This window comes from Zootoca vivipara, chromosome 6 (assembly GCF_965207765.1).
Source record: "Zootoca vivipara chromosome 6, rZooViv2.hap1.1, whole genome shotgun sequence".
In the NCBI taxonomy this organism is placed as follows: Eukaryota; Metazoa; Chordata; class Lepidosauria; order Squamata; family Lacertidae; genus Zootoca; species Zootoca vivipara.
Genome location: NC_142589.1, coordinates 21,718,745 through 21,788,328, shown reverse-complemented (window position 1 = coordinate 21,788,328; position 69,584 = coordinate 21,718,745). Strand labels below are relative to the sequence as shown.

At 47.5% G+C, this 69,584-nt stretch overlaps 3 protein-coding genes and 1 non-coding gene across 9 annotated transcripts; 3 read left to right on the top strand and 1 right to left on the bottom strand.

The window, feature by feature from the left end:
- Positions 1-16,116: 16,116 nt before the first annotated feature.
- LOC118087115 (zinc finger and BTB domain-containing protein 40-like) lies at positions 16,117-30,338 on the bottom strand. 3 transcript variants are annotated; one of them, XR_015950481.1, is made up of 14 exons: positions 30,212-30,338; positions 27,840-28,592; positions 26,844-26,989; positions 25,930-26,113; positions 25,343-25,506; positions 24,424-24,595; positions 22,518-22,922; positions 21,672-21,878; positions 20,386-20,550; positions 19,504-19,662; positions 18,674-18,836; positions 17,967-18,053; positions 17,641-17,867; positions 16,117-17,221 (listed from the first exon to the last, which is right to left on the bottom strand). XR_015950481.1 is itself a non-coding variant. In XM_035119463.3 (14 exons), exons 2-14 carry the CDS (start codon positions 28,534-28,536, stop codon positions 17,108-17,110), a joined length of 2,946 nt encoding a protein of 981 aa, XP_034975354.3. In that variant the 5' UTR covers positions 28,537-28,592; positions 30,212-30,338; the 3' UTR covers positions 16,117-17,107. The 3 variants fall into 3 exon arrangements, 2 of the variants coding, with proteins under 2 accessions (XP_034975354.3, XP_088527887.1); XM_035119463.3 differs by having other exon boundaries at positions 19,504-19,718; XM_088671761.1 differs by having other exon boundaries at positions 19,504-19,718; positions 27,846-28,592.
- Positions 30,339-30,349: 11 nt separating this feature from the next.
- MUL1 (mitochondrial E3 ubiquitin protein ligase 1) lies at positions 30,350-36,872 on the top strand. Of its 4 annotated transcripts, none has more exons than XM_088671764.1 (5): positions 30,350-30,485; positions 33,112-33,259; positions 33,638-33,725; positions 34,389-34,509; positions 35,588-36,872. In XM_088671764.1, exons 2-5 carry the CDS (start codon positions 33,140-33,142, stop codon positions 36,276-36,278), a joined length of 1,020 nt encoding a protein of 339 aa, XP_088527890.1. In that variant the 5' UTR covers positions 30,350-30,485; positions 33,112-33,139; the 3' UTR covers positions 36,279-36,872. The 4 variants fall into 4 exon arrangements, with proteins under 4 accessions (XP_088527890.1, XP_034975355.2, XP_088527889.1 ...); XM_035119464.3 differs by having other exon boundaries at positions 30,465-30,888; XM_088671763.1 differs by lacking the exon at positions 30,350-30,485 and adding an exon at positions 30,508-30,860.
- A 7,392-nt stretch (positions 36,873-44,264) lies between these two features.
- Positions 44,265-44,337, top strand: TRNAN-AUU (transfer RNA asparagine (anticodon AUU)). Its single transcript has one exon. It is a non-coding gene; the product is annotated as a tRNA-Asn (tRNA).
- A 5,142-nt stretch (positions 44,338-49,479) lies between these two features.
- Positions 49,480-54,933, top strand: CAMK2N1 (calcium/calmodulin dependent protein kinase II inhibitor 1). The gene is made up of 2 exons (XM_035119682.3): positions 49,480-50,242; positions 53,941-54,933. Exons 1-2 carry the CDS (start codon positions 50,074-50,076, stop codon positions 54,009-54,011), a joined length of 240 nt encoding a protein of 79 aa, XP_034975573.1. The 5' UTR covers positions 49,480-50,073; the 3' UTR covers positions 54,012-54,933.
- The last annotated feature ends 14,651 nt before the right edge of the window (positions 54,934-69,584 follow it).

Below are 69,584 nucleotides of genomic sequence, written 5' to 3'. Positions count from 1 at the left end.
TCTCACTCTCTCACCCCTTCCTTCCTTCCTTCCCTCTCTTCCCTCCCTCCCTCCCTCCCTCCCTCTCTCTTCCCCTCTCTTGCCCCCCCCCCCAGTTTTAATCCTGGGTACGCCCCTGCTTATTATAATAAATAATCATCCAGGTTACAAAAGCAGAATGCCAAAGGTTAGAGGCAATAGGTCAAACAAGTGCGCTGTACAGTATTAACAAACAAAGCAGAAAAACGACAAGGGCTCTCTGGATAATGGGCATTCAACCCTGGGAGAGGTCGTTCTGAAGAAGACATTCTCTTGGCTCCTTTTAAAAATTGTCAACGCCACCCCTCCAGAAATATGTATGTTGTGATGCAAAGTCTCCAACATCTTTGAATAGATAGGTAGCACTGCAGTTCCGCATCCCCTGTGAGGGGTGCTACCTATTTCTGATATTTGCAAAGGCTACGTGAAAGTGAGCAAGATCCTCTTTCCTCACATCCTGATATGTTAACTCATCTCCTGTCCTGTCCTGTTTTCTTCACCCGAAACAGGTGCTTGTCCTGTGTAACGAAACCATGTCTGACCGCAACTCTTAGTAATACCTCTCCCCCCCCCACTGTACTGTGTTCCTTGCCTACTAGTTTCAGTTTCTCTCTCCTGCTGGACACCTGAGGTGTCATCCTGTTTTCCCAACAGGTAACAGGCTGTTCCTGCACCTTCATATCAACTCAGTACTTTTCCAGCATCCCAGACTTGCCCTTTTGCCCAGATTCCTCTGTCCTGATAACCACTTCCTCTGTTTTAGCTAAGTCCATCAGCAAGCTTGCATGTCACTCCTTCTCTTCATGGTGAAATGAAGCCTGTCCTTCTTGCCCACAAGCAGAAAGCACCTTTAAAAGCAGAGTATCAGAATATAAACGTAGCTTCTCTGAATGCACTGCGTTTTTTAGGGTCCTACACCACCACCCCATGGTCCGTGGTTCTTGCCTTCAGGAAGCTTTGCCTACTCTTCAGCAGAAATCTACCTCAGGCCAGGATGCTGAAAGCCAGTCTAAAGAACAATAGAAGGGAACAGGAGGGTTATCTAATCCAGGGGTTCCCAAACTAAGGCCATGGGGCCGGATGTGGCCCCATCACCTTCTAAATCCGGCCCACGGACGGTCCAGGAATCAGCATGTTTTTACATGAGTAGAATGTGTCCTTTTATTTTAAAACGCATCTCTGGGTTATTTGTAGGGCCTGCCTGGTGTTTTTACATGAGTAGAATGGGTCCTTTTATTTAAAATGCATCTCTGGGTTATTTGTGGGGCATAGGAATTTGTTCATATTTTTTTTTCAAAATATAGTCCGGCCCCCCACAAGGTCTGAGGGACAGTGGACCGGCCCCTTGCTGAAAAAGTTTGCTGACCCCTGATCTAGTCCAACCACCTGCATTGCAGGAATCATTTGCCAACCTGGGTCTCGAACCCAGAATCCTGAGAGTCTCATGCTCTACCGACTGAGGTTCCCCAGAACAAGTGACTTATTTGCAACATTGTGGTTTCCATTGATCCAGACAAGGAGTCACCACTGCATTTCTAGGGAAATGCTTTAAAAAAATAAGTAAGTAAGTAAAATCATCAACATACTGTATTCCAAACCACTTTAACACTCTGAAGTCTTCTGCCAGATTCAGGAAAACAGAAAGCTATTTTCCTTCTGTAAATTTGTCTTATAATTTCAAAACTTCCTATAAAAATGATATGAATGAATGAATGAATGAATGAATGCCCTGCCAGACTCAAACCGGTTAGGACCTTAACCCTTTCTGCACTTGCTATGTGGTTATAATGCCCAGCACTCAAGCAGGGCTAATTGAGCAATTAAGTTCGAAATGGGATGGAAAGGAAGGAGCGAGGGAGACACCCAACTAAGTGGATGTTGCTGCTCATTATCTTTCATTCCATTATGTAACCTGCCAGGAGGATGGAGTTGGCAGAGGCAGAGCTCAGCAGAAAGTTGCTGTCAGCCGCTGGAATGACTGAGGAGCTACATGAGGGATGGATAACCTCTCCGGTCCAGAGAGGCTGAATTATATGCTGCCCCCTCCACATGCTCTGCCCAGGCAAAGCTTCTTCTCCAGGCCAGGCCCATTTTGCCATTGGAAAGAGTATTCAGGTGGCAGCTTCTCTCTCTCTCGGCTGCTGTCAGCTGCCCAGTCACAAGCACAGCACCTTGTTGGGCACCTCAGAGCTGGCAGCCCATCCCGGTTCTCCTGCCAGTCACAGCACCACCTAGGGCAGTGGTTCTCAAAAGGTGCGGCGCACCACACTGGTGTGGCAGGACGATTGAAGGACAAAGAAACATTTAAGCATTTCAGTGTAGCAGAGTACCAAGATCAGAAAAGATAAAGGCTTCTTTGTGTTGATGAGATGACAGTTTGTATGCCTCATATTAGACCTAATGTAAATGAGGACGCAGATGGCGCTGTGGTCTAAACCACAGAGCCTAGGGCTTGCCGATCAGAAGGTCAGCTGTTCGAATCCCTGCGACGGGGTGAGCTCCCATTGCTTGGTCCCAGCTCCTGCCCACCTAGCAGTTCGAAAGCACATCAAAGTGCAAGTAGATAAATAGGTTCCACTCCAGCGGGAAGGTAAACGGCATTTCCGTGCGCTGCTCTGGTTCACCAGAAGCGGCTTAGTCATGCTGGCCACATGACCCGGAAGCTGTCTGCGGACAAATGCCGGCTCCCTCGGCCTATAGAGCGAGATGAGCGCCGCAACCACAGAGTCATCCGCAACTGGACCTAATGGTCAGGGGTACCTTTACCTTTAAATGAGATTACCTGGCAAAAGCAAGCTCACACATCTCATACTTAATGTAAGAGGCTCGTTCATAAATACATTTTGGGAATGATACATTGCTTTGTACTTTCTGGATGCCCCATGATCACATTATAAAGTAGCTGTGTTTTATGTTATAAAATCAAGCACTGCTAGGAGTTGTTCCTCTTTGTTTTCCAATGTATTTCTTATCAAATAAAAATAATAATGGTGTGGCACAAGCGATTTTTAATTCTGAAAGTGTGGCCCAAAGAAAAAATGTTTCAGAACGGTTGACCTAGGGGCAACCACATGGCCTCTAGTCCAACAGGGATATGATTATTAATTTCATTGCAAAATTCAGAGACGTGCGGATTTTGAGGACTGATGAGTTTCAATGTGCATATTGTTTCAGAAAGCGCAGGTCTGGAAGGTTCACCTTTAAATGCAAACTGAATTGGATTTCTCTTTCCAGCTTGGTATGCCAATAAATTGATGGCTTAGTTCCAGTTGCAACCTTGAGTTTGTGGTTCTCCGCTGGGTTGCTGCTTAAACAAATTGACCCAAGGACCCAGGGCATGTCAGTGTGTTGGCTAGGATTTGGCATGGTCTTCTGTACTGGCCTTGATTGGATCACCAGATTAACTTTGTTGTTGTTGATTATGATGATTTAGAAAATGTGTTTAGTAATAGGTAATAGTAATAAAGTGCATTTATGTATTTGTTTTCTCCTTTTAAGAATATCCTGTTTTCCCCATTAAAATACCCCATTAAAATTATTCAAGAAGAACAAACAATTAAAACATCAAAATAAAACAATAAACACACATTATCTCCACCTGCACTCATGCAGCAATGCAGGAAGAGAGGGCAAAGCCAAAATACCCCTTGAGAGTTATATTGACCGGACCAGAATTCCCCTGCTATCTGGTTTAGTCCATTTTGCATCTCCTTTGTATTATGCTGGTTGTTGAGGAATTTGGAAAATGGAGTGAACAATTCCAACCATGGACGTAGCCAGGATTTATGTTGGTGGTGGTGGGGAAGAACCTCAGTTAGTTAAGTATTTTTATTGATTTACTTGATGGGGGGGAACTCCCCCCCTGGTTGGCTACACCCATGATTCCAATCAGGTTCTTTGCAGTACTACAATGAGTGCCTACCTCAGGGCAACAATACCTGTTGAGTTGCATTTCCGTTGTATGAGAGACTTAGGACGTCTTTGTAACATTCACTTCATTTTTCTGTGGTGTTGCTTAGGATGTTGGAGACCAGGGTTCAAATCCCCCCCTCTCTCTATATATATTCAAGTTTATACATTTCATTAGTTTTACAATCAATTTAACATTTCCAAATTTTGACTTCCTTCCCCCCTCTTTCTGCGGTTCCTTAATTTTTTAAATATTTTCTGCATATCCAAGTTCATTTAACTTGCTCATTTATTTATCTACTGTAAATATATGCTCTTGTAAAACTGCAGGTTATTCCATTAATCCTGCTAATGCTTTTATCTGTTTATAGTTGATCTGTAAATATTCAATAAACCATTTCCATTCTTTTATAAAAAGTTTGTTATCTTGATTTCTTATTCTTCTGGTATGTTTCTTCATTCAGCCAGTGTAACCTAACTCACTGGGTTGTTGGGTGGAGCGGGGAGAATCAAGTCTGGTCCCTTGAGCTCCTACTATGGGAGATAATACTAGGGCAAGCAAAAGACCCCCCTCCCCTGAAAACAACCTGGGCAGCCTCCCAAACTACAACCCCCATGGGTGACGCTGTGGTCTAAACCACAGAGCCTAGGGCTTGCTGATCAGAAGGTCAGCAGTTCGAATCCCCAAGACAGGGTGAGCTCCCGTTGCTCAGTCCTTGCTCCTGCCCACCTAGCAGTTCGAAAGCATGTCAAAGTCAAGTAGTTAAATAGGTACCACTCTGGCAGGAAGGTAAACGGTGTATCTGGCGCTGCTCTGGTTCGCCACATGACCTGGAAGCTGTACGCTGGCTCCCTCGGCCAGTAAAGTGAGATGAGCGGTGCAACCCCAGAGTTGTCCGCGACTGGACCTAATGGTCAGGGGTCCCTTTACCTTTACCTTATACCTGGAAACACACTGCTAGGAACTGGTATTGCAACCCAAATTCTGGAGGTCACTTTCCCATTTATGGGGGGGGGGACCATCCATAATCCTCAACATTAATTTGCCAGAGGCCTGGAACATTCATTCATTCACAGCTATCAAAGAGCAAACGCTACAGCTGCTTGGGGAGACCAACAGCAGCAAAACCAAGACATCGTTAAATCAGAGAGCGGTGGCAGTGGGGAGCTGGAAAGTGCTGTAAATCTCTCCGGTGGGAGAAAAATTAAGAGGTGAGTATTGTGTTTCCCGATTTCCCATTTCTTGGCATTTGCCTCTGAAACAGTCAGTCTTAATGACTAGCCCAGGGTGACAGCAGCTGCGGGCTGAAGCACTAGATCATAATCACTTCCTTGGGCTTCGACAACCAAGGTGGACAAGCCAGATCCACATCCTGAAGGAGGATGCAAGGAAATTGGGACTTCCTTCTGGAGGAGGCGGCGGTGGCGAATGTTGTCCTGCCAAGGCAATGCTTCCATGCACTTCAGTGGTAATTAGGTTTCAACGACTTGCACACACAGTGACTTCTGTCTCTGAGCAAAAGCCAGCCAGCTTTTCTCCACCAGCATTTGAGAGAGACAGATGACCTCCGTTCATGTTACCTGTAGCTCTCCCAAGTAGGGAAGGATTGAGTCCTAAACTTCTCCTGGTGCACCCCTAACCCTGTGCCAGCCTCTTTGCAATCTTGCTCCTCCCTTTCCTGGTCGGTGGCAGTGATATTCCTGCTGGGAAGTCAGTGATGCAGTTCTGCTCCAGTTCAACATGCGGACCCTCCCAAGTGTCCCTATTTTCTAGTGACATTCCCTGATTTACAGAAGCCGTCCCAGTTTCAGATTTGATCCTGGAATGTCCCACTTTACCTTATGATGTGCTTATTTTCATGAGAGAAATGTTGGAAGGTGTGGAGCTATGCAACTGCCAAGCCAAGGAGATAAGTAACTCCACAACCTTTAGAAGATATCTGAAGGCAGCCCTGCATAGGGAAGTTTTTTTAAAATTGTTTTATTATGTTTTTACGTATGTTGGAAGCCACCTAGAGTAGCTGGGGCAACCCAATCAGATGGGCAAGGTATAAATAGAACACTACCAGCAGCTGTTGTTGTTAATATTATTATTATTGAATAGGATGTCCCTGTTTTCGTTGGAGAAGTGTTGGAGGATAACGTATGCAACATGGAGGTCCACACTTCGTAAGAAACTTTACAAGTCCTTTATAGAAACAGCTGTACAAAGTCACTGGTACCATTAGGCTAAGTGAGGCAACAGGATGCTGTGGGCTGATGGCAGGAGTCACATTCTGGATTAGCTGTGCTCAGAGGGGAAATCGGGCTTGGGGGGGGGGAGGAAGCCCACCAGCCCTGCTTGTCAACCTCCTGAGTCCCATTGCCCCCAACTCTCTCTCTCTCTCTGTGGCTTCTGCATTAGCCATCTCAGCCCCTGTTGGTGACTACCCCCCCCCCCAAACACATGCAACGCTTCCCAGTGCCATTTGCTCAGAAGCCTGCTGGGCTGCTAACTCTCACCAAACTTCCGGCTGTATCCTGCACGTCGGATGTCCAAAGGTCACAGCTTCTGCCAGGCAGATTATTAGCCAGCTGACCCTGGCATTTGTTCTGTGTCACAACGCTCGACAAACAGTTGTGTTGACTTTACCCTGCAGTTACCTGGAACTGGGAGATCAGTTTGCTGCCACCCACCACACAGAGGCAGCCATTGGCTCAGGGGTGTTGGCATGTGCCTCCTGGACGGGACATCCCGTCCCTACTTCCCTTTTCTCTTTGTAAGAATGGCGAAGGGGAAAAAACTGATGCCAGATGTGCCTGCTCTTGCTGTGTCCTGAAGAACTCATGAACGTTAACCATCAGGGCAAAAGGGGTAAAAAATGGGTGTGGGGCCCAGAAGCCCGGTCTAGGCTTTCTCTATGAAGATAGCTCCATTGGGTAGAGCACAAGACCCTTAATCTCAGTGTCGTGGGTTTGAGCCCCAGGTTGGGCAAAAGGTTCCTGCATTGCAGGGGGTTGACCCTCGTGGTGTAGTGGTTAAGAGTGGTAGACTCGTAATGTGGGGAACCGGGTTCACGTCGCTGCTCCTCCGCATGCAGCTGCTGGGTGACCTTGGGCTAGTCACACTTCTCTGAAGTCTCTCAGCCTCACTCACCTCACAGAGTGTTTGTTGTGGGGGAGGAAGGGAAAGGAGAATGTTAGCCGCTTTGAGACTTCTTCGGGTAGTGATAAAGAGGGATATCAAATCCAACTCCTCCTCCTCCTCCTCCTCCTCCTCCTCCTCCTCCTCCTCCTCCTCCTCCTCCTCTTCTTCTTCTTCTTCTTCTTCTTCTTCTTCTTCTTCTTCTTCTTCTTCTTCTTCTTCTTCTTCTTCTTCTTCCTCCTCCTCCTCCTCCTCTTCCTCTTCCTCTATGAATCTGCTGCAGGGTGCAGACATGGGCTGTGCCTGATTGCCCATTGGGTGCATATGAGTGTTTAGGCTTCCAGCAGATTGTCTACCAGAGACTGAGAATGGGCTCCAAAGAGTCTGATTGATGGATCTGATTGTCAGGGGGGTGAGGAGAGATGGAGGTCTACCATACAGTGCAGCCATCTTTGGCCTCAAGAGAAATCAGAGTGTCTTGTGTGAGTGGGAAAGCTAATGTGTGCGAGAGGTGCAGGGGAGGGGGCAGATAGATGGGGGTCGAATTCTTGGAAGGGTTCCAGGCTACCTGTCAAGCTGAGCTCCCCCCAAGTGCCCCCACTTGGATAGGGAGAGCCTGCCGCCCTCTGCCTTCCATGTCTTTGCAGGCCTTCTGCGTGGATGCAGGGACCTCCCAATGAAACCTAAGTCTCTCTATAGCCCCACAGGTTTTTCTGGCTGTCTGGTGCAGAAGCAGCCTCAGCACTGCAATTAAGTCTGTCTGTCTCCGGTGTGTCGCATCCTGTTAAGAAGATCAAGATGGCAATCAGAGCTGGAATTGCACACCGTCGCCCTGACTCAGAGACCCGAGGAAAGAGCTGGGGCTGAGCGGCACGTAATTACGCCTGCAAACAAAGCAGTTATTTTGTCATTTCCCCTGCAATTGAGAAAGGGCCACCAACAGCAGAGACTATTAAGGACCTCAAAGGCTGGATTGCCATTTCCCAAGGTAGTACCGGTAAGTGCTGCAGCTGCAGGATGGCAAGTTCTGGCTAAGCCCAGCACCCCACCAAAATTTATAGCCCATTTTATATAAAAAATAAGAATGTACGTCCAGGTTACATAAAAGTGTAAGATATTAATTAACCCCCCCCCCTTGATAAACCTGACAAACTTCCAAAACAAATAGACATAATAAATTTATGAAAAGTATTGTCACACAAGTTAGCATGTGCACATTTTCTGCAAATATGTATCAGATTTTGTCCTCATTTCTGACAAAACCAAAGACTTAATGCTCCGGAAAGACACTCAGAGAGTCGATGGCATGGGAGAGTTTTATTGGGGGGGTGGGGGTGGAAAGCTGCCACAAAACACAACTTCTCTCCATTTGCTCTCTGCTCTGAAACAGAGGCACAGGTGGCCATTAAATTAGCCCCCGTGTGGGAGCTTGGAGTTTGAAATGAGAGGAGAGAGACAATTTAAGTATTTTATGCCTTAGCCACTGTGGGTTTGTAGATTATAACCGGCATATTGTAGGGAATGTATAGAGATCAGACTATGTTAGAGCCCTCTGCTTTGCCAACAGTTCAGGAAGCAAGAAGCAAGTATTCAATATTCTTTTGACACAGGGCCGTGTGGGTTATCGGGATGCAAAACCGTATCAAGAAATAGCTCAGCAAGTAGAATAAAGTTCTGTTCCAGGCATTGTAAGCATGATTAGCAGAGGCAGTGGCAGCAGCGACAGCGACTAATGCAGAGCGACTAATGCAGATCTATTTTCCTGTACATGCAGAACTCCATGGCAAAGGGCCCGTGGCTACAAATGGATCTGGTGATGTATGGTGATGATGCAAGGCAGGAACTGTGAAAACACCCAGGAGGCATTCTGCTTGCTGACTCCTTAGGTTTGCACAAGGATTCCCTGGAACTGATTGTTCTTTAGCTTGGCAGACTGTCAAAACCAAATCCTGTAAATGAAAGTAATAACTAGGTACATTAAAAAAAAGACTAAACTAGATTAAAAAAACACCCCAAAACTTGTTTGACTCCAGAACCAATTTAGAACATCAGAATGTAAAAAGAGCCTGCTGGATCAGGCCAATGGCCCATCTAGTCTGGTATCCTGTTCTCACAGTGGCCAACCAGATGCCTCCAAGGGACAGCGGCAAGCGGGACCTGAGCACAAGAGCCCTCTCTCCTCCTGTGGTTTCCAGCAAATGGCATTCAGAAGCGTTGCTGCCTCTGAATGTGGAAGCAGAGAATAGCCACCATGGCTAGTACCCACTGATATCCCTCTCCTCCACCAATTTGTTGATTTAAATAGAAGTGGCAGGCTTTGGGCACTTGAAAGGTTTTTTGAAACTGCAAACAGGATCTCTTCCCAAGGCTGTTGGAGTTGGACCCATTACCAGGGCATTAATATCACAGGTGAATGAAGCTTGGAGGGTCTGCTTTCATGCAGAACAGAGACACACACCCCCCCCACTGCCTACTTTTGAAGGGTGAGAATTATTCTCTTCCTTCCAACCTGCTCTGAGCCACCGCCCAGGCTGCAGACTTTTCAGGAGGCCTCAATGACCTCTTCCTCAATTGTTCTTCTAGAAGTGATATATATTGTTGCTTGGACAGTGGCTATGTTTTCCTGGCTTTCTTGTGAGCAGATTGGATCAGATGAGTTGCTTCAGGTTTTAATTTTTCGCATTCTTATTTCTGTGTTGTTGTTGTTGTTTGCGGGGGTTGTTGTTGTCGTAAGCAGCTTTCAGGAATTGCCTGAAAGTATTTTTTTTTAAATAAAATAAATCCTGTCTGTCACATAGCTGGATAGATTGGAGCAGGGGCTCCTTCAGATGACGAGAATGCTTATTGAGCATTCCCCTAAATCAGACATTTATATCACGTTTTTAGAATCCTTTTCCCTGTCACTTTCCTAACAACAAAAAGTGTGGGTATTTTGAAAGTGGATTTGTTGCACCAGAGTGCTTTAATCCACTTTAACTGTGCAAACTTAATTTTGGCATGCAGTTGAATTCCTCTAGCAAAATATTGACAGTCTGGAGGTAATCCAGGCCAGATCTGTCACAAGGCTGCCCCGTTTCCTGAAAGTGAGCAATCAGGGCAAGCAAATAGGAAGGTTTTGCAAGGGTGCAAAAGACAAACAGAGGCTGGATTCGTTGGGTCTGAGGAGGAGATTATGGCCAGCTCATCTTTTTCTATGTTTGGTGCTTCCAACCCCCCTTTATGCCGATAACAGGAAACAATAAGCCTACTCAAGTATTCAAAGAACCTGCAGGGAGGGGCTCCAGGGGACACATTCCAGCCTTGCCCCTAACACCCCACCCTTCCTGCAGTCAAGTGGGATGGCTTGAAAGGAGATCCTTTACATGTTCCTCTGAACCCATTTAGAATCCGCCCTGCCATAGGAAACCTCATAGGATGCACAGGTTTCTCAGTTGCAAAAAGACCTCTTAAGCACATTCATTTGAATGCACAAGAAACACATCCCCGGTGTTATAAGAATTTTGTGGTCATATATATATATATATATAATTGTTCATAAAACATGTACGTGAATGTACAGAAACATGTCTGAAGCAGCACAGGAAGACAGGCCTGACTGACACCATTTTGACTCTCTCTCTCTCTGACCAGGTGTTCCTCTGCAAGGAAGAAGTGGGGTGGGGGGAACCTTCTCATTGTCTCAGGAATTAAAGTGATAATCCCTGGCATCCTGATACCTGAGTGCCAGACAAAAGGGTGTGATTAACTTGGCTGGGAAACAGGGAAATGTAAATATCTCTCTTTTTCGTTGATTAGGTTTTGGGGGCAGGGGGCAGGGTCCAGACTGCTCAGATTACTGCCACCAGACCTCCCCTTTCATGATGTACCTATGATGAATCTAGGGAGGGCGGTCTTGGGCTACACCCCTTCTGTGAGGTATGGGTGATGCTTCTGGGGGGTGGGCTGAAACCAATTTCAAATTTCTTTTTAAGGGCAAGACACCTTTGTTTGGGGTTCCTTCCTTGTTCTCCTGCGTGAGAGGAAGGACCCTGTTGCAACAGCGAAAATAAAGGCTTTGCTTCTCAAACTTCTCTGGTTGGCCTCTGTTATATTCTCCAACCGATGGAGAACCCAATAAGGGAATAAAGGCAGATTTTTGCCTATATCACCGGCTTAAAAGCTTCAGCGTACAAACATCAAGGATGGAGAGGGTCGCTGAGGAGGAGGGCTACATATGCCCCCCCCCCGCAAGTCCTCCTCACTTTATTCCTCCACCTGGATATCAGGTCACATCTAATGTGGCCAGTTCTGGGCACCTTATTTTAAGGCAAAACTGGAGCATTCGCAAAGGAGGGCGATCAGCCTGGAGCCTGGAACCTACATTTGGTAAAGAACAGTTGAAAGAGCCAAGTATGTTTAGGATGGCAAGGGGTCAGATTTTTGTGTGTGGAACACAAGCTGGATAATGATACCATGTCAGAAAATTCCAAATCCCCAGCAGTTGTTATTATTATTATTATTATTAAAATAATACCTCATCCATCTGGCTGGGTTTCCCCAGCCACTCTGGACGGCTTACAACACATATAAAAATATAGTAAACCGTCAAACTTTAAACACTTCCCAATACAGGGCTGCCTTCAGATGTCTTCTAAAAGTTGTATAGTACTGGGAACAGCCACTGCTCCCTCCGTGACCTCCTTTGGAGGGTCCGGAAGTTTGCTGGCTGAGAAAGGGAACACTAGACTAGAGGACCATCAGTGTGACCACAGACAATGTTTATGTTCTTATAAGCTTGCAAGCCCCTAGGTACTTTGTCTGAAAATATAATGGATGCTCCCAGTTAACTCTGAAACAAAATACAACACAGCACGATGAGATATTTTTCTCCCCCACCCAACAAAAACACCCCCCAACAACCCTAGCATTCATTTTCTCATATAACGCCCCCCCCCCCAGATACACTTGTGTCAGAGCTGTAAAAGGGAACTAACTCAGCTGGAGCTAATGCTTCCTTCGGAGAAAGGATTATGGACTGCTTGAAAGGGAGGTTTCCAAGAAACAGTGCAATAAGCCCCAATCCGAGAGAGAGAGAGGGATATAATGAATGAAGGGTTTGTCTTTTGCTAAGCCAGGTTGCCAAGGCTAAAATGAAGCTGTAAACGAAGGGGAAAGATGAATACCTTGTCACAAACCATTTCATAGGGCAGCTACACAAAAGGACTGGGGCTGAATGGATACAGAACAGTCTCATCTGGATGGAAGAGGCATCCTGAGGGGAGAGAGCATCAGGTATGCAAAGCCATGAGCTGACATTCATCCCAAAATGCCCCCTTTGTGAGAGAGGAACAAAGTTGGGTGCCACTTCCAAGAACAATTTATGTGTAAATCCACATGTACGGCAGCCCGGGGACAGAGCGAGAGATTTGTAGCATCTCTTCTGTCTCAGCTTCCCCCCAAAGAATGAAAAAAAGGATGGGAACATTTTCGGTTCCCATCCTTTTTGGTAACTCTGGGAAGGCAGAACCTCCTCACCCCCCCCCCCTTCCACACATAAAGCAACACCACAGAAAGGCCATCTGGCCACAGCCCAGTGGAGTGTCTGCTGGGTGGCAGGGAAATCAAAGACAATGTTCTGGATTTTCCCGCAACCCGGGATATGTCTCTGACAAAAGCCAATGGACTGGCTGGTTTTGCAAGCAACATAAAATGTCCTTCTTAGCAATTCAGCAGCTTGCTCTGTATTTATCCAGGCGATTGAAGGCCCTCTGGTGTGATCGGATTGCTTATTAATAGGGTTGTCCACCGATTTGCTCATTTTTGATTAGTGAATTTATTAAATGGAATACACTTGCACAGCACCACAATCCCCAAAGCAGGAAGGTCATCTTTAATCACTTTCCTATCTCCTGCCTAGCCCTGTTTCTCTAAAGCAGTCTCTCCCAACCAGGTGCCCTCCTGATCTTTTGAACTACAGCTTCCATCAGCCCCAGCTTATGTGATGTTTGGGGCTAACGGAATGTTGTTGCCCAAAAGATCTGGAGGGTGCCTGGTTGTCAAAAGCTCTGCTCTCAATGCCTCCTTCTGTCTTTCCTGCCAAGTGCCCCTTGCAGATGACTGGGCTGTTATAAATAATAAAGTAAACTTAAAATGATATCCCAATCTTCTGTGAAGATCTAAGCTGCTTACAAATAAAGATATTAAAAATACTTCAATATATTATCAAGAATGAATTTCATGGAGGTTCACAACAGTTCTAGTGTTGATCACAACCACCACCCCCATTAGATGTTGGGTGATAGTTACCATATTTGGATTTGCTTAAGTCCTCAGAGTAGGGGACATGGGTGGCGCTGTGGTATAAACCACAGACCCTAGGGCTTGCTGATCGGAAGGTTGGCAGTTCGAATCCCCGCGACGGGGTGAGCTCCCATTGTTCGGTCCCAGCTCCTGCCCACCTAGCAGTTCGGAAGCACATCAAGTGCAAATAGATAAATAGGTACCGCTTCAATGGGAGGGTAAACGGCATTTCCGTGCGCTGCTCTGGTTCACCAGAAGCGGCTTAGTCATGCTGGCCACATGACCCGGAAGCTGTCTGCAGACAAACGCCGGCTCCCTTGGCCTATAGAGTGAGATGAGCGTCGCAACCCCAGAGTCATCAGGGGTACCTTTATCTTTAAGTCTTCAGAGTATGGTATTGTTTTAAACACTGTGGGTTGTACCCAACTAAGCCCTGCCCAGAGCAGGCGCAACGAAATGGATTGATCTATATAAGGGTCTACTGAACAGGACCGGTGCTGGGATTAACCCTGTAAATCTGAGTGCTTCCTATAGTATGCGTAGCCAATGTGATGCTCTCCAGATTATGTTGGATTACAACTCCTATCATCTCTTACCACTGGAAATGCTGGCTGGGGCTGATGGGAGTTGTAGTCCAACATCTGCAGGCCATCACTTTGGATACCCCTGCCATATAGGACTGGAAATAATACTCCAAGAATGATTGATTAAACAGTTATTAAAGAGCAGCATCAACCCACTCTCAATAAAAATGTCCCTGTAAAGGTAGACTGCTCCTGGTGCTTGCCACCACATAGTGAGTGTGGTATGCCAGCATACCACTCTTTAGCTGCTTTTACCACAAACTGTTCCATTCATATCCTCTACCCCAAAGTGGACAAATTCCCCCCTTTCCTCCTTTGAGCAAATTCATCACCACCTCATGAGTGCCAATGAAAAAGCCTTGTGATCGGAGGTCATGTGACAGATCTGCGACTGCCCCTTCACACATCATGTGAAAGACCTATATTAACCAGACCTGGATGAGGAAGTATGATGCAAAGTCTTCCTCCATGCTTATGAATGTCATTATGTGGTCGCCAAACCCGGCTGAAGTTGCCATCAGATTTAAGAGGCTCTATGACAACAGGCTCCCATGTGGCTTGGAGTAAAATACTGTGCTTGTATCTGAAGAATAATTCCCAAGACTCAATATATTACAGGTCAGTTAGCCTACTTGCCCTTTCAGTTAAGAAGCTGGTTTCTTACTTCTTAGGGGAAATGTCACTCTTGGGTCTTACAGTAAAACAGGCTGGTTTTTACGAAAGGCTTTTGCAATAGGTAGCTCTTTCAGCCGTCAGAATTCAAGTCACAGATAAGCTGTAGGTTGCAGAAAAAAACCCTGTACACAACCTTTGTTGATCTAGGCTTGGCTTTTGATACCCTAACTGATGAACTAATTGAACAGGAATGCCCTTAACACAACGGATACAATAAACAACCAATTCTTGACCCCTGGATGGAGATAAAGGCAAGTTAATGGTCAGGGTTTCTAACCGGTTCTTCAGTACTGCTGGCAAAACATATTAGAACATTATGAAGTCATCTTTACCATAAGCCTAGGCGAGATTACTAATCATGAAACAAAGCTCCAGGTATTTTAAAGCTCAGCCGTCCTCACAGCGACAAAGATCTAATAGCTTTTAAATTTTATTTCAACTTCAGAGACAGCAGTCACGGCCCCCCATTTCTTAAGAGCACACTGGTATATGGCTGCTCCCCTAGTGCTACCAGCATAAAGGCAGATGACAACAACACACAGAAGATTGTGCTCCACAGATGGAGTACTGATCTTATGTCACAAGGTGGCAGCAACACAATTTAAGAGACTGCAGGCTCAAGGATAGCACTTCAGTGGTCTGGATTTCACCCCTCTGTATGCAGTGGCTGGCTCTGTGTGTCTAATCTGTGCTAACCTTAAACGTGAGAAGCCAATTTAGGAGCCAATCAAAGTAATTTTGAAGTGCTACTGTTGTTCACAACCTGCACAGCCCAGAAGGGTGGGTTCTTCCCTGCCCCACCCCTCTTTTCATTCGTTCATTCAGAAGTTTTTAATGTACATCCATAGCTCATCGATATCAACACTGGAAGAGTAGCAATGGCCTTCACTGAAAGGAACTGGCTTTCTGACTGCCTAACACTGCACTATACAATGGTTAAAGACCTTGGGTCAAACATGGATTCATTCAGTGCTATTTTTCTAGAAAAAGAGGTCCTGGAACTCAGCATGAATGCCCCCCTCCTTCTCTTAGAATGGCAATGGTGCCCACCTGAGAGGTACCGGAACTGAGTTCTGTCGAGTTCCAGCTAAAAAAAGCCCTGGAGTCATTCATTCATAAACTTCGTACAGAAGCATTAACACTGTCCAATTCCCCCCCCCCCCACTGTTCCACATGCCACTTTATGAACGGATTTGGTGCCACATAAAAAGGTAATGGAGTCAAAGGGATCAGACAAACTGAACACAGAATGCCTCTTCATCCTCTGTTATGTCATTTGCATAGCGTGTATTTAAAACACAAATGGTACTTCAGAGCTGTTCCTGAGTTCCCTGTTCTTTCTCTCTATTGAAAAGAAATAAAATACACATCAAAATAAAAAATGAAACAGTAAGCCAAGCCAGGCGGAAGATGCTCACCCATGTCCAATATTCGGTAAACCCAGGCTGACTCTGAGAGGTTTTCAACAGGAACAAATGGATTCAGGGTTTAGGTTTATCACTAAATAACACTCGTAGCACAGACTCATACAAAACAGGAGCTCAGTTTATTCAGCCAGTTTGTTAACATCATTGTTAATGTTTGCTACCTTAATATAAGTAATTTCAATACCAGTTTGTCCTCGCACACTTGAGTACGTCAGAACTACTGATGCATATTACAAGGTCTTGCTCTTGCAAGCTGTTTCTAGAAAGCTCAAAGCCATATTTGCCAAAGGACTCCCTCATGTTGCAGTGCAAGGGCCAGTAGAGCTGCCGGGGCCCATTTGTGACAACTGCCTTGGACCCCCCAATCCGTTTTTTTAAAAATGTTCTGGTCTAAGCAGAGCAAGGTGGCTGGGACAAGCTTAACACAATCCCAAGAGTGAAACAACAGGTGGGAGTCTGGAGGGATATTTAAAGGGCACTCTGATCCAGCTTCTCGGTGTCACAGCTGCCACCATTGCCTGGTAAGTCAACCAGGACCCACCAATGAATGGCCTACCAGAGGGAAGTTTATCCAGAGACCCCTCAAGCCTTGAGAGGGTCCTGGATGGAGCTCATGGACTGCAGGATGGGCAGCCGTGTTCTTAGGAGTAGGTTGGGTAGGGGTTCTTGTCCTCAACCACCTGCCCACATGGCAAGGCTGCCATGCTTCTGCCATCTGCTTTGCCACTCTCTATTTGGATCACCATGTTCCCCTACACCTGCTTCCAGGAGCAGAAAAATAAATGTGGCACCCAGGCCACTGGGCAGCCCTCGGCAGCTCCCCTATTCGTCTCATAAATGGCCTAGAGTACCAGGCCTAGAGCAGCCTCTTACGATGCCCAGAAGGGAGAGTCTGCCTTTCAATGGGCACATCTGATCCAAACCTTTCCATCATGGACACCCCGTTTTTCTAGGATTGCTTTCATCCCTGTTGTGCCTTGCTCCATGACAAATGTTCAAGCAGGTTCCAGCCCAACAAAGACGCAGGCTATCCCTCTCCCCACATTGCATCGCGGTGACTTTTTCTTCCAGCAAGTCTTCCAAATTCACCGTCACCAGCTGTGCTCCACTTTGGTGCCCTGTACTTCTGGCAATGTCAGAAACACCTGAGTGTCAGCGAATTCCGGCTCTGCCACGGTGACCACAGGCTCAGGTGTTTGAAGCACCTGGCAAGGAAAGGACATGGATGTCACTGCTTCAGCTGGGCAGAAGAGTATGCTGGACATTCACTTTGGGGGCAGGTAGCCACTCATGCTCAGCCTGGCTTTCCTTCTCACAGTATAATGGGGAGTGGGTGAAGTTGAGGCAACTCCAAGTTGGCATCAGAAGAAAAGGGGCGACACTGTTTATATCCAGACTGGGGAACTGGATCTGACTGGTTGGCAGCAATTGGGCCCACGGACTGGAGGTTCCTCACATCTGGCCTATATCGTAACACACCAGAAAAAACTTTGTGTGTTGGGGGGGGGGGAGAGTTGTGTTAAGAGGCTTTGTCCTTCCTGATGGGATGACACAGAACAGGGGCCCAGACGAAGGCCTGGGAAGGGGTCAGCTTAACATCTCTAATGGGAAAGGTATCACTGACCTGCACTACCTGGGCCACCGGAACTTGTGAACTGGCAACCACCACCTTTGGGTGCTCAGCACCACAGTGCTGCTCCAGCTGCTCTTGTCCAGGGAAGACCTCCTCGCAGAGTGTGCAGAACAAGGAAGGCTCCGAAGGGCTGGTGTGTTTGGTGTCCAGGTGCTGCTGCAGTGCCCCCTGGAGGTGGAAAGAGGCTGAGCAGTGTGGGCAGTGGAGGGGCTGAGACCCTAAGGGAGAGAGAGAGAGACAGCGCAGTTGTGAGTAGGCAGGGAAGTGGGAACCTCCTGGGAGAGAGGCAACAAGGGGCAGATTAGGAGGACACTCACCCGAGTGCTGGCTTTTCTCGTGGGCCTGCAGCAAAGCGACCGAAGGGAAGAGTCTCTTGCACTTCTCACACTCATGGAATGTCACTTCTAAAGGAAAGCCACGAGACCCTCAGTAGGTAGTTTGTCAAAAAGAGGGTTCAGCTACAAGCCAGATATCCACTGACCTTCACCCAGCCCTCTGCTCAGGAGAAGGGCTCCTCTAATGCATTCTCTTCCATCCAACACAGCCTCACAAAGAGCCAACGGTAAGCCACCCACCTCGGTAGAGTGGATCCGACTCCCCCACAACCTGGCTGTTGTGGGATCCACCAGGCTTCTAACACTTGTCCCCTCAATCCAAAACCACTGCCTAAAAAGTGAAGTGTGAAGGCACCATGCACCCAAACCTCACCAAATATGACAAGCGATGGAGATTTTGTGGAGATCTACCAACAGTTCCTAGGAAGAGAGTGGTGGATTCCATGTACCTCCACACCCCCAGAGGAAGTCTACCTCTGAACACTTGATGCCGGGGGAGGGCAGGGACCACCCTGCTTTTGACTTCGCCAGGAACAATGGTAAAGAAAGACAGGCTGCCGAATGAGCTGGACCTTGGTCTGATCCCACAAAGCTCACCTAACAGCCAGTGCTGAGATGGAGGCCCTGTGCCAAAGAGGCAAGACCTGTCGGGCACCAAGAGTGGCATCTTTGCCCTCTGAGTCCTTTACCTGCATGCTCTTCCTTGGTGTGTCTCCTGTGGGCTGCAGTGCTGGAAAAGGTCTTATCGCAGGAGCTGCACTGCAGCGAAGAGAACTTGGAGGACCGGTGGTTCTGAGCAGCAAAGATGTCCGGGTGATGAGTCCGATTGTGGTACCACAGCCCTGACAATTGCTGGAGAGAGCATTCATTCTGGTTATCACGACCCACACACAGAGGGGGTTGGGCTGCAGGTTCAAAGCCTCGACTCTGGGATTCACACTGACCATAGGGATTCCACCCCCCACCCCACCCCCAAGGTAGACAATGGCTTCTGTCTCCAAAGGAAACACTGCCACATCAATCCCTTGGCTGTTGCTACCCCATATGCCCCCAATTGCATGTTCTATCTATCCACAAAGGGAGGTCAATGGATGCCCACAGCTGAGCCTGATCTTCAGTGGAGGCAAGTGTTTGGAAGAAGTCCAAGTAAGCCTTCCCTGGTGCCCCTTCTCTGCCATCCCTGGGTGCAGAGGAGTGACCAAGTCAGAATCTGATTGCCTGTTGTAAACACAGTCTTTGGAACTAATGGGCTGGTTTCATTTGGTATTTTATCGTTACGAAGTCACCTTTTACTGATTTTTATTGTAAAACGCCTCGTTCGAAATATAGCTTTTTATCATGTACAAAAAGACAAAGGAGGAAATGCCCATTTTAGAATTCAGCACTTTTGGATTCCCAGAGACTCAGGGGAAGCAATGGAAGGTGTGTCTGTGTGTGCGAGGGGGAGGTGAGACCTCAGAATGGAAAAGGGAGGGGGTGGTTGTCCCGTTAGCCACTGCTTCTGCCCAAGCAGACCCACCTGATAAGCTTTGTTGCAGATCTGGCAGCTGAAAGGTTTCCCCCCGACGTGGGTGACCACGTGGCGCTCCAGCAGGGACGGCGCACTGAAAACCTTCCCGCAGGTTGGGCATGGGTGGTACTCCCTGGAGTGGGCTGCATGGATGTGCTTCTGGTGCTCCTGCAGGGTGGGGAAGCTCAACTGGCACTTCTGGCAGTCATAGGGGTCGTCAATGTCTGAGTCCCCGTGTGGAGGGGAGGGCAGGAAGGTGGGGTGAGGAAACAACGAGTTCACATGCAGAGGGTTCAGGAGGAGCAGAAGGACAAAACAGGAGCTGGTTACAATCAAACAACTGTTTCCCCTCAGATTATGCTGCCCTACCCTCAGGAGAGACTTTGCTCCCAACCAGGACCACATTCAGTCTTAGCTGGGCATCATGTCGGTGCTCCTCATGATTCCAACCTTGCTGGCAGAGCCCAAGCCCTTGACCATACCCTGCTGTGTGGGGCTTTTAGGCAGAGACACAGAAGAACAGCCACCACCAATAGCAGACCTCCAGCTCCTGGAAGGACACTGCCTCCTTCTCCAAAGCAGCACCACATGCAAGAGTGTAAGCTTGAGAGCAAGAACTCTTAGATTACTCATCATTATAAAAAAACATCTCTAAATAATAATAATGATGAGCAACTCCTCTAGATCTCTGGCACTGGTCCAGGAAGGGGATGCCTCCACAATAAGAGGCAGAGCAGGGGGCATCCTGCAACTGCTTCCTTCCAGGGTGTGTTTGCAGTCCTTTTAAGTGCATGAGCAGTAAATGGCAAAACTTACAAAGCTAGGGAGGGTGGGAAGCTGTTGCTCTCATTATTTGTTGTCATTTATTATTATGAAGCTCAAGGCACTCACTGTGAAAGGTGTGCAGGTGTATGGAGAGACCGTTGGCTTGGCGGAAGCCTTTCCCACATTCCCGGCAGACGTAGGGTTTGTCACCTGTGTGGGTGCGCACGTGGCGGGACAGCTCAATGGACTGCGCGAAGACGGCGGCACAATACTGGCAAGCGTACATCTTCCCTGCCAAGAGAGCCAATGCAGTTTGTTGGTATGAGGGCTAATATTATGGCACTGAGCCTAAGCATGGAAGGACTGGCATGCTAGAAAGACCACCAATCATCATTCCAGAATACCATTCCAGAATACCCAAGCAGTGCCTGGTCTCGGAGCAGTGTTAGAACATCAGATATATAAGCTAGGTGCCAAATAGCTCCTTAAACCAAAGTTGCAGTTGCCAAAATGAAATGTCTAGTTGCCACTAATTGATTCTCAGTAAATATCCAGCTAGTTCAGATGACAATCTTGAGCCAGGCTAAGAGCTTGGTGACCTTAAAAATGAAAAGTCACTTGACCCAGAGACAGCCCACATATATACTGTATTGGCCTATTCTGACCTGTTTTTCTTAATGGTGACTGCTCCTGCTCAGGCTGTGCAGAAAAAGCATTTGGGTTCCTGAAATTCATTCCAATTGTGCCAATAAAATATTACTGACAGAATTCTACAGGATGGGGTATGAGTGTGTGAAAACAGTCCAAATCCAATGACCTCCAGGCATGCACCTCCAGATGGTGGAGGTGTCAGACGCCATCCTGGCACCCAGGCATCTTCACTTGGTTGGAAGTGTTCAAAAGCCATGTGCAAAATGCGCCTGGCTCATCTCAAACACTGTGTCAGAGTGACAGGGATCAGCTGGAAAAGACAGCAAGAGGAGCCAAAAAAGGTGACTGAGGGACAGAGGGCAGCAACCCACTTTGGGGTCTTCAAAGCTGTGATGAGGTCAGTCTCTTCCTTGCGGCTGGGTAGCCCCACAAGGGAAGCACTCATACACCCCAACTTTCAGTACCCAGCAGCTTGGGCCCCTGTGAAGTTTGGCTTCCTCCACACAGCGGGGCTCAGTGCTGCTTGCCAAGGTGCCTTTCCCTGACTCCCAGCCCTGCTATGCAGCAGCACATCATGGCCCAGCCCCTGCTCTACTGGGGAGCCTTGGCACATTTCGGCAGTGGGCTGCATGAGGTGCAGCCTCTCGGCATGCAGGGGGAAATGACGTGTGTTGGCAGGGCCCCCGGTTCTTTGCTAGCTTTCCTGACTCCTGTCAAGTTGCTGCAGTCGGAGGTTGACCTGGAGGGGCGCCTGGCCTCACCTTTGGCGTGCTTCTTCTTGGTATGGTAGGCGAGGGCCGAAGCCTGGGCGAAGCTCATCGGGCAGTGCTTGCAGGCGAAGGGCTGGTCACCCGTGTGCAGGCGCTGGTGGTTCTTGAGCGTGGAGTTGGCAGCAAACTTGGCGCCGCACTCTTCGCAGGAAAAGGGCTTCTCGTCAAAGTGCTCCGTCAGTTTGTGGTACTGCATCCCTGAGGGGAGGTGGGGAGGGAGAAGGAAACAGCAGCAGGTGGGGTGGAAAGCCTTCAGCTCCCCAGCACACCACGTGCAGCCTTTTCAGATCAGCTTCTCGAGGGACACAGAGCTGGTCACCACCGCCTGCTCAAACTGGGCCTGGGCTGCAGCGGAGGGGATTCACGCTGGGAAAAGTCCCTGCTGTGGGAAGGGCCCTCTCTCAAGCTCTTCCTGGGCATGGTAAGGAAGTGGCATTCACTCGCACAGCCCAGAGAAAGTCATCAAGACTGGGCCAAGCAGTGGGAGGAGCAGGGCTTCTTCTCCAGCCTCAAGGCTTTGAAATGGGCTGCCAAGCCTGCTCCCTCTGCCTCAGCCAGGCTCAGCAGGCATCTGGATCTAGAACAGGGTTTCTCAAACCTGGGTCACCAGCTGCTTTTAGACTACAGTTCCCATCATTCCTGGCCACTGGTCCAGTTAGCTAGGGATGATGTGAGTTGGGAGTCCAAAAACAACTGGGGACCCAAGTTTGAGGAACCCCAATCTAGAGGATGACTGGACCTCTGCGGTTTCACTTCTGAATGCAGAGGGGGCCTGACTGTAAATGAAGAGATAAAAGTGAAGCCTGCAGCTCCTAGCAGCCCTGTGGCTGGCCATACCTGATGTGTGTGCAAACTCCCGCCCACAAATGTCGCAGGCCACAGGGAGGCGGGGCTTCTTGGGCTTCTTCTTCCGGAGGGAGGCGCCTGGCTTGCCGTGAGCCTCCGCCTGGTGCTTCTCCAGCTCTGCCTTGGAGGCCTTCGCCTCGCCACACTCTGGGCACTGCGCTGGCTTCTGGTGGGCCACCCGGCAGCGCTTCTCGTGCACCTTCAGGCGGCAGTAGAAGCGAAAGCTCTTCCCACAGGCCTTGCAGGCAAAGCTCTTTGGGGAGGCAGCCCCCTTGGGGGCCTCTGGGCTTCGTCCCTCTTTTGGCTCCGCTTTGCCCACTGCTTCAACCTGAGACATGCTGTTCACCTTCCATTTCCAGACACTGGCCTTCCCTCCATCGACAGCTGTCAAGAGCCCTGTGGAAAAACAAAAGGAAACAGTCGCTCTGAGGCATGTGGGTTCAGGGCCATCAGCAGGAGCCAAAAATATCTGTAGAACAATATGCTGAGCACAGCTTCCAGAGAACCTTTGTAAGGGTCTAGCTTCTAGCTTACTAGAAGTTTCTAGCGTCTAGCTTACTGGTTTCTAGTAAGTGCTTCCACGCATCAGGACAGCTCCAGAGGAATTCCCAGGAGTGGTCAGCAGTAGCAACTGCTGCAGCTTCTTATCTACCCCCTTGCCAAGCAAAACTTACACCAACTGTGTAGAACAATAGGAATTCTGAAGTGCACTTGAACGGGTGCAACATATGCAGGTCACATAGCTTTAATCTTTGTAGCACCTGAGGCAAAAATCTTGTACCCCTTCTCTAAAGCTACTTGGAAAGTGCAAGATAGGCTGGGCAACGAGGATCAACTACCTCAAGGTCAGGTGGCTTGAAAGGAAGGAGAAATCCCAAAGCAGGATCTGCAAGGACATGCCTGCACCTGCGGGGGACACCACTCTTCCCATGCACTGCACAGCTCAGCAACAATAGAAATGGGTTTTTGCTACAAGGGTCTATCTGCATTGTTTTACTTTTATTTCGGTGTATCTGCTTCTTCTTCTTTTTTAAAAAACATTTTCCTGTTTTTCCTGTACATTGTCTTCAGACGATTGTGTAGAAGTTGATTGATAATAATACTTAGGAACCTGAAAATCTATTCTACCTTTAATTAAGCAAGTTTCTAGGCCTTAAGTGTGCAAGGGAGGGGGTTGTGTCTGGTGGAATCTCTCTTAATAATAATAATATAATAATAATTTATTATTTACGGTATACCCCACCCATCTGGCTGGGTTTCCCCAGCCACTCTGGGCGGCTCCCAGCAGAATATTAAAAACACGATAAAACATCAAACATTAAAAACTTCCCTAAACAGGGCCACCTTCAGGGGACTGAGCAGGGTTTTCAGGGTTAGAGAATGCTTCCAAGGACTGCACCACTCTCTCCTCCTCCCCACGGCAGGCAGGAGTAGAAGGAACCAGGCAAAATCAGCTGCCATGTGAAAGTGTCTTCCACACTTTCCTCTGGCTGCTCCCCCCTACTGGACCCTTGTACAGCAACCAGGCCCCTCATGCAACAACCCAAGACCGTAGGCCTTTGAGTGCTACCTCTACTCTGCTATGAAAGCATTGTTCTGCTTCCTTTTGCTCCAGCATCTCAGCAGCCCCTTGAAATAAGCTGGGAGTGGCTCTGGGCAGCATTCAGCCTCCTGGCTGTGGATTCCTGAACTGATCCACAGGGGGAGTCTCTTTGCAGTGAGCTGTTCCCCCCACTCTCCCTTTGCCTCAAGTTCTGCCAAACTGACCCCAAAACAACACACCTCTCAAGCATGCACACAGATGTGTATGTTGCCAATTGCAGGCTGGGGCTGGGCGTGTCCCCCCACCATGTGCCTAGAGAGTGGCATATACAGTACAAGGCAGAGAGATTCTCACCAGCTTGCTGTAGTTCCTCCATCACTGTCTGCAGACCTGGGAAGGACTCCTGAATGCTGCAGAGGAGCTGGCAGATCTGGGTGGCAGGAAGAGGCTTGTTGTTCCGGGCACTGCTCAGAGCTGCCCTCCAGGAGGTCGCAGGGGCCACCTCCTGCAGGCAAGTGCTCACCAGCTGGGAAAAGCCACAGAAGAAACACACAATGAAGAGAGTTCCTCTACCCTGCTGCATGGCAGGATTATTTGACCTCTCCACTGGGTGCCTGAGCAGGTGCAGATGCTCCCCATGTGTAGCACGGGGGACTAAATCAACCTAGAACAGGTATCCCCAAACTTCGGCCCTCCAGAAGTTTTGGACTACAATTTCCATCTTCCCTGACCACTGGTCCTGTTAGTTAGGGATCATGGGAGTTGTAGGCCAAAACATCTGGAGGGCCGCAGTTTGGGGATGCCTGACCTAGAAGGTCCAGAGAGTTCAGCCACACGCCTCTGGGAGCTGCTGAGCAGGGACATAAAAGACAGTAGCCCTGTGCTGTCGAACCCCAGTCGTTTATTGACTCCTAAACATGCCCTGACAGTCTATAGGGCAAGGGATCGTTTTCATGTGTAGTGAGTAAGTAAGTAAATAAATAAATAGAAATGCAACATAGAAGCTCTGTTGAGCTACAGTGGTGGAGGGCTGTTGATGATCAACTTCTTCCCTGAATGTGTCCATTTGTATCTTGTGGTAGTGAATCACATAAGCTAATAATGCATTTGATGAAGTAGAAGCAGCAGCACCTTCTTGGTCATTGGGGTGTGTGTGTGATGTTGCAATGGGGTTACGACCAAGTGGTGAAGCACACATTCACCTGCCATTGGTTGTCTGAATCCACCCAGCAGACATCCTGCTACAGACTTAGCACACCCGAGATATACACACCTGGCATCCAGGGACAGCATCCTGAACCTCCTTGGCTGGTTTCGCCAGGTCTGCTTCTACGGGTGTCAACTCCTCTTCTAGACCAGCTCCCTGCTGGAGAGCCTCGGAAATCAGCTTGCGATGCCTCAGTAGTATTTCTGTGGCAATGCTGTCACTAGAGCCAACTATGGAAATGGGGTGGGGTGGGGTGGGGTGTCAAATTACCAATTAGAGGGTTACTGCATAACCTCAGCTTCCCAACAGTCATGCCATTTCCCTCCCTCCCATTATGTGCTCCACGTTGTGAGAAATCTTCAAACTATCTCTTGGAGCCTGAATAACCCAGATGGGATGGTTTCAAACCTAGACTAGAGGACATGTAGGAACAGGCCATCCTGAGCAAGCAAGGAGACCAGCCGTACACAGAAAGAGTCTGTGTTGTGGGTGAAGACTCTCCTGCATGCCACAAAGACCATCTAAGGCCTCGTTGGACAAGGTGGGGGGGGCACCCCCTGTGCCATGATGCTGAGTGAGAGCTCGGTTGGGGCCATAGCCTGCAAAGCCTTTTCTGAACACTCACCGCCGTCAAATTGTCACCCCAAGAGTACCTGTGCTGTCAGAGCCAACTGCTGCAGCCACCCAACGGTCCAGCAGGAGACCCAGGCCAGGGAAAGGAGCTTTCAGGGCCCCGAGAAACTTGGACAGGGCCTCTGGACTCAGGATCTTTTCCTCCTTGAACAGATTCTCTGCAGCGTCCCTGGGTGAGCTGCCCTCAGAGCAGTCCATGGCAGCCTGCAAGGGCAATTACACAGCTAAGCAGGAGATTCTGAGAAATGTAGCCAATGCACATGCAATACTCCCCCACCCCCATACACACTTTGATGCAGTTTGCAGTAGCTGAAATTTTGAAACACATACACTATTTCAAGTATGTTTCAGAAATCTAACCTGGCATGTTTGGCAGTGACAGGATCTGTGCATTCCAGGAAATATTTCAGTTGGGCACCAATTCTGTGCAAAGGCACCACTGGTGCTTAATAGCTATCAAGAGCAATGCAAACTGGGAAAACCTGGCCCTAACTTATATGCTTAATTCATTTATATACCACCTATTAGAATATCAACTCTTGCAAGGTATCTTACAAAAGATATATAAATGTAATATATGATAAACATTAAAAAGAGACAAACTGATTTAAAATAACTGACAGAAGCAGCAGCTAATGCATGAATCCAGCTTAAGACCTTGAGATCATGTAGTTCCAACTCCCTTCTAATGCCCCATACAGGGATCGAACCTGCAACCTTGGTGTTATCAGCACCATGCTCTAACTAACTGAGCTATCCATCATGAAGTGAACTGGGCAACTCTGCCTTTCTGCTTGACATAGAATTAAGTACTAGGCCAGATTCCTTGGCAGAAAGGAAGGAGGCATTAATGGGAGAGGGAAGGGTGATGTGGTTAGAAGGGAGTGGCAAAATGGCAGGGGCATGCCCCTGCCTTTCCCTTTGTCCAGTTTACCTGCTTTTCTGCTCCAGAGAGGAAAGCATCATCCTCTGATGTGTCCAAGAGCCCTTGGATGGGCCTCAGCTGTGTCAAATCCTTTAGAAGCTCTTCCTTACTTTCCTGGGGCACAGCAGCTGTAGGCTTCACCTCTTCTGAGCTTCCTATGAAGAGAGGAAGCCCAGAAAGTCAAAGGGAGAAAGGCCAGTGGAAGCAGGATGATAGCAGGGGCTATTGTCTTCCTCTTCTGAAAATTATTCACCAAGCAAGAGAACACTGCATACTATGCACACCAAGCATACATAAAGGATATATGTGCCCAATTGATCACTGCACTCTGCAGCAGATTTCATCTGGGAGTGCATTCCATGTTGCAATCTACTGAAGACCTCCTTCCAAAATTGCCTTGTAAGTGCAGATTTTTACGCCAGCCTTTATTCATCTAGAAATTGTATTCCTTTTTTCTTTGTTACTGTCGATGCCTTGTTGCTAAATTGCTTTTGGATGTTTCATGGGAAGTGAGTCACAAATGAAACAGGCACAAATGAGTGCAAGGAAGCATTCTGGTGGGAATGTTTATGCTAAAAAACCAAAATGTCTTAATTACCTAATAGGTACTGCTGGAGTAGTTTCTTGGGAAGAGCTTTGCTTCTCCCACCTGGGCTCCTGATTAAGATGGTGCATCTCCCTCCTCTTGTAGACAAGGGGAAAAGCATGCATGGACACAGGCAGAAGCTCTTGGCTTTTGGCTTGCAACAGGAGCAGCAGCTCACAGCATCAAGTGATGACTTCCATGTGTGAAACAGCCATCACAGGGCAAGCACCACAAACAAGGCTGTCTTTGCACAGTTTCAAATGCAAACTTTTCAACTGAGGCAGTTAGTTCACTAATTGACCTCACAGTTGTGAGACAAGGTACATACATGTATGAATCAGTCCAATGGGTAGAATTATAACAGGCAAAGTTACTCTATAGTTTATTAGGAGCAGGCAATGTCAAGGTGACACTCTCACCTGTACCTCCAACCAGGTCTTTCTCCTCTGGCAGTTTGGTGCTCTCCCATTCCTCGCAAATGCTCTGGCCACCTGGACACAGAGGGAGGAGAACTTTGGGATCCTGGCTATGAGAATCAGGAAGCTGAGTTTCCTTGTCTGAAGCTTCCTGACATGTGCTCTGTCCTTGCACTCTGGTGGTGTCCACAGAGTCTGGAGAGCCAGAAGAAACCTGCTCAGGATGCAACATCACTTTGACACTGAGTTTTGCAGCATGAGAACTGTCCAAAGTGGCAACACTTTTACTAGATGCATCCTCTGCCTGAACAGAAATGTCCCTCAGCACTTCTTCTTGACTTGGAAAGCTCAGAAAGTCCCCAAGAAGGGATTTGCAACTGACAGCCACATCAAACATCTGCAGACTGTCTGCCACAGATATGATGTTGGTGAAATTGTGCTTTCCAGGAGGCAGCTTGCCTGTATATATCATTTCTAGCAGGAGAGCAAATTCATCTGGGGCCACCACAGAAGCATCAATGGAGACTGTGTCTGTGCCATCCAGCACAGACCTGAACAACACACTGGCTGCTGCCAGCACAAGCTTGTGTGCTCGGAAATGCATTGTCCCAACCAAGATGCTACAGTCGCAGAACTGCTGTTCCCTGCAGAGTGTATGGAGCTGTTGAAGTAGTTGCTGGCTGTAGTTTGGAAGATCCATAGCTCCCTGGAAGTCTCTGCTCCCTTCACGTTCTTTATAGTTTTGCTCCCAATCAGCTGTACGCAGATGAGAAGAGCAGCAAATTAGTTGCATTGACTGCACTTGTTCCCTTCCCCAAACTATCATTGTGATCAAACCTGTGGCATTGCCACTAACAAAGGTGAACAGCTTTAGGACACTACTGCTTTCCACCTGTAACACCCAACTAGACTTTGAGTAAGAAAGTATTTCCTCCAAACAGGGCAATCCTATTTAGAGACCTCTGCTCTGCTCTCTAGTTCTGCCTGCTGTGTCACACTTGCCTTCCTTACAATCCTTCCTCAAAACCTACATTTTCTGGCTCAACCTCCTGGTTTCCATTCCTTACTGCAAACCTCAAGGAAGCCTAGGAGCGTATTTTAAGTGAATACAAATTGCTTTTGTTCCCCTGTCCCTGGCCTCTGCTACTTCCCATATGTTAAACTTCAGACTGTAAGCTCCTTGGGGCAGGGACCTGCCCTCTCGCACTCTGTAGAGCCTGGTTTTCGGAGGTTCAAAAAGCAGTGTAACACCATTTGAAAGCAGTACTGTTCCAGTTTGAAAACATGTCAGTGCAAGTAGATAAAAGGTAAATGCCGTTTCTGTGTGCTCTGGTTTCCGTCACGGTGTCCCATTGCACCAGAAGTGGTTTTAGTCATGCTGGCCGCTTGGCCCGGAAAGCTGTCTGTGGACAAACGCCAGCTCCCTCGGCCTGAAAACGAGATGAGAGCCACAACCCCATAGTCGCCTTTGACTGGACTTAACCGTCCAGGGGTTCTTTACTTTTTACTTTTACCTACTGCTCCTTAAATATCTGAAATGTTAGAGTTAAAGAGAAGCATGGGCCTGTTGGGGACAGAGGCTTTCAAACAGCCCAGTGCTGTTCTGTGGACCTTTGGTTTCCCACTGAAAGGAAGCTCTTTGAGGAAGGCAAAGTCCCACAAACGATGCCAGGTTACACCCAAATAACCCTGGAAACTCCAGTTTGGGGAACTGCAGGTCTCTAGAGAGGCGAACTACAGCTCCCAGGATTCTTGAAGGGAAGTCATGCGCTGGAAACGTGATGGGCCTGAGTTTGTGGTGCCCCCCTCCCCGGTCGCTTTCCTGAGCTGTTTCTTATCACAAGCAGCTCTGGGAGCCTTTTTCTAAGGGGTGGGAGTGACAATAATGAAAGCGATGCTCCAGCCTCGAGGCTTCTTTCCTCCCTCATTCCCTGCCATGTCTCACAGCCTAACAGAGCCCAACTTGGGCCGAACGCCCTTTCAAGGGAGATGCGTGGCCAGTGGCCAGCTGCGAGGGGGCGGACGCAGAGGCTCCCCCAAGCAGCACCAGCCTCCCGAGGGGCTTGTCCCGGACGAGGCCTCCCACCCGGGGGCGCTCTGTCCCTCGCTCTCTCGAGCCAGGCGGCGGCCTCCCGAAGGGGCCCCAGGCCCACGCAGAAGCCAAACGCAGGGGCCTGCCCAGAGCCAGAGGCATCGTCTTCTTCGTGGTCCCCACCCTTCCCGGTCGGGTGAAGGAGAGGCGAATTAGGATACGGCTAGGAGGGCCTATGGTCCATGGGGCCACGAAGAGTCGGACACGACTAAACGACTAAACAACAACAACAACAGGAGGGCCTAAATCGGGCGCCTAGGCCTGCTGCCGTTGCCATGGTTACCTTTATTGGGAGTCGCACGGCGGCGGACACGGGCGAAGGTGGGCGCGAGGGAGGAGGAACAATAAAGCTTCAACAAGGATGGCGTCCCTCAGCCGCTTCCCCGGCCCCGCCTCCTCCCGGGCACAGAGGAGGAAACAAGAGAAGAGTCGCGCTTCATAGGCGGGCCCGGAGGCGGGACTTCCTCGTCGCTTGTCTGTCAACGGAGGTCCACCACCCGCCTCGCGTCAAATGGTTAATTTCTGAGGACCTGATTGGCTGTTGCAGGAGCAACGAGGTCACGTGAGCAGCCGCGGCCTGCTGAGGAAGGGCCCTCGGGGCTGGGAAGGGGGAGGCTGTTCGGCTACAGTTCTGGATTCCCTCAATGGCTTCGTTTGTTAGCACCATCCTCCCGCCTCGCAAGTAAAAAGTGGCAATAGGAGATGGGACGTTATGCGTCCAAAGACAGGAGTGATCAGTCTACCTTTTTTTTAAAAAAAAAAGTATGGTTCAGGGGCGGTTTGCTTCCTGCCTCTTTGCAAGAGCCGAACGACCGGATGTTCGATGTTCGCGTCGCTCTAGGCAACGCCCAGAAACTACGGTATATGAAAATATCCAGGTTTTTTCTTTGACGTCATCAGACGTCGACAGGAAGAAAATTTCCTTCCCGGAAGTAGGTCGGAGAAGGACACAAAATAGGGGTAGGAATGCTGTCTGGAGAGCATCCCTTTTTCTGGAGCCGGATATGGTGGAGGCCTCCTGTGTTACCATGGGGATAGGGGGCTTAGGGGTGGGGTCTCTTTTAGGGGTGGCTTGCTTGCCCTGGGGAATCCTGAGATTGGTGCTGCAGCTTGTGGGTGCGGCCGTTGTAGCTTTACTGATATATTACAGGAAAGGGGCACGCTGGCGTGAACTAACTGGCAGAAGAGACTGGTCCACGTTATGTTGACTTGACTTGTGGAACTGCCTGCCACATGATTGGAGCGTAGACTCCCGCCTCCAGCAGCTTTAAAGGGAGATGAGCCAAATTTCATGAAGGAGTAGATAAACTGTGGAACCATCTGGGAGAGGGCTGTGGTGCACAGCCGTTTGTGATCTCCCCATTGTGAAAAGCACAATGCTGGTCTAGATGGGACTCTGGCCTGGAATGGTAGAGCTCTGCTTGTTGCATTATTACATTTATATCCCTTTACTCCGTGTTGCTCAGAGAGTATGCAAAGTTTCTCTCCTGCCTCCACCCTATAATTTTGTCTTCCCATCAACCCTGTGAGGTAGGGTAACCTGAGAGATTGTGGCTGACCTGAAGTCACCAACTAAGCTTGATGGCTGAGTAGGGGAGGGATTTGAACTTGATATCCCAAAGTTTTGGGGATTAGTCTGAGTAGCCTTGACTGTTCTCGGAGCTACCAACATGAGTTGGACCAAACTGCTGGAGGCAGTGGAAGACAGGAGTGCCTGGTGTGCTCTGGTCCATGGGGTCATGAAGAGTCGGACACGACTAAATGACTAAACAACAATAACAACTTTTATAAGTTAGTGGCTGGAAGGTGGTTTGGAGAGCTGGATACTGGAGGTGTTTTTTTTCTGAGGCAGCAGTTGTATTTGAGATGCCATTGTGTATTCTGCCACCTTGATGGCTTTATTGCCGTATCTGCTTCCGTGGTCTACAACCTCTTCATCAAGTGTATAAAATGTTGTCCTTCATGAGTATCTAACTGACAAAACAGATTATAGTCTGCGAAAACCGGTGCCACAATAAATCTTCTAGTCTTTGAGGGTCTGCAATATTCCTTGCTTTAAGAATAGTGGGTAGCCAATGAAATTCCTGAGGTTGGGAATAAAAACAAATAAACAGTAGTGTACATTCACCTCCTTGGTATGCCAGGTTAAAACTAATCTTAACCAAACTTCTAATGGCATATTTGTGACCTGCTGGGACTGCTAATTTTTGATGTTATGAAAGAGTGAATATTTCTTCCTATTTTATGATTGTAGGATGATTTGATGGATTTTAGGCTACATGGGGGTCTAATGAATCAATGTGAGCTGCTTTGTATAATTTAAAGAGGAAAAACTGCACACAAATACTTATAATAAATGAGAAAAATCACATTCGTTCTGAATACGGTGTATTTGAAGTTTGTATATATATTTGAAAATCAATTAAAATATAACACAAAGAAAAAGATAAATGCATTCAAATCAAGAATCCACATCTAGAGAATAGTAAATCTGGTAAGTAAAACAAGGTAAATTTTCAGTTGAGCAGGACCCACAAATGAACAGGGCATGTTCTAGAAACTAGCAGCCATCTATATTGTTTTAAATATTAGTGTTATAAAAGGTTGTCATAATGAATGAGGAGACAACTTGCAGATAGAATTCTCCAAGTCATAAGAATCATTTATAAGCACCTATTGGGGTGCTTTCACAGTTGCTGTATCCAGGCTGGATAAAAGGTAAAGGGACCCCTGACCATTAGGTCCAGTCGTGACCGACTCTGGGGTTGCGCGCTCATCTCGCATTATTAACTGCATTCTTTTTTTAATTCAGCTTACGGTAGCTGAAAGCAACCTTGATACTAGCACAGGTAGGCTATTATGTGCTATTTGTTTCCAGAATTTTTGTATATCTGCAGAAATCTCCCTTTCAAAATATCACTATGCCGAGAGAAATTTCCCTCAGTCTGTTCTTGCTGCGTGTGGACTCCTGAAGGCTGTTGCCAGATATACTTCAAATGAGTCAGGTGTAGAATGTGACTTGTGGGCAAGATAATGCACATATAGACATAGGAGTAAGATATTGAAATAGGATTGGGCAGTCTTTGGGGATATAGTGTTGCAGAGAGGAGAGGCTAGGTTATTTCTAACCCTTTGTGCTTTCTGACTAAAGAACCCCAACCCATTCTATTTTTCTCTTTCTAGGTGTATACACCAGAGTTAGATTATAGCAATGGATGCTGCTGGGCGCCCTTCGACGGGACAGGTGATCCTCCTGGCGACCAGTTCAGCTGTCACCGCAATTCTGTATGCCATTTATAGGCAAAAGTCAAAAATAGTTCACAGCCTGAAGGTCAGTTGTTGCTTAGAACAGGGCCACGGATAACCATTATTTTTAATTTTATGTATTCAGTATTTTTTCAATGTCTGTTCTGCTTCTCAACTGAAAAGTATCTGGAGCAACTGCAACAGCCTTTAAATGTTAAATGTATATAAGGTAAAGCCTGTTATGAACATCATAAACTAAAAGTATATTGGATCCAAAAACTACAAATGCCAAACGAAGGGAGGAAATCCCAAAAGGCGAGAAAGGAGTGGGGTGTGTGTGTGTGTTTACACAATTATTGTGTTATGGGTTGTAGTCAATGAATTCCTACGCAAAGTAGACCCATGCAAAGATGTTGAGTGAAGGACAGGCTCTTACCAATGTTTAATTCCCTCCTCCACCCAGGGAGCAAAAAAAGTCACCCTAGACCAGGATTTGAAAACTATCCTTATGGAAGCGCCTGGGAAGTGTGTCCCTTATGCAGTAATAGAAGGTAGGCTTTGGGAGTCTTGTGGGTTGCTGGTAATGGGTGTGGGTGTGGGTGGGAAGCATGTATGAGTATTTGCCATTAGGTGTCTAGTTTGCTCCATCTGTCAGGGAGGATTGTGGTATAAAGTGCACACTAAAATGCAACTGGCTTCATCCCATGGACTGCAAGAAGATCAAACCTATCCATTCTTAAGGAAATCAGCCCTGAGTGCTCACTGGAAAGACAGATCGTGAAGCTGAGGCTCCAATACTTTGGCCACCTCATGAGAAGAGAAGAATCCTTGGAATAGACCCTGATGTTGGGAAAGATTGAGGGCACTAGGAGAAGGGGACGACAGAGGATGAGATGGTTGGACAGTGTTCTCGAAGCTACGAACATGAGTTTGACCAAACTGCGGGAGGCAGTGCAAGACAGGAGTGCCTGGCGTGCTCTGGTCCATGGGGTCACGAAGAGTCGGACACGACTAAACGACTAAACAACAACAAAATGCAACTCTCATCAGCCCCAACCAGTGATCATGGCTCTCCCTGTACTGCATAATCCTTCAACCTGTGGGTAGTTTAATGGGTTCCTATTGCTCTTGCTGTTCTGTTACACTGTGGTGAGTCTTCAGGTGTGCAATTAAGCTCTTTTCAGCTGTTCTTTTCTCCCTCCGCCATCCAATAGGTGTCGTGCGGTCTATTAAGGAAACCCTCAACAGTCAGTTTGTGGAAAACTGCAAGGGAGTGGTTCAGAGGCTAACACTGCAGGAGCACAAGATAGTGTGGAACCGAACTACGCACCTCTGGTAGGTACATTTCACTCCCAGGCTTGAAAATGGGGCAAGTGGGTTGTTGCTTCCATTGATGTATTGGTGTGTGAGGCAAGAGCTTTTATTGGAGTATGCGGCTTAATTAATAGGGTAGGCCAGGTGCCATTCAGATTATTATAATCCACCTTTCAATCTCTATCAGGGTGGAGTCTGCATGCAGTCCTATATACTCCTCTGGCCCCCAGGGCTCTTCCCAGGCTATATCCCCTCTGTCCCCCCGTGGGTGCTTTTGCCTGGCTGGAATGTGCTCCTGTGAGGATGCCTCTAGCTTGCCAAGATGGAGAGTTGTGTATATATAAAAAATCTGGCTTCTGTGCCAGAAAAGCAGCCCCCATGTTAAAAAAGATCCCCCCAGGTTTTTTTTTCAAAGTATTCATCCAGCACCTAGGAAGTTTAATCAAAATGTGCTGTGGCACCTTAAAGACGAATATATTTGTTATGGCATCAGTTTTTGTGGACAAAAGTCCATTTCGGTATAGCGTGAAGGATCATTCTCAATGGGCAGATATGGGATGGGGAGAGAGAGATGTAAAGAGTGGGGTGAAGTGTCAATGAAAAGCAAACAAAAGATGAAAACAAAACAGTTTGTGACAATTGCATTGCAGTTGGGAACAGGAGCAGGGAACCATTTGGACCAGTGTTGGGTAGAGCCAGAGGCAAAGGTGGCAATAAAGAAAATCAAGTTTTACCTTGTATAGCAGGCTAGATAGTACACACACTCTGTCCTCCATTGAGAGAAGGAGAGAAGGAAGCATTATCAGAGTTCAAGAATGCATTCCAACCAGGCAAGAACGCTGAGGGAAGAGTGCAGCTTTGGAAGACCTTCCCTGTCCCTGATCTGAATAGTTGTGATATGGAAGGGGAGGGAAGAGTAGCACAAGCAAATTCCGGCAGACTCAAGCAAATTCTTCATTAGGTTTCTGTAGACCGAAATGTTAGGACCCGTTCCTGGGCAAACCTTTATGTGTGCAGCAGGTGGGCCCAGCTAAGTGGGCAATCCGTTTTGTGTTTCTGCTGCTGCTTTAAACCTTTTTGCTGGGTCCTCTTTCCCCAGGAGCGACTACGAGAAGATCATTCACCAGAGGACCAACACAACAGCCTTTGATATGGTGCCCCAGGAGGGAGGAGCCGATGTCGCCGTGAGGGTGTTGAAACCCCTGGACGCTGCCGAGCTCAGCTTGGAGACAGTGTACGAGAAGTTCCACCCGTCCGTCCAGTCCTTCACGGACGTGATCGGCCACTACATCAGCGGGGAGCGCCCCAAAGGCATCAAGGAGACCGAAGAGATGCTGAAGGTGGGGGCGGCGCTTACCGGGGTGGGCGAGCTGGTCCTGGACAACAACACCATCAGGCTGCAGCCCCCCAAGCAGGGGATGCGCTATTACCTAAGCAGCCTAGATTTCGAGGCCTTGCTCCAGAAGGAAGAATCAAGCGTCCGTCTCTGGAAGGTCCTGACTCTCCTTTTCGGCTTTGCCACATGCGCCGTGCTCTTCTTCGTCCTGCACAAGCAGTACCGCCATCACCGGGAGAAGCAGCGCCTGCGTCAGGTGCAGGAGATGATCGCAGCGGGCGGGGACACACTGAACGCATGCGTCGTCTGCTTGAGCAACGCCCGCTCGTGTGTGTTCCTTGAGTGTGGGCACGTCTGCTCGTGCGACAAGTGCTACCAGGCGCTGCCGCAGCCTCCCCGTTGCCCCATTTGTAGGCAAGAGATCGCAAGAGTCGTGCCTTTGTACAACAGCTGAATTGGCGGCGCCGTCTCTTTCGGCGACCTCCCCGTCGGCCTTTCTCGTTGAGGAACGTCCTTCTGGCTTTCGCTGCAGCGTTAGAGGCGTGCAGGGTGTGGGTTTGGTGGGTTGTGACCCTTTGCACAGACAGTTGGAGAACCAAGCCGTGTTGCATAGAGCCGCAAACAAAGATTCGGAGCTTTTAACGATTGCTGTGATTTGGGAAGTAGACTATTCAACACTGCTTGGGTGGATTTTCTTTGCCAAAATGAAGGTTCTCAACTGACAATTCACATGTAAACCATGGAAAATTCGGTTTTCTCCAACCTGGTGCCCCGCAGATATTTTTGACTACAGTTACCATCATCCCTGGGGTTGTAGCCTAAACCACCTGGAGGGCACCAGGTTGGATAAGGCTGCTTAAACTAATCCCTGTATTTCCTTTCTCCTGTGTGAGAATTAACAGGATCATGTTTCTAAACTGGTATGCTTTTTCTGAGTTCTTTTTCACCAGTGCTGTGTGTGTGTTCTTCCTCCGAAACATTTACCAATCCCAATTCTCTCCTGAGAAGTTCCAAATTCAGTGCTCAGAATAAATTAAGTTTGCACTGCTTTGGTTTTAATTTTGCTTTCAGTATTACAGAGCTAAAATCTTTTGTATTATTATTATTATTATTATTATTATTATTATTATTATTATTATTATTATATTTAGTAAGGAGGTGGTTAGAGAGAAGAGGGAATACTCTTGAGCTTATGGCAAGGGGGCAGGCAGGGCAGCAGCCCTAGGGGGAAAATGGAAAGTCGCACTGACCAGTGAAGTACAACCTCTCCCCCACCCGGCACAGCTCTCTGGTAGTTGCTGACTGTTCATTAAACAGAATCAGGCCACTTCCACAGGGTGGATGATGATGAAAATGGCAACCAAAGTGATCAAGAGGATGGAGCAACTCCCCTGTGAGGAATGGTTGCAGCACGGCAATTAAAGGATTTAAAGTGGTTTGATTGTAATTATCCCTTCCTATAATTTTGAAGGAAAACATAAAGTGCTTTGTATGTCAGCACTTCACGGGTTCCTTAATTTGGTGCAGGTGTTCATTTTAAGTATAAACAGGACTCTGTTTTCGTAGCTGATTGTATGTAGCAATGCCCTCTTTATGCACCAACGTGGTCTAAACGTGCATATTGTCCTCTAGACCCAAGTTTTGGGCACCTGTATTCATGCAAACACAAACCTATACATATTCACACACAGAACGGGTATTATAAACTGTTCAGTCATGACAAAGGCTCTTGTTTCCGAAAAGGACAGGACGGTGTTTGGGTGACAGGGACTGATCTCTCCACCACTTTTAATTGTTCTCTGAAATGTGGAGGGGAGGGGAAATGAAAAGAAAAGATGAAATATCTCCACAAGCCCCTTCCCAATACCCACCCATTTCAATGGATGGAAGGGAGAGATCTCCTTCATTTACAATACCAGTAAGCAGTGTGTGTATCCAATGTAAACAAGATGCTACAGCTCTGTATATAAAAGGCTAGACTATTGGGCTACAGGTTCGCAGAGGAGGAGGAAGAGGCTGGCGGGTTTGAATGCCCTTTATCGGTTCGAAAGGTGGAGAGCTTCGGAGCTCTTCTCGCACAGGGGTTTCCCAGCCCAGAAACAGCTTTCAAGCTCTCAGACTTGCTTACCTGCTCTTAGAGGCTCTGGCGGGAACTCGGGCGACCTTGCGAAAGCTCGCAAGAGCCTCCAAGGGTTGGGTAAGCAAGTCTGAGCTAAGAAGCTCTCTGCTTGGGGAGCAAGGCCTGCTCAGAGCCCAGTTCTGGAAAGGGTAAGGATGTTTGCGACAGTTCCAAGGCGGTGGTTCGAGTATGCACGTACCTGCACCTATGTAACATCCCCGGAATGTGACTCCTGCGCAAGGTACGATCACACAGTCCTCGCTGCTTTGACACTTGCCTAAGAACGTGAGCTGAGCTGTGCCGGATCAGGCCCGTGGCCCACCTAGTGCAGCATCCTGTCCTCACAGCAGCCTACCAGATGCCTGTGGGAAACAGCAAGCGGGACCCGAGAATGAGAACTTTATCTCGCCCTGCCCCACCCTCCATGGTTTCTAGCAACTCTTCCCCAGACAGCCTTGCAATGATATTTTGACCCTTTTCTTTGCTCAGGGTATGATTGCCCGACCTCAAGGCGAGAGAACAGGGAAGGTGCCTTTACATCTCTGCACGAGTCCATGCGCAGAGCTGGCTTCCTTCCAAGTGAGTGTGTACCCTGAACAATGGCACGGAAATGTGGGCTGCTCCTGATGGTAGCTGATTCAGTTGGGGCTGAAACAGAACTGACAACGAACGCAGAGTTAGTAACTGTGTGTGATTGGTTAAAGGGCCTTCCTGTGGTCCAGATCTCCCCACTCTGCCGCTGCTATTTACTTAAAAATGTGCCGTGAGTTGCATGATTCCTTGTTTTGAATCCTGTTATCAGAATCCCCAGAAGTAGGTTAGGCTGAGTGACTGACACTGCACTTCATGCCTGAGTTAGGTCACCCGCTTCCTATTTCAGCACTCTTAATGCACTACAGCACGCTGGCTCTCGATGTGACAATTGGACAGGTATAACAATGGGAAGCATGAATCCAGTTTGCTCTCTGGAGAAGACCGGTGCAATCACCTGAGATAGCTACTTCATTTCCTTATTTATTGCATTTGCACCCCACATTTTCCTCCAAGGAGCTGGAGGCAGCATACATGATTCTTCCTCCTCCATCTCCACAGCAACCCTGTGAGGTAGGTTAGGCTGAGAGGCCATGACTGGCCCAGGGTTTAGTGAGCTTCATGGCCAAGTGGGGATTTGAACCTTGGTCTCCCACTACACCACATCAGGTTTCTGCTGTGCTGCCATGCCTTTAACCAGTTGTAGAGCTTAAAACGATCTGCATGAATTCTGAGCCCTGTATTGTTTGGGTACCTATGCTTTTGTGGTTCCTGAGATGCTGCGTTGGGACACTAGGTGGCGATGCATCACTGTGATTGTTGCGCTCAGGTGGCCAAGCTCAGCAACCTTCAGCTACAAACCCACAACTCCATCTGCTGGCAGGCTTTCTTTCGCCAAGCGAAGATGCAGAGGTGTGATGGTAAACAGGGACAGCAAAGCAGAGTGAGCTGCCACTCTGGTCTATTTCTGTTTCTGCCGCTCCCTTTCACTCCTACAGCGATGATACTATTGGACCTAGGAATCTGTTTTCCAAGTAAGAGAGTGTCTTCGGCAGCCACCTGTTTCAGTCCCAGAGTGAAGCAACAACACAAAAAAATATTCCGACAATGTTAAAAAGCACAATATCTCATGCAAATGGTCCGTGTGTGTGTGTTATTTTCGCACGTCCATCTTTGCAGTACTTGGAGATTGGTGTGAGGGAAGGCAAGATGGGTGAGAATCCATCTTGCATGTGCTGCAGTCTGCACATGCCCAGGGGCAGTCTTTTCTTCATGACATTGCAAGGCATTAGAGGGAGGACGGTGGCTCAGTTGCAGAGCACCTGCAGGTTCAATCCTTGGCATTTTCGGGTAGGTTTGGGAAGGTCCCCTGCCTAAAATCGTACAAAGCTACAGCCAGTCGGTGTGGGCAGTACTGAGCTAGAGGGATCAATGTTCTGACTTTGTCTGTGCACACTTTGCTCCTACAAGGTAAGATGGCCACCAGTTTTAAAAGGGATAAGACAAATTAATGGCGGTGGTGGCGGGGAGTACTGCAAAGACATCTGTCTAATATCAATGGGCAGGGAGTTCCAAAGTGTAGGTGCTGCCACAACGAAGGATTCCATTACAAGTGTGAAATCAAAGTGATATGGCACTTGTAAAAGGGCTGATTCTGCAGATCATTTAGGTGAATGTATACTGCAAGAAGCTTGTCATAGAATCCCAGAGCTGGAAGTGATCCTGGGAATCATCTAGTAGTTCAACCCCCTGCAATGCAGGAATTGAAAAGCTGTCCCATACAGGGATCGAACCGGCAACCTTGGCGTTACCAGCACCATGTTCTAACCCACTGCACTATTCACTCGGTCCTGATCAGCCCCATGTGGAAGTAGGTCAGTGATGGGAACCTGCAGCTTTTCAGAGGTAGCTGGACACCACTGTCCATCACCCCCACCTTTGGCCATGATGCTGGCAGGGGCTGATGGGAACTGGAGTCTATCAACATTTGGAGGGTTACTGGTCGGCCCCCTCTGATGTACCTCTTCACTATCACTTCTGCATGAGATCATTTAAGGCCAAGATGGGGAAACTTGTGACTTTCCACTTTCCACTTACTTACTTTGAACCACTTTTCCATTCAGTTTGCAGAAAGCCTTTTGAAGTTCCTTGCAATCCTGTTTTTTTAAATATATAAAGCTATGGTTTTCCCAGTAGTGATGTATGGAAGTGAGAGCTGGACCATAAAGAAGGCTGATCGCCGAAGAATTGATGCCTTTGAATTATGGTGCTGGAGGAGACTCTTGAGAGTCCCATGGACTGCAAGGAGATCAAACCTATCTATTCTGAAGGAGATCAGCCCTGAGCGCTCACTGGAAGAATAGATCGTGAAGCTGAGGCTCCAATACTTTGGCCACCTCATGAGAAGAGAAGACTCCCTGAAATAGACCCTGATGTTGGGAAAGATGGAGGGCATACAGCGCTTCAAGGCATGATAGAGCAGCAAATTAAATTAAGAAGTAAGCAGGCGGCTCCTGTTGCACCTCCTGCCCACCCACGCTAGTTGTTTTTTGAGTGAGAGCAACAAATCCCTCTTAATGTTTGCACCTGAAACGTGCCAGTCAAAAAACCGACCTCGTGGTTCTCTATTCCGCCCTCCCACCGACTCCCCACTCATAGGTAGGGCTGGCAAATCCGACAGTCCTGGTTTCTTTTCTTTTTTTCCAAGGTGGGGAGCGATCTGGAGACTGTGACCTGCAGCTTAGGCAGAGAGAGGCAGGGAGAGAACAGAGCTGTGTTTGGTAAACTGAAGGCTGCTCCTTGGCATTTCCAGGTAGGGCTGGGAAAACATCCTTGCCTGTGCAGAATCATTGCTTGTCAGTGTAGATGAGGGTTGGGGAAATCATCTATGCACAGTTTCTTATTCCCCTGTTCTTATTCTCCCTTTTTTAGGCTTGAAAAAAAAGTCTTTTCACTTTTTTTTTTCAAGCATAAGGGGAAGGCATGTGCTCTTTGGAGAGTTTGACTGGGGAGGCAAGAGTTAATCATCCCCCCCTCCCAGCTGCTATCCCCAGGAAACTCACAACAACCCTGCAACAGTTAGGCTTGGAGGGCGTTACTCCCCAGGTTCCATCCAATCACAATCCCCCCAAATCCTGCCCCCCAATGCAGTTGGAAACTCCTTCTGTTGTAGCATTCTAATCTAATTTCAGTAGGGGGCAGGAGGATGGAATCCTGTGGGTGCCATCTAGATGCATGAAAGTCTAGACGTGCATATTGACAACCCATGTTTTAAGCTGCCTTGAAGTCCCTTTTGTTGCTTTTGTTGTGAGTGAGTGTCTTTTCATGAGGACTAGTGACATGCCCAGGGATGTTTTTTTTAAAAAAAAAAATGGAGCCACCCTCAAAAAGCATACATCTTTCTCCCGCTCCGAGATCATCTTTCCATTTAGACTTCATAAAAGTATTCCTTCTAGCATTTTCAAATCTACTTCAAGCCGCTTTTGGAAGCTGGGCTCCTTGAAACACATTTCTGTGTGTGCGAGACCTGAAATGGGGAAACTGGGACAGTCGTTTTTACTCCTTACAGGACCCTCAGCGGGAGATGCTGAGGGGAGCCGGCAGCCAAAACCTTCTCCTGAAACGCTTGAGAAAAACTGAGTTAGATTTCCTAAGCTGGGCCCTGTGGGAAGCAGGGATAGGATAGCTCCTGGGGAAAATACCTTTAAGATGCTCTTGAATTACATTTCACCCAGTTGTCCTACTTTCCAGAGTAAAGTACCCTACTTTATAGAGGACAGTCCTCTACCTCAAGGGATGTCAGAGAGAACAGCCCTTTTATTTGGAGATGTCTTCTGGGACTTCCCAGTCCAAATCGGGTTTAACGATATGGAGGATGTGCAGGAGAGGCCTCGAAAATGTCCATGAACATCTGGATGGCAGATTGTGGCAGGCCGCTGGTCTTCCCCACCAGGATGAGATTTTATTTCTATTAAAATGAGAAGAGCATAAAAAAGCCTGCTGGATCAGGCCAAAAGCCCTTCTAGTCCAGAGTCCCTGTTCTCAGAGTGGCCAACCAGATGTCTGTGGGAAATGCAAGCAGCAACACGCAGGCAAGGGCACTTTCTCCTCCTGTGGCTTCCAGCAACTAGTGTACAGAAGCATTTATTGCCTCTGGCGGTAGAGGCAGAGCAATAGCCATCATGGCTTGTAGCCAGATAGCCTAACCACCAGGGCCGGATTTAGGTTTGATGAGGCCCTAAGCTACTGAAGGTAATAGGGCCCTTTATGTCCAGCTGTCCTTTGTCAACAACAAATTGCCGCTGTTTTTTGTGTTGAATATATGTTATATGGTAATTTATGGACCTAATAGGTATCTAAAGCCATTCGCACATAACAAAATATGTATTTTATCATGCAGAATGTAGGCACCCTATATATAGAAATGAGCAAACCAGTGATATTTTAGGGAGCAGACTAGCAGGCAGGGCCCATTACTTACATCATAGGAGCCTACACAACACAAAACACTGTTGTTGTATGTAGGTTTTATTTTATTTGTTTTTATCTTGTATTTTGGAAATATACATCCAGTTTTTATTCTTTTAATTTTTTTGCCCCCCCCCCCCCAGAGAGTGGGGCCCTAAGCTATGGCTTGTTTAGCTTATACGTGAATCCAGCACTGCTAACCACCCATGGATTTGTGCAATCCTCTTTTTAAAGCCATCTGATTTGGTGGCCTTCACTGCCTCCTGGGGGTGGGAGTTCCATAGTTTGTGCTGTGTGAAGAAGGACTTTATTTTACCTGTCTTGAATCTTACAACATTCAGCTTCATTGGCTGTTTGCGAGTTCTAGTGTTATGGGGGGAGAAAATGTCCCTCTCCTCTCTCCATGCCATGCATTATTTTATAGACTTCACCTCTTTTTTTGCTTTTTTAAAAGAAAGAGTCCTAGTTGCTGCAGCATAGGGGAGTCGATTCATCCCCTTGATCATTTTGACCTCACTTTTCTGAACTTTTCCCAACTCTGGAATATCCTTTTTGAAGTGAGGCGACCAGAACCGCACACAGTATTCCAAATGCGGCTGCACCAAAGATTTGTATAATGGCATTGTGATATTGGCAGTTTTATTCCCAATTCTCTTCCTAATGATGGAATCTTTCCCTAGCACGGAGTCCGATAATCATAATTCCTATGCCTCCTCTATTTTGAAGGGACGTCTCGTTTATTTATTTTATTCATTTCATAAAAGCCATACACCCCTTGATTGTTTACAAAGAGAAGAAAGCCATAACATTATTGGTAAAAAAAAAAAAACAACAACAGTAAAAACAGCAACAAAGAACACCTATTTAAAACATTTTAAAAAATTTAAAATAAGCAATAAACTAAAAAAAAAAGCTTGAAATGTTCTACATATCTGGGTAGGCTTGTCTACACAGAAATATTTTTAGCAGGTGCTGAAAAAAGTACAGTGAAGGTGCTTGTCTGATGTCAATAGGCAGGGAGTTCCCAAGTGTACCTGTTTCCCCTATTTTAAGACGTAGTCATAAAATAAGCCATAGCAGGATTTTTAAGCATTCAAGGAATATAAGCCATGCCCCGAAAATAAGACATAGTGATAGGCGCAGCAGCAATGCCGGCTGCGGCAGGAGGGAAAAAAATAAGACATCCCACCGGAAATAAGCCACCCTGTGGTTTTTTGAGGGAAAAAGGTTATAAGACGGTGTCTTAAAAAGGGGGGAACACGTAGGTGCTGCCACAATCAAAGTTCACTTTAAACAGCAAGAACCTTACGAAGGGAGGCCTATGCCGGGATTGTTCAGTCGGTAGAACATGAGACTATTAATCTCAGGGTCATGGGTTTGAGCCCCACGTTGGGCAAAAATATTCCTGCATTGCAGGGGGTTGGACTAGAATAGATGACCCTTGTGGTCCCTTCCAACTCTACGATTCTAAGATGCCCACCCAAACCTGGACAGCAGACTAAATGGGCACACAGCTCACCTGGCCACTGCGGGGAGATGGGTTTATGTCTATTTAATTTGTGGTCCTAGTTTCTAAATTTGAACCGACACATACTGTATAAATGCAAATTGTGTCATGAGCAATGGGAGTGAAAGTTCAACCGAAACTAGAGGGCATCATGTTGGCTACCTCTGTTGTAGCCTTTTCTCCTAGGGAAATTGTTCCGCATCTTTTCCATCTCTAAGTACGTCATTTATTGAGATGGGGTTGGGGTGGGAAAACACTACTCTGCGGGTGGTTTTCCTCCCCAGCCCATGAAGTTCTTGCTTTAATGTTCATTTAAATCACGTGAATCTGTTGTGGTGATGGGTAGGTGCAACTTGCGAATTTCAGCGTTGGCCAAAGGTGCCAGACTTTGCAAGCTGACGTATTTGCGGTGCCTGTGCGAAAATGAAAGGGCTCCAGAGGCGATAGCAGCCTGTAAATAGGAGGTGTGCTGCTGCCAGTGTGTATTTAAAATACTGTACTTATTGACAGTCTTCCAGTTGGGTCAGGGATCAGAGCCTGCAATTACATTTCCAGGGAAAAGGAATATCTCCAGGTTTGAAGGGATGTAAGGTGGGGAAGCTCCCCTTCCCTTGGGATGGATCTGTGCTGTGGAAATGAAAGCTGCTTCACCTAGCCTTTATTTGCTTGCTCCTCTTCCCAGATCATGGCTGTACTTTGGCCCATCGGCAGCGGAAATATTGTTATGCCTTTGGAAAACGGCCAGCAGAGAACAGCTCTTTCCATATGCCCAGAGTGAACTCAATGCCCCCAAGGTGGTCAAAGGCATTTTAACTATTGCTTTATACAGCTTTAAACCTGCACTTTGAATTCTCTGTGGAAGAGAAGGAAGGAGGAAGCACATTGATGAAAGTATCTGACCCAGGGGTGGCTCACCTTGTGTGTGCATGTATGTGCATATCAGTGGTGGGTGGGGCAGAAAGGGTGTGTGACCTGCCACTCTCCCCGCCCCAAACACCAAGCAGCGCTCTCTTTTCAGTTGATATGTGCAGATCAGCTGATGGGGGTGGCTATATTTTCCTCCCAACTGATCAAATGATTGACTTGATAACCAGGAAGGGAGGAAATTTTTATCTGGGCTCTTTCTCCATGCACCTAAGTGCCTTTATTTGGTCTCCAATTATGTCTCTGTGGGGCAGTTTGTGTGGTCAGCCGTTAACCAAAAGGTTGGTAGTTTGAGCCCACCTAGCGAACATTTCTGTTTAATTCTTCTACTTGTTACAATGAGTAGTAATAACACACCCTCCAACATTTCTCCGATTAAAATAGGGACATCATTTTCCACAATAAAAATAATTTCATACCCTGCCCACCTGACAGGGTTGCCCCAGCTACTCTGAGTGACTTCCAACACATATAAAAACATAATAAAACATTAAACATTTTTAAAAAAACCCTTCCCTATACAGGACTGCCTTCAGATGGCTCGGGGGTTGGATAACTCCATACCCTCCAGGATTTATCTGATGGAAATAGGGACACCCTAACGGAAAGTGGGACATTATTGGATCACATCAGAAACTGAGACAGCTTCTGTAAATCCAGGACTGTCACTGGAAACTAGGGACACTTGGAGGGTCTGTAATACCATAATAATCCTTTTATTATTTATACCCCACCCACCTGAATGGGTTTCCCCAGCCACTCGGTTGGCTTCCAACCAAATATTAAAAACACAATACAGCATCAAACATTAAAAACTTCCCTAAACAGGACTGCTTTCAGATGTCTTCTAAAAGTCAGATAGTTGTTTATTTCCTTGACATCTGGTGGGAGGGCAGGTGCCACTACCGAGAAGGCCCTCTGCCTGCTTCCCTGTAACTGCAGTGAAGGAACCACCAGAAGTCTCTCGTAGCAGGACCTCAGTGAACTCAGTGCCTTTCAGAGTAACTTTCCTTACAGGGTTGTTGTGGGGGGTCAATTGAGGGGGGCAGGGAGAACCACATAGGCAACCTTGTGCTCCTTGGAGTGAGGGCAGGAGAGAGAAAAATTGGTCTTTTCCTGAATAAGGTGACATCTCCCACACATGGAGGCAGGGCAAGGCAACCCAGGCTGGGCCAAGAACAGAACTCCTGGCTTCCTTTAACTTCTGGCTGTAGGAAACTGACAACTGACAACTGAAACTGATGTCTCAGGTAGACAAGGGGTTGCATCACCTTGCTGTAACACAGTGAGCGATGCCTTTCAGTTACATAGGAGGATTCCATCCTGACACTGGATCTCTCAAGTTACACAGCCAACCCGGAGCCAAAGGAGAAACTGTATTTCAGTTCACTGCAGCAAGTAACAATGGACCAATGCATCAATTTTTGTGTCCCCCTCCCCCCTTTCAAATCTTAAATTCAATTCCATAACCATTTCCAGATACCTCATGAAAACTCCCTGGCAAATTTCTCTTAATATGCAACTTTTTGTATGCAGTGTTGACCAATATATATCTTTTTTTTGTGTGCAAGCTGTTTCCACTAGAACCATAGAATTGTACAGTTGGAAGGGACCCTAAGAGCAATCTAGTCCAACCCCCTGTGATGCAGGAATCTCAACCAAAGTACTAACATGATTCATTTCTGTATGTTCATTTCATTAAGAACATGCACACCTTGAAGATGGTTAGGAGGCTGCAGTGAATGCAGAATGTGGGGTTTGCCAGTGAGCTACCAGGCCAAATCCAAGGAGTTAAAACTAGCATACAAAGCCCTAAATGCTTAGGACCCAAGTACCTTAAAGAACTAATTCCCCAATATCAATCACCTGAATACCCTACGATTGGCAGGTGAGGCCTTGGTGGTGGTGGTGCAGGGCCTTTGGGGTGGCGGTTCCCCATTTGAGGAATGGCCTCCCCAATGAAGTTCATCTTTCTCCCTCAATATTGACTTTCAGGAAGGATTTTAAAGTATTCCTATTTCCCCCGGCATTTAATGGCTAAAAGACACTGTTCCGCAAGATCACTGGTTGCAAATGCTTTAATATGTTTTGGTTTTTTAGAATGGTTCCAAACAGTTTCCACTGTTGTTAGTTTTTAAGTGTTTTATCATTGCCGTATCTGCCCCCCACTGCGCTCCTCCAAGAGGAAGAGTGGCGTATAAATGGAATAAATGCTAATAATTTCTGCCATGGATATTCGAAGGCTGAACTTCTGACTTCAGAGCAGCTATGCCAGCCAAAAAGTGCTGTAAAAGCAGGTTTCTTTTTCATTGTGCTTTTAGGGTGCTAGTTGTCCTGATTTGGCACACATGCTGTCTCCTGCTGTGTTTTGGGGTGTTTTCTTTTTGCTATGGATTGTGCTTTTAGTGTGTGTGTGTGTGTGTGTGTTGTTTTAAATTTTATTTTCTTGAAACCACCTGGTGACTGAGAAGTGGAGCATACCTTTGGGCTTGTAAACCTACAAATAAATAAACAAACTAGTGACTTTCTTTGCTCCTTTCAGGTGTGCTTAATAAATTGCCGTCTCCCCGGCCACAGCATGCATGCAGCGGGGAAGGCAACATGGGATGAGAGTCCAGCTCACAACATAACACTGCACTCTGAACATGCCCTGGAACAACCTCTTCTTTATGACATTACAAGGCATTAGAGGGAGAATTGTGGCTCAGTGACAGAGCACCTGCTTTGCATGTAGAAGGTCTCAGGTTTGATCCTTGGCATCTCCAGGTAGGGCTGGGAAAGACTCCCTGAGAAGCTGCTGCCAGCCAGTGTGGAAAACACTGAGGCCAATGGAACAGTGGCCCTACCTCTGGTCAGCGTCTTAAGGATGAACTTCCATTTTAAATTTAGCCCTGCTGCGTGGGAAAGGCAAGCAGATTGGCCAATTCGGAGTACTGCAGAAATGCAAAGATGTATTGGGAAATGACATTATCCTGTCCCGTCCCCCGTCCCCGAAATGCTGGTGATCATTTTCACGTGCTTGTAGATTGTAGCCAATGTTGGTACCTCTCAGAGTTACCCAACAGAAATGAATGGACTTGGCTAACTTGGGTCCATAATTTCCATGGAGAACTGAACTGGATATAACCCATAGCTCTCTTCTCATCCACTTTACCCTCATAACAACCCTGTGAGGTAGGCTAGCCTGAACGAGGCAGAGAGTGAGAGCTGGGAGTTGACCCTGGCTGTGTGCTTCTCCTGCCGACAGCAACCATTGGGGAACGCTGGTTCTGTGCAAGCTGTCACGTATTTCCTGTTTCCTGCTATTTAACTTTAATTGTTGTGATTGTTTTATGCTTTGTGTACTGAGTTGCACTTAATTTTTTTTTTAATGTTTGCTTCATGTCATTTTACCTGCTGTTTCCTTGGGAAAAACCCAACAACCAGCTGCGCTGCTAAAAGCGCAATAGATACGTTGGGCAAAGGAATGCAACACATACAGGGATTAGGAGAGCTATAATTTTTTAATAATAATAATATTAATAATTTATATTTAAATTAATTTATTGCCGGCCACTCTGGGATTGTGGGACTGAAGGGTGGCAATGGAAAGTTTCAATAGAAATAAATGCAATTATTTTCTTGCCAAACCAGCCATTGAAAACACCATAGATGCATTTGGCAAAGTTATTCATCACACAAACAGAATAAGGAGTGCATAAATATGTGTGCGTGCGTGCGCTCACACGTACACAAGTTGTTTTACTCGTTTTTAAAATATCCGTTACCATAAACTGCCCTGAGCATGCTGAGCTGACAGGGCGGCAAAGGCAGATTGCAAAACAAATACCATTATTTTCTTGCCAGCTGGTGGAAATTTGGCCAACAAATACAACAAGGCAGGACAAGGGGTGTCCTGAGTTGTTGCTGCTGCCGCTGCTGTTTCTTAAAGGGTAAACTACTGTATTGTTGTTTTATTTCTTTCCCCTCTCCATTTGGGGGAAAAAAATGACGAAAAAGAGGGGCATTTTTGGCTGCTGCTCGCAATAACCGTAACGTGAGCATGCTAGTCTCCTGAGTCACAGGCTGAGCTGCAACAGTTCAAAACAAGCAAGCATGGGCTGTAAGAGCAACGTCGTTGCAATAGACGTGCGAGCAGCTGGTCCGAGATGAACGCGCGAGATAAGGAGAGCGCAGGAATTTTCCGACGCTTTTTCTTCCTCAGAGACACGGATGAGCGCAGGGAGACACGGATGAGAGAAGAGTGAGGCACTTTCCAAGGCTGCATCTATCTCTCACTCTCACTCTCTCCATTCCTCCTCCCTCTCTGAGTGACGCTGTAGCTTTTCCAGGATCTCTGCCTTTTTTCTCCTCCCCTCCCTCCCTCCCTCCCCCTCCCTCTCCTGTCTCTTCCTCGCTGGGCTTTGCCTGGCAGTCTGCTGAGCACCTTCCCTGCGCACCTTCTTTAGCCGCGAGCGCGCAAGCCCCAGGCAAAAACAGGCTAGGCAAGGACCCGCAGCCTAGCGGGCAACCCCCCAGCAGCCGCCCGCCCGTCCCCCCTCCCCCCGCGCCTGATCCTACTGCTGCCACCAGCCGCACCCCGGAGACGACCCCTGCGGGAACTGCCTGAGGGACTTCGCCCTCCCGGAGCTGCTACTTGCCGCCGCTGCAGTCTCGCCCGCCTGCCTCGCTCTCCCGGGAGCTGCCTCGGTGGAAGCGACGATGTCGGAGGTGCTGCCTTACAGCGAGGAGAAGATCGGGCCCTATGGGGACGGCGGCGAGGTGGGGCAGATCTCCTTCACCTGCCGCCTGCAGGACACCAACAACTTCTACGCGGGGGGGCAGACCAAGCGGCCCCCCAAGCTGGGGCAGATCGGCAGGAGCAAATGCGGTGAGCGCAACGGGGCAGCCATGCGGGGTAGACGCGGAGTAACGGGGAGCCCCCACAGCAGCCATGGGGAGGATGTCGTTCGGCGCGCTTGGAAACTGCACCCCAGCCTCCCTATTGCTTTGAGGCAAATTGCTGGCGGGCGCCTTCCTCCAGTCCCTGCACCCCCTTTCCCCCCCAATGTTGTGGAAGTTCTTAACTTTTCCGAGAGTGGGGTGGCGTGTGAGAGCTTGCATCCCCATAGTTACAAATCCTTAATTGCAATTTTTCTGGGTTCTTCCACCCCCACGAGCTCCCACTGCGGAGTCTAGGTGTGCTTACTCGAGAGTAAGCCTCACCATGTTCCATAGGAGCAACCCCCCCCCATTTCCTCGATGTGCTGGGAGCACAGCAGTGAGGAACGACAGAGCAGCTGCTTTGCATGCAGAAGGTCCAGGGTTCATTCTTTCCCCCCTTCTCCCATATCTCTAGGTAGGGCTGAGAATGTACCCTGTCCAAAAGCCTGCCAGTCAGTGTAGGTAACACTAAGCTAGATAGACCAACGACGTGACTTTCAGTGCTTCTGTTAAAACCGGCCCCTTGATTAGAACCACAAGGATGGGCATCTTTGCTTTGTTTTTAGAGGACGGGCCACAGCTCAGAGATTGAGCATCTGCTTTCAGTGTAGGAGTTCCCCAGTTCAGTTCTTGGCATCTCCAGGCAGGGGTAGGGAGCTCTCTTATCTGAAACCTGGAGAGCTGCTGCCAGTCAGTGTAGGTAATAGAGCTAGATCAAACAACGGCCTGACTTGATATAAGGAAGCTTCCAGGGTTTCTATGTTCCTGTGGCCGTATCTGATTCTGAATTAGATAGGACCCCGGCTTAAAGCAACCCCCCAATAGATAAATACACTCTTAAACATGAGCCATCTTTTTCTCCATAACCTCCTTCTTGCACAACAGCTGGGGTGAAACTTGTTTGCACCATAGTTCTTATTATGCTTAAACTCAGAGACGACCTACTGAATTGAATCGATTTAAGTAGTCCGCTCATTTCAGTGGGTCCACGACTGACACTATACGCAATCTGTAATTGTTAATTCTTTCCTAATCCTGCACCCGTTCACCCCCTCGCTTTTTCTTTCCTCTGCACTAAGCCCATGCAAACCTTTCTGCTCTCCGTCTCCCTCCATCCCTCTGCAGACTTTTAGCTGTTCGCCCCATCCACATTTCCATCCCTGGGGTCCTCGACCTGGCAATTTAATCTTAAGAAACATGCTCAAGGCAGGCTGGATGTGTGCTTGTGTGTGTCAAAAGGATAGAAGCTTAAAAAAAATAAAAGGAGTGCCCGTTCCCAAAGATGGGGTGAGGTGAGGGTCAGGTGAGGAGGTGGGATTTAAAGCCCAATGCTTGCAACTCCTGTCCAGGAAGAGTTTCTGCTGCACTCTCTGCAGCAGTGCTGGGAAAGGGCCTTTGATCTGGGCTTCAATGGAGCCAAAGTGCTGAGTGAAAGATCACCCCTCCTCTCTGTGTGCAAGAAAAGGCCATGATGCACATACCTTTCTTATGCTCATTTTCTGAAGAACTGGTTTCCCCCAAGCTCCTCCTGCAGTGTCAATAATATGGAGCATAAGTCTGCATGTCTCCCATTCCCATGTGCTCCCATCTCTCACAGCCCCTATAAGACCCAGTGAAGGAAAAATATCTGGAGTCAAATGAATTTGCCAAAATTGGAAGTTCTTCTTCTCCTGCTGGTGTCCTCAGTGTATGTTAGCATATGAGAGAGAGGGGGAGAGGGAGAGGGAGAGGGAGAGGAGGAGTTTGGATTTGATATCCCGCTTTATCACTACCTGAAGGAGTCTCAAAGCGGCTAACATTCTCCTTTCCCTTCCTCCCCCACAACAAACACTCTGTGAAGTGAGCCAGTGTGGTTTAGTGGTTAAGAGCGGTAGACTCGTAATATGGGGAACCGGGTTCGCGTCTCCGCTCCTCCACATGCAGCTGCTGGGTGACCTTGGGCTAGTCACACTTCTTTGAAGTGTGGAGAGAGAGAGAGAAATAGTTTGCCCAGATCAGTCACTGTCCTCTAGGCGCTTACAATCTAAAATGCAGGGCAAATTAGGCAGTGAGGGAAGGAAGGCTGTGGTGGTATGGTGAGGTACTTACAACTTTGGCTGCTGATGGTCAAGAACAACGTTTAAAATGATCAAGAGACTTGTAGCACTTCAGTTTGTTTTGGTGCGCAGTGCTTATGCAAAAATAAATAGGTAAGCCTTTCGGGTGCCACAGGTCTATTCCGTTGTTTTTGCTGGAACAGCATGACTGTCTGGAAATACAATAATATAGAGGTGTGAGGTTATAGACTGGGCCATTATCCTTTGGGGGGGGTGTTGGACCCCACTCCAACAAGGTGGGCCCGCTGCACAGAAGCCATGACACCCCTTTCACCCATGTGCAGGTCCCTAGCGGGTTCCACTTGAGATTCTTATTGAAGTAAAGCTAGTAGGACTTGGAGTTGCACAGCACTCTGCTCCAGGTGGTGAGTTGGGAAATGTATGCTTGAAAGGCTGGACCCCTGCCTCCTCTTGAATCCTTAGATCCAGTTCACTTCTGTCAAATTATTTGGCGGAGAGAGGAAGTGGGTTGGAGGTACCAGCGTTCAAATTTACAAGATTTTAGAGAGGTGGGTCACGAAGAGTCAGACACGACTAAATGACTAAACAACAACAGCAACAGAGAGGTGGGGGCAGTGGAGGAAGGAAAATAGTGCCCCAGTAGACAGAGGTCATCAAAAGACCCTTTCCATGTACAGCTGTCTGTTTCGACTCGCTTACATTTTCCCTTGAGACTGGAGGGTCTCACCCAACATAATTAGGGCTTAATTATAATGAGTTGAAGGGTGTGTGTGTGTGGTCTCTTTGTGCTTCTGATTCTGGAGTTAATTTTAGGATAGTCATGGCACTAGCCAACCTGGAACTTCATTTGCATGTTTTTTTGGGGGGGGGGTCAGTGCATTTTTGTTTTGCTTACAAAGAAGAATCTTAATTTGATACTCTATATATCACCTTTGAGGTTGTAGATTTTGTGACCTTTGAAAGAGCAGATTCTCAGCGATAAACTTTGCAGGCACTCCTCTGGAAAGAAAAGCACATATTTGGACTGAAATCATATTTTCAGATAAGAGAGTGTGTGTGTGTTTGTACACCCTACAGTCATGGGGAGGGTGACAGCAGATTTTCTGAGTCACAAATAAAAAACGTTTTGTGACTGCAACTCTAATTTCACTCACTAGGTAATGATCCCCTATTGAACATAGTGTGACTGGAGATTTTACTATTATTATTATTATTATTTTGCGGGGAAGAGGGATTAAAAATAATTGCAAATGATAAATGATGATTTTCAAGGTGAGTAAATGGATGTAAATACACACACTTTCACTCCCACTAATGCCCTATGGGACAAATCCACCAGGTAATTCTCCTTTACAAGACCTGGGATAAATGGTTAGTCTGATCCAGAGCTCATTCCTTTGGAATGTCAGCTACAGAACTTCAGTTCTCTGGTTCGCATTTGTCCCTTTCTCATTTTATCTCCCATTTTAAAGCCCCACCCCACTCCGTGCCTTCTCACTATAGGGTGATGTCAGCAATTAAAATCTAAATAATGGAAGCTTCATAGGATCTTAAATGCTCTGCTTTCTTTTCTTTTTTCTGCTTACAGTTGTCATTGAAGACGACAGAATTGACGATGTCCTCAAAAACATTTCAGAGAAACCACCTCCGGGAGTTTAAATCTTTCCACAGAGACACTGAGTGAAAAGGAGGGGGAAAGAAAATGATTGACCTTTTATTATTGGGTTAAAAACAAAACAAAAAAAGGCAAGGAAACTAATAGCACTTTGAAGTTATTCCTTGCTATCCTGTGACCCATCTTGCGAAATCCTTAGGAGCAGGCTCAGAGGCAGACGATGTGAGATGAGGAAAGCAGTTTTACTCATGTGTGAAAAGATAAAATAAATAAATCCAAGCCCAACTAGATTCCAGGAACTGCAAAATGCAAACCGTACAAATTGAAATGTACGAAGAAGAGCTCAGTTGTCTAAATTAAGACTGATGCCCCCCCTTTTTCCCTCTGGATGATGGGTAGTTGGGAATTTGGATTTTAAAAAGTCCCTTAAACATACAGAACAGAAAAAGGCAGGGAATCTAGCAGTGTTTTCTTGGAAACCTTGGGAAGTGTCACTGTTTATACTTGTTCTGAACAAGCACTTGTTTACATGGTAAAATCTTGCAAAAACAATTCCATACATTTCCATACAATATGTTCTCCATCTCCATTTTTTTATAAAAGAAAATGTCTGTATTCATGAATGTGGGTGGGGAAAGGGAGGGGGAAATAATGATATATAGTTATAATTATAAACATCTATATCTATATCTATATTTAATTCTAGCTACCTTTTAAAGTTTCAACGGAATGTACGGAACCAAAACTTTTTTCTAAGGAAGGGATTCTACAGGGAAGAAATTCTCTCAGTATTATTATTTTCTGAAAACAGATTGCAAATCTGGTATTTCACTGTTGCAGGAGGCAATTGTTCTTAAGGAAATAGAGAAATTTAATTTTATATGTGAAATGGGGGCTGAAAAAACAAAAGATGTGCATCGCTTTTTCTAATGACCACAAGCAAGCAACTGCTTTCTTTCTTTTCTTTTCTTTTTAAAAATGGTGACTTTATTCTCTGTCACAGAGTATGATTAAAAAAAAACCCCACATAGACAACACCCCACCCTGCAAAAATCCCCACTCGAACCACAATACAGTGAGAAGTGTGCCAAATATTTTGAAATGCCAAAAGGCATTATTCTTTTTCCCTTTTCCCATTTTTGTGATTTTGAGTCCACGTAAAGTTGCATTTTTGTACCTGAATAATCCTCTTCTTTATAAAGGCTCTTTACTGACTCTTTACGTGACATACACACAATACCTATGGGAAGGTGACTTTCGGAGTCTCCTCCATTTTCTCCTTTCTTCCTTTCTGGTTCTCCTGATTGTACTTCAATTTTACTTACGGTATTTTTGCATGACCTGCAAAACAAGAGGGGAAATGCCTCTTCAAGTGAGGAAATATTTTTTTGCCGTTCTCTTCGCATAAACTCTGGAATGACCTTTCAATGGGTAGTCTTGTTTCCTTTACTTATAAATATCGTGTATGTTGCACTCCTTTGCACAGGGCTATTTCTGAAATGTATAATAAAAAAATGAATGAAAAAAAGAGAAAGAAAACAGAGTTCTTGTGTTCTCGTTTCATTTTATCCTTTTAACCTGCAAGGTAAAACAAGCTGAAAGATAGTGGCTAGATCAGCCTTGTTGTTTAGTCGTTTAGTCGTGTCCGACTCTTTGTGACCCCATGGACCAGAGCACGCCAGGCACTCCTGTCTTGCACTGCCTCCCGCAGTTTGGTCAGACTCATGTTTGTAGCTTCGAGAACACTGTCCAACCATCTTGTCCTCTGTCGTCCCCTTCTCCTAGTGCCCTCCATCTTTCCCAACATCAGGGTCTTTTCCAGGGAGTCTTCTCATGAGGTGGCCAAAGTATTGGAGCCTCAGCTTCAGGACCTGTCCTTCCAGTGAACACTCAGGGCTGATTTCCTTCAGAATGGAGAGGTTTGATCTTCTTGCAGTCCATGGGACTCTCAAGAGTCTCCTCCAGCACCATAATCCAATTCAGCCTTAGTAAGCAAATTTAATGGTTGGGCAAGGATTTGAATTCCATAGCCCAAATCTCCCTGTTTAAACACTGCATTAGTGCTAGTTGGTTCCCCCCCCCTTTTACATTTTCTGACTTCCATGACAAAAGTCCATATTGATTGATCTGCCAAGAAACTGAATAACTCCTTTCTTGATTGAAACCCAGTACCATCTGATCTTCTGCATGTGAAAACAGGAACATGCTTGTAAGAGTCCTGGCCTCATCCCAAAAATTACTTCTGCCATCACACATTACTTAAGGCAGGGATGGGCAGAAAGTAGAGTGGGATCTACTGGTAGAAGATCAGCAAAGGTATTTGACTCAGAACTGTTTTAAAAACATCAACATCAGAAAGACCACCCCCCCACACCCCATGGCCAAAAAAAACCCAGGAGTAGATTTGCCCGTGAAACAATTTGTGTGGAAGTGCCAGTTATGTTACTGCAAACAAACTGAGCTTGTTCTCAGAGGCCTCTTAGGGTCTCCCAGATTTCCTTTTTTATTGCATATCCGTGATAATTTGCGCTCACAATGCTATCAGGCTGTTCATAAGCAACCTCCCTTTCAATACTGATTTGTGCCTGCAAAAGCTTTGGGGCAACCACCTGGCTGAATTTCCATTCAGTGCATATGCTGTAACTTCCCACCCTACAAATATTCTGTTCCGTTTTGGTTTTGTCCTTCCTTTGCTGCACTACAGCCCCTCTGGACAGAAATAATGTGGCATCGCTTGGCAAGCATCATAGAACATTGAACAAAGCATGATTTCTCCACCCACCAATGCACTATTATTGGATCAAGAACGTGTTGCAGGAGACACCAACTTGAGAAGGGGGCATATTCTGCAATTCTACACCTGTGTTTTTGAGCCATTCTTTTGCATCGTACCCTGATTGGCGCACCAAGATCCCATGAGCGTAAAGTCAGTCCACTAGGAGCAGAGAACCTGTGGCCCTCCAGATATCACTATGATGTCCAGCTCTCTTGAGGCTCAAGTTACCAGCATGAGCAAAAGGATGATGGAATTGTAGTCTATCAACATCTAGAGAGTAGCAGATGTTCTCAATTCCTGACCCAAGGTCCACCCTGTCTGCTATATTCATGCAACAGGCAGCTCTCTGCTGATTTCAGAGCAAAGCCTTGTTTATCTTTTTTGTTAAATGCATGCTTGGAGTGGGGAATTCCCCTGCCTTGCTATTGACCATTAGGCACCATTTAATATCCTTCCATCAAGTGTAATGTGAGACGTGGTGGGAGTTAGGTTCTGGTGGATTCCCTGCTCACTCCACCAGTCCCAGCATGGCTGGGCTATGACAGCATAAGCCCCGCATCTCAACTCAGTCTGGAGAGCCAGTGTGGTGTAGTGGTTAAGAGCGGTAGACTTGTAATCTGGGGAACCTGGTTCGCGTCTCCACATGCAGCTGCTGGGTGACCTTGGGCTAGTCACACTTCTCTGAAGTCTCTCAGCCCCACTCACCTCACAGTTTGTTTGTTGTGGGGGAGGAAGGGAAAGGAGAATGTTAGCCACTTTGAGACTCCTTCGGGTAGTGATAAATGGGATATCATATCCAAACTCCTCCTCCTCCTCCTCCTCCTCCTCCTCCTCCTCCTCCTCCTCCTCCTCCTCCTCCTCCTCCTCCTCCTCCTCCTCCTTCTTCTTCTTCTTCTTCTTCTTCTTCTTCTTCTTCTTCTTCTTCTTCTTCTTCTTCTTCTTCTTCTTCTTCTTCTCCTCAGAGTTACACCAGCATAAATTCCTCACCCTGGCTCATCTGGCTGAGCTGGGATTGTTGAATCTTATACCAGTGTAAGCCCTGAAAAGTGGGCATTCTGGAGGAGGGACTGGGCAGAGGGGACTTACGTTGGATCCTAACTCTGTTCAGTCATGTGACCTGACGACCTGGCAGAACTAATGCTAGCAAAAAAGGATAGTGTTAGTCAAACTCTATTTAAATGTTTGTTTTTCCCTCTGCCAGGCCCAGATGGGCTCAGGCCAAGTGGCAGAAGCTTGGAACTGGGGTGCTTTATGCCAGTTTAATTTAAACCGGTGTGAATCCCTCTGGCTTCCTATATTTAGGATTGCTCTGCTTGTAGACAAGCATGGGCATTGAAATACGTGTGCTCTAGATGGCAGGAAACAAAACATCTAGGGAACCCTGAGGTAGTAAAGTTTAGCTGTTGAACCCTGAAGGATAACACAACAACTGTTCAGACTTTAGCAAGACATCTTAAAGAGGAAAAAATAAACAGGAAACTGGGACTTGGCCTTGAGAGTCTGGGACTAGGTCTTTCCACTTAGCCATTGCCAAGAACCGGGAAATGTATCACCTGAAAAAGAGATCAGGAAATGCCACAGTTTTGCATAAAATGGGCCTATGCTGATTTATATGTGTAGATGCAAAATTAGAATGCCTTTAAATAGCAAGTCATGTCAACCTAGTGGAAAAGTTGGTGGCTTGGTTAGCTGTGTGTCAGCTCAGTCCAAGTGCTTAACTGTTGATGGGCAATATCAAGCCCCACCCATCAGTCTCACTAGACCCTGCTTTGCGCCCTCCATTGATTTTGCAAGGCTGGATTGTGCCCTTGGACACTGATAATGCCTCTTGCTTGTTCAGATAGAGGATAGAGAGGCAGTGTGGAGAAACCAGCCATCTGAAAATTTACATTCATTGCTCCACCCACTTTTGATTCTGGCCCCACCCACCCCAGACATCCGGCCCTCCAGAGGTTGCCAAGAAAGGGATGTAGCCGGCCATCTGAAAAAGGTTTCCCACCCTTGCCTGAATCAATTGCTAAAGGCAAATCAATTAAGATGCTGCTTCGCGTTTCCAAGAATTTAGATACAGCCTTACTTTACTTGGTGGGTATAACTGGATCTAGCACTTCCCCAGTTGGCAACTTTGTGGATCTCTCTCCATCTCTCTCCATCCCTCTAAAAGGCATCTCAGCTGCTGCATGTCAACAGATTGTAGCCTAAAATGGGCCCGCTGTAAAGCAAGCAGAAGCAAGACTCAGGGTGACACCTTACTCCACAAATACAGTAAGGAAAGAAAACCTAAGGGGCAAGTTTTCAAAGGTTGCTGAGCAGCCTCAAAATGCTGACTGAAAACTGGAAATCAATAATGGGTAGGAATGGAAATGGAAAGCAGGAGACGGAATGGAGTATCCTGGCAGAGGGCACGAGGAAAGCTCCTGTTAGGAGAGAAGGATAGACTGGAACATTTGGCTGCAGGTCCTACTTGTTCAGTTGGGGGCAAAACCACAAGCTGAGCCTCCCTCTATAGAGCTTGGCTATTGGGTTCTGGAACTGCAGCCCTTGCCTTGAAAATCTCGGATTGTGCAGACGAGGGAGGGAGCATACGAGGAGACAAAGTGTACGTGGGGCACACGGCGTTTGAGCAAGATCCCAGATGGACACGTGATGTGCCCTGCTCCAAGGGAAGGGACATTAAGCATGAGCTCTGTGTTAATTGCAGGGATTAAAAAGCCACGGCGAGCCTCATCGGGCTTGCAGGGAGAGCGTAAAAAGAGGCAGTAACGAGCATGCCGTGTGATCCCCCTGGCTTCAGAGCGCCAAAGGAAGGAAAACTAGCAAGAGAATGCTGTTAGAAAATGCACAAAAGGAAAGCAGAGAGAGAGAGAGAGAGAGAGAGAGACTGAGCTGGAGGGAGACGGTGTGGTCATCTAGTCTTGCCTCAAATGAATACCATATTCACACCTCAGAAACTGCTTTTGCGTCCGGTTGTATTCAGCGGCTTATAGTTTATGCACAGGCCGTGAAACCCTCCTCTCCTTCCCACCAGGTTTCTCTCAGCAGCCAGCATTGAGAGGCCTCCTGTCTCGGAGCGCACAAATATCTTTCGCCATCATTGCTCATGCAGTTAACCACATGTGCACCAGGGACAAGGTGCATGGGATGCATAGTGGGTATCTGGAGATATAGGGTGAAGAGGAAAGGAATCCCAAGGCTGTGCATGTGCACACCATACATTTAGAGCACATGACATCACATCACCCCCAGAATCCTCGGAACTGTAGAGCCAATGTGGTTTGGTGGCTAGAGTGTCAGACTAGGAGCTGGGAGACCAGGGTTCAAATCCCCACTTGCCCGTGAAGCTCAGTTGCAGGGGTTGTTTTTGGCACTCAGTCACTGCCTCTCATTTCCCTCACAGGGTTGTTGCAAGCAGAACATGGGGGGAAGGAGAGCCATGGGACTAGGGTTCAAATCCCCACTTGGCCATGAAGCTCACAGTGATTTTGGGAGCCAGTCACCGCATTGTGCCTAACCAACCTCACAGGGTTGCTGTGAGGATTAAATGAGGAGGGGGAGAGACGTTTTCGCCTGGTGTTTAATGAAGGCGCCAGCTAAACATCCCTGGGGAGAGCTTTCCACAAATGGGGAGCCACTGCAGAAAAGGCCCGTTCTTATGTTGCCACCCTCCGGACCTCTTGTGGAGAGGGCACACAAAGAAGGGCCACAGGTGATGATCTGAGGTAGGTTCATATGGAGAGAGGTGGTCCTTGAGGTACTGTGGACCTGAGCTGTTTAAGGCTTTAAAGCTCAGAACCAGCACTTTGAATTGGGCCCAGAAACTAATTGGCAGCCAGTGCAGTTAGGCCAGGATTGGTGTAATATGCTCAAACTGTCTTTCCCTGGTGAGCAACCTGGCCCCTGAATTCTGCACTCTTGAGAGGCAGCCCTATGTATAATGCATTGCAGTAATCTAACCTAGATTCCATTCATCTGCAGGAGGTGAGGCAAGCCCCCAGTCTCCATGCAGACATCCATTGCTGAATGCATGCAATTAGGAGATGCAAACAAAGCTTCCTCCCCCTTCTCCATACCTCCCCATGTACCAGCATCAGAGCAGAAAGAACTGACAGGAGAACCGTGTCCTTTGCCATGACTCTGATGCTCTGCCAGAGCCAAAATGTTACTATCTGACTCTTCCTCTGGCTGAAAAATGAGGCTTTTGGCAAACGACGGTTACATTGCACAGGGGTTGACAGCCAGCTGGCCAGGCAGGGCAAAAGAACCATCATTTAATTTCTGCCAGGGATGCGTGGATCTATCCATTTCATTTTCTTTCACTTTCTCATTTTTCCAATCCTACATTCAGTTCTCAACATTTCCTCATGTGTTTGAATGTCCCACAGGAAAATTCACCAGCATTTCTGGGCCAGCTTCTCCCAATATATACACAATTGGCAAAGCAACTTCCCTTACCACAATGTTTAGTTTTAGTTTTTTGTATTTTGTTTTCACTAATACATGTATTAGGGGACGCGGGTGGCGTAGTGGTCTAAACCACTGAGCCTCTTGGGCTTGCCGATCAGAAGGGCGGCGGTTCAATTCCCCGCGACGGAGTGAGCTCCCATTGCTTGGTCCCAGCTCCTGCCAACCTAGCAGTTCGAAAGCACACCAGTGCAGGTAGATAAATAGGTACCGCTCCGGTGGGAAGGTAAACGGCGTTTCTGTGCACTGCCCTGGTTTCAGTGTTCCATTGCACCAGAAGCGGCTTAGTCATGATGGCCAGATGACCCGGAAAAACTGTCTGCAGACAAACGCTGGCTCCCTCAGCCTGTAAAGCGAGATGAGCACCGCAACCCCAGAGTCATCTGCGACTGGACTTAAACTGTCAGGGGTCCTTTACCTTTACCTTTAATACATGTATTAATATGCACACTTTCCTCTACCATATGCATTTGTGTAGAGTGACCTTACTTGGCTGGAGAAACTGCACTGCAATTTAGAAAAGTGCAAATTCAGAAGGGTGGCTGTGTCTTGGTTTGTGTACTCTCTCAGAAAGGGTGCATTTCACAGGTCCACCTTTAAATGCAAATGGAATCAAATTTCTTTTGGAATAAGCAGCAGCCTTTAATTAACACTCCCTGTCTTTAGAAAAGGAAGCCACAAAAGGGTTAAGTGGCTTTTCTGAGCTAATCTGAGCTTTTCTATCCCATTTCCTCTTTCCTTCCTCTATAACCAGTAATGGCTGATGATTGTAAGTAAATATGCAGTTTACACTTTACAGCTGTGTCTGTGTTTCTTGGAATGAGATCAAAACCTGCTCTGCAACCATTTCTCCCCCCCCCCCCCCGCATCCCTAATTACCACCTAAAAAACAAAAAAACGAACCATTGCACAGAGATGTAAGGTTAGCTACCAGTATTCTGAAATGCTACAAATCAAAATTTCTGCCTGAGTCTAGAATGACTTGATTGTAAAATGGAACCATTGGATTAGGAATTTGGCAGCAGAGCAAGTAGTGGCTGCTGGGGCTGTTCTGCTGGTGAGCAGTTTGCTCCTTGGAGGCTGGATCTGCCACCCGAGGCAGCTGCCTCACCTCGCCTCATGGGCAGACTGTCCCTGGTCCCAGTTGTATAGTGTTCCACCTTCGTTGAAAGGTGCCTTTTCAGTTAAAGGGGCCCAGGCCATCCCAGCAGTCCTTTACTCCGGGAGACTCTGGTTGTACTGGGGCTTCTGAGCCAGAGGAGGGTGAGGCAACGTCCTCAAGCAGGATGGGCACTTGTGCCATGGGCTCCTGTTTCTCCAGGACGTTCAGAGTCCTCAACCTTGTCCCCAGAAGAAGGCGTATCCAAAGCCCGGGAACATGACAGTCACATGGGCGTGCACAAGTTTAACCTGCCCACATTGCTGCCTGAGCAAAGGAGAGAGGGCCTGCCCCAATTCCAAGAACAGAAGCTGACTGGCAACAGCAGTACAGCACCAAAACCTCCATCACAGCTGAGGGCAACAAGATAGTTGGGTATGTGGGGTATACGCAGCTCTTCCCCTTAACAGAAGGGAATGGTTAGGGGGCCCAGGAGAACCAACCCATCTCTCTCTCTCTCTCTCTCTCTCTCTCTCTCTCTCTCTGTGTGTGTGTGTGTGTGTGTGTGTGTGTGTTGTCCCTACTGTCTCTTGTGTCTGCCAGCTAAGACAGTTGCCGCATTCTGCCTAACAGTAAAGCCACACACACACACACACACACACACACACCTACACACCTGGCGCCAATAATCCTCACAGAACACCTTGCCCAGGAGGGGGGCCTGAGAGTGAAAGCAGTTCCTTGTCTCATTAAAAGCCTGCGAGGTAATTTTGCAAATAACATAAGAAGCTGTTCTGAAGAGATTTAGCATCTTATCCCAACTCATTTCCAGCCTCCGGAATGCGTTCCTTGAGCATTGTTCGAATATCATTAAGAGAAGTCAATCTGCAGGAAAGGTGGAGAAAGGAAAGGACGGGGGGGGGGGGGATCTTGTTCTAGGGCTTGATTGGATTCTCTCCCTTTCCTTTCTGAATCTGTAAGGAGCCCTTCCATAAAATGCACCTGTTTGCCTAATGATGGGTTTGGGTGGGGAAAGAGGAGTTAAGAGAACAGGGGAGGGGGCTACCTGAAACAGAGCAGAGAAATTAAATTTGGTTTGCCTTCAGTAAAAGGCCTTAAAGATGCGCGCGCGCACGACACAATACACCATACTCCCCAATTCTCTTCCCACACATAGAAGTCATTTTGTCAAATCTTTTTCTCAACTTCACCAGGATGAGCCTATTACTTTGGTGTGCTATTTAGCTCATTCTGCTCTGAACGACCAGCCACAGACTATATTATATGCCTGGTATTCAACTAAAAGCTGCTCAGAGTAGACCCGCTGAAATGATCTGAGTTATGTGTATCCGTTTTTATGGGTCTGCTCTGAGCAGAACTAACATTGGATACAATCCCATGCTTTTAAAAAGGAAACGAATGTTTCCCATCTCAAACTAAATGCATCCTGAAATAATATTTATTGGGTTCAATCTTTGAGGGAGGGGGGGGAAGAGTGTGTACCGACAGCATAGCTTGCTCCATCACAAATGTTTGGCATGTGTGTACATGTGTTTGTGTGTGTGGAATGAAATGTGGGGAGACAAACACAAAATCTGGTACAGATTCACAAATTCGTTAATTATGACCAATTAAGAAAGGGAAGGATTTTTAAAGATAGAAAATACCAAATGGCAGCAAGCGTATCTCTTGCTCTAAAATCAAAGAATTGGGAAGAGGGCAATGTCTTTGAAATGCCTCATACCAAGACCAATTAATAGACCATCTGGCATAGCACTGTCTACCTCAGGCTTCCACATCCTGGTAGTCCCACCCACCCCAGATATTGTTGGCTTCTAACTCCCACCTTCCATCCCTGACCAGTGGCCATGCTGGCTGGGACTGATGGGAGATGGAGTCCAGCAACATCTGGAGAACACCAGGGTGGAGAGGCCGTTGGACACTGAACGGCAGCAACTCACTTTTCACCCCAACCTGAAGATGTCAGGGGTAGACCTTTGGGTCTTTTGCATCCAACATGAGCTACAGCCCTTCCACAAAATCCCATTGTCCCAAGGAAGTGGTGGCTTAGATGAGATGGCAAGAGACTGGCTGTAAGGTGGAGCAGACTTTGAGTGGGATCACATCATCAGGACCCTGGACAAAACCGACAGAAGCTATACTTCAGCACCATGGCTAGCGATCTTGCAGTTAAGGCAAAGCCTACGTCTAGATGAGTGTTTCCCAAACTTGGGTCTCCAGCTGCTTTTGGACTACAACTCCCATCATCCCTGACCACTGGTCCTGCTAGAAAGGGATGATGAGAGTTGTAGTCCAAAAACAGCCGGAGACCCAAATTTGGGAAACACTGGTCTAGAGTGAAGCCTTTTGCTCCTCTAGAACCAGATCACCCCTCCCAGACTTCGCTCTTCCCTTGAGGAGTGGAAAACCTTGAAGGGGCAGCCAGACAAAAACCACTTAAGGAGCATGTGGCCTCTGGGAGAGGGTGTGGCCCATGGAGAGTCATGGGGGCCAAACAGAGAGCCCTGGAATGCCATATTTGGCCTCTAGACCTGAGGTCCCCGTCCCCACTTGGCACGTGGGGCTAGACCTGAGGTCCCCGTCCCCACTTGGTACGTGGCTCAACAGGAGCTGTCCCGGGTGCTGAATCTGCCAGCCTGCTTGTGCCACAAAGTCTTTTTGTCAAGGGCGGGGCAGGACCACATGCCACACAGCTGTTTTTATGAAGAGGGCATTCATTGTCAGTTGGCCCTAGGTATTACAGAGGGAGGCAAGGGAGGCCTTTTCAGGTTGGTGACCCCCAGGCTAGTCAGATGCCTGTGCGATTTCACAGGCAGAGTACAGTGGAGATAAGTCAGTAGCTGGTATTCAGGGGTACACTGCCTCTGACCACAGAGTTGCCATTGAGCTCTTAGTAACTAAGTTAGCTACATCATTTTATCCTACTCCTCTGTTGAAAAGGGCACCCAGAGCAGGGAACAATAAGCAGTAACGAGGCAGTCCTTGCCCTCAGGATTACAATCTAAAAGACATGGCACAAAAAGATTCAGGAGGGATGGGAGATGGGGAAGCAAACCTAGGCATTAGTTTTTAATTACAAAGTTGTTGGATGTGTTCCTTGTGGCAGGGAGTGTGGAAGCAAACTCCTTCCCACTGCTTGTTCTGTGGCCAATGGATGAGGCCTATTGGTCTCTCCTTGTCCTGATGCTGGTCATAAAGAAGCAATCTTTCAGTAGTCTTTGGTCCCCTAACCAATGGTAGACACTAGTGAGGTGCTCTCCTTCAGATGCAATGATGACAAATTCATGGGGGATGGGGCTATCAGTTGGCTGTATGCCATCTCTGATATCTGAGGCGGCATGCCTCCTACCTATTGCTGAGAATCCTATTGTGGTCATGTCTTGCGTGTGTTTTTCCCAGAGACTGATCACTGTGAGAACAGGATGCTGGACTAGATGGGCCATTGCATGTTCTGCTGTCTCATGAGTATGCCTATTTTTCCAAAAGCTAATGGTCATTACCACATCTTGTGGCAGTGAGTTCCCCTGATACATGATGCACTGTGGGAATAAATGCTTTCTCCTCTCTCTTCTGGAAGTCCCCCCCTCTCATATACACCCACACACCATCACCCACACACTAGTCTATCATTTTATTATATCCCCTTCTTATAACCCTCAGCAAAGCGCTTCCCTTCACATGATGGAGTGCACAGCTGTTTCATGCACCTGACAACACAGAAGAGTAGGCAGAAAGAGCCATTCGCTGGTCTTTTATGTGAGAAGTGCCATTTGCACAAAGCGGATCTCGGATTGCTTCAGAGCAACATGAATAATGGAAGACCTCTGGTATTCTCAGTTCAATTACTCAGATAAATAATACAGCCATCAAAGTGGATAACATATAATAACCAAGGAAATGAGCAATAATGAAGAAGGGAGGAAGAAGGCAAATCATTTGGGAAGGGGGCAGCTGAAGGGTGGGGGAAGGGTAGAGTGGGAAAAGAAACCAGGTGCTTCATGGTCTCTGCCCAGAGACTGAAATTTCTGAAAGGTACTAATGGTAATAAGGTAATAATGGCTGAAGCCAACCCAGGGCGGGTTACATGAAATATTTAACCATCATCATCCAGAGGCAACCAGCACACCTCCTATTCCGTAAACCTGACAGGCATCTGAAGCTGGATTCCTGCAGTGCACTCTGTGTGGGGCTTTCCTTGTACTCACTCCAGAAACTGTGGCACAAATCCTAGAATCCTAGAGTTGCAAGGGACCCCAAGGATCATCTAGTCTAACCCCCTGCAAGGCAGGAATCTCAGCTAAAGCATCCATGACAGATGGCATCCAACCTCTGCTTAAAAACCTCAAAGGAAGGAGAGTCCACCACTTCCTGAGAGAGCCTGGTCCACTGTTGAAGGACTCTTACTGTCAGAAAGCTTTTTTCCGTACGTTTAGTTGGAATCCCCTTTCTTGTCACTTGAAGCCATGGGTTCGAGTCCTACCCTCCAGAGCAGGAGAAAACAATCTTGTTCCCTCTTCTATCCGACAGCCCTTAAGATATTTGAACCGACAGTTCTGAAACCCTCTCAATGTATTACAGTGTATTGCTTGAAGATCTGTGCGGGGTTCCAAGAGTTCCCTATGCAGAGGGATTGACAGTTCCACCACTCTGGCAACTGTAGCTCTGAGAGGGGAATGAGGGTGTCCTAACAACTCTCAGCACCCTTAACAAACTATACCTCCCAAGATCATTTGGGGGAAGCCATGACTACTTGTACTGATATCATAGCATTTTACAGGGCCGTCTTAAGCATGTCGGGCGCCCGGGCGCCGTGGTGCGGAGATTGCTCCGGCACCCCCGCCCTGCCCCATTTCTTGCCGCGGCTGGTGGGCGGGTGCAGCGCACAGTGCAGCTGCCGTGCACCGCCCCACTGGCAGCCCCACTGGCAGCCTGCGCCACCCAGCCTTCCCCTAGAGCCGGCCCTGGCGTTTTACATATATGGTGCCAATATGGGCCAGGTCTCCTGCAACAGGTTGGGCCCCTTTCAGAGCAAAGTCTCCACTCATCCAGGGCAGGGCTCCTTTCTCAAAGGAAGCTGCAGACCTTTTTAAGGCTCAGTCTGGAGGGGTGTGTGTTGAGGATTAAAATCGAAGCACCACATTGTTTGATCTGGTTTCAGCAAATACTGAACCCAAGATTATGGGGAACAAATTTTCTCATAGCTTGGGTAGGTGAGTGGGATGGGAATTTCCACATGGCAGAGGGAGAGTCATGAACAGAAAAGGGAGTATACCACCCCCTCTCCTCCCTCCACCATCACTAAGCTTGTGGCCTGATTCAGAGCTCCAGTGTTTGACAGCTGTGAAGGACCTATTGGCAAAAGACACCTGAGAGGCTGGGCTACTTCAAAGGGAAGGTAATCTGGACTGCTCGTCAATGCATTCCATTGTCTCCCCAATGACCTTCTTGCCTGGGAGGACAGGGCCTTGCTGTCCGGAGCATATGATATCAGCGATCTGGTTACACTGCACCGGAGAAGCCCAGTCACTGAAACCGGAGGAAAATACCCTCCTGGAGAGACTGCGATGGTCTCCAGGACTTGGCAGAAGCTGCTCTGGATTTCCGTCGCTATAGCAACCGCTTCCACAGGCCAGAGCTTGGCGCTTCTGCTGGGAACTTGGAACGCGATGCAGAGGAGCTTTGTTGATTCTGCTTGCACAAACCATTGAAGTCTTGTGGGAATGCCTGGGCTGTTTCCTGTGGCAACTGGGTAGTGGAGTAAAAGATGCCCCAAAGGCAGGAAGGGTATCACTGGGGTGGGAGCTAATACTGTCTCTTACACTGACTGGCAGCGGCTCTCGAGGGTTTTGGATGGCAAGTGTTTCCCATTGCCCCCTTGAGATGCTGGGGACAGAGCCCGAGACCTTTTACATGTAACACATGTGCTTTATCACTAAGCGATGATTCTTCCCCTGACATTAAATTGCGATTCTAGTCCTCATGGTTCAGAACAAAGAGACGATTTAAATAAGAAGCTGCCTGCCTTATGCCAAGCCAGGTCACTGGTCCAGCAGAGATGCTGGGGACAGAATCTGAGACCTTCTATGTGCAAGGCATGTGCCCTTACCATCGAGCACATGTGCTCTACCACTGAGGTGTCAGCAAGGGCCATTCTGAGATCCAAAATAGCACGAGCCCTCCTACCTTCACCACCCTGGCTCCAGCAGATGTCTGCAAACAGCGAGAGAGGGATTCCATTGGCTCTCTATTGGGGAGAGCATTCTGCAGTTTGGTGCCATGAGACTGAGAAGGATTCCATACCCTCAAACATCTCTCTGGCGAAAATTGGGACATGTGTTAGCTGGCTCTCATGAGAGTGTGGCTCCACTGCAAGTGTTGGCTCATCTCCTTCCCTGGGCTCAGCGGCGGCAATCCCAGAGGGGGGGAAATGGGCCACTCTGAGAACAAATCAGAAGCTGCAGTGGCTTCTGTAATTCTGGGATGTCCCAGGAAAATCGGGACCCTTGAAGGGTATGGGATTCATCTCTTGTAGGTGCCCGTGCGATTCCACAGGGAATGGGCAGAAGACTCTCTGACCTTGACCTTAAAGGTCAGGCAGCCACCTGCAGAAGAAGGGAGTAACATGCGCAGAGAAGGTGGACCTGTAGTTGGGTGGGTGGGTGAGAGCTGTGGCTCTCCAGAAGCTGTTGGGCTCCAACTCCCAGTTCTGGGCACCACAGTTCAAGAAGGATACTGACAAGCTGGAACGTGTCCAGAAGAGGGCAACCAAAATGGTCAAAGGCCTGGAAACAATGCCTTATGAGGAACGGCTTAGGGAGCTGGGTATGTTTAGCCTGGAGAAGAGAAGGTTAAGGGGTGATATGATAGCCATGTTCAAATATATAACATATAGAAGAGGTTGAAAGGTTGTGTTCTGCTGCTCCAGAGAAGTGGACACAGAGCAATGGATTCAAGCTACAAGAAAGAAGATTCCGCCTAAACATTAGGAAGAACTTCCTGACAATAAGAGCTGTTCGACAGTGGAACTTGCTGCCAAGGAGTGTGGTGGAGTCTCCTTCTTTGGAGGTCTTTAAGCGGAGGCTTGACAGACAACTGTCGGGAATGCTTTGAAGGTATTTCCTGCTTGGCAGGGGGTTGGACTGGATGGCCCTTGTGGTCTCTTCCAACTCTATGATTCTATGATTCCGATCACCCCTCACCAGTGCTAGATGCTGGGGTGAGGATGATGGGCGCCAGAGTCTTACAGCATCTGGAGGGCTG

What these genes read in the sequence shown, in the direction of transcription:
- LOC118087115 (XM_035119463.3), bottom strand. Translation starts at nt 28,536, where the DNA reads ATGGATCTTCCAAACTACAGCCAGCAACTACTTCAACAGCTCCATACA. An exon ending in GGAGTTTGCACACACATCAG is followed by an intron (nt 21,879 to 22,517) that starts GTATGGCCAGCC and finishes ACCTCCCCTCAG; the next exon opens with GGATGCAGTACCACAAACTG. An exon ending in CGAGAAAAGCCAGCACTCGG is followed by an intron (nt 17,868 to 17,966) that starts GTGAGTGTCCTC and finishes TCTCTCCCTTAG; the next exon opens with GGTCTCAGCCCCTCCACTGC.
- MUL1 (XM_088671764.1), top strand. Translation starts at nt 33,140, where the DNA reads ATGGATGCTGCTGGGCGCCCTTCGACGGGACAGGTGATCCTCCTGGCG. An exon ending in AAATAGTTCACAGCCTGAAG is followed by an intron (nt 33,260 to 33,637) that starts GTCAGTTGTTGC and finishes TCCTCCACCCAG; the next exon opens with GGAGCAAAAAAAGTCACCCT. An exon ending in AACCGAACTACGCACCTCTG is followed by an intron (nt 34,510 to 35,587) that starts GTAGGTACATTT and finishes CTCTTTCCCCAG; the next exon opens with GAGCGACTACGAGAAGATCA.
- CAMK2N1 (XM_035119682.3), top strand. Translation starts at nt 50,074, where the DNA reads ATGTCGGAGGTGCTGCCTTACAGCGAGGAGAAGATCGGGCCCTATGGG. An exon ending in GATCGGCAGGAGCAAATGCG is followed by an intron (nt 50,243 to 53,940) that starts GTGAGCGCAACG and finishes TTCTGCTTACAG; the next exon opens with TTGTCATTGAAGACGACAGA.